General features: G+C 42.6%; 1 protein-coding gene across 1 annotated transcript; it reads right to left on the bottom strand.

Moving 5' to 3' along the window:
• Positions 1 to 25,695: 25,695 nt before the first annotated feature.
• Positions 25,696 to 59,013, bottom strand: LOC120926490 (otospiralin-like). Its single transcript, XM_040336451.1, has 3 exons — positions 58,857 to 59,013; positions 39,843 to 39,869; positions 25,696 to 26,225 (listed from the first exon to the last, which is right to left on the bottom strand). Exons 1-3 carry the CDS (start codon positions 58,918 to 58,920, stop codon positions 26,041 to 26,043), a joined length of 276 nt encoding a protein of 91 aa, XP_040192385.1. The 5' UTR covers positions 58,921 to 59,013; the 3' UTR covers positions 25,696 to 26,040.
• Between the last annotated feature and the right edge of the window lie 6,607 nt (positions 59,014 to 65,620).

Below are 65,620 nucleotides of genomic sequence, written 5' to 3'. Positions count from 1 at the left end.
ATACTCCAGCGTACCAAAGGTAGGGGGGGGGATAAGTCTTCCCCGGAGGCCCAAATTGCCATTACCAAGATGCTGCAGTCCTCCCTGATTCTCTTTAGCAACGAAAGCCAATCTGTTGGATATGTCAAAGGCTGACAATGATTCATGTGTACAATATAATAACAATTGGCTATTATGTAGAATTCTGTCAGTCTAAGATTGGTACTGTATATACCACTCTATGACTACTTATTATACATATTACATAAATCACATAAAAATCATAAATAATTACACACAGACCCTAATTTATTATATGTTTTTGGCGGCAAATATATCCATTGCTACTGCTTGGAAAAGCCCAGTGATCGACTTAGCTTTAACCACTTAAGGACCGCCTCCTGCAGATATACGTCGGCAGAATGGCACAGCTGGGCACAAGCACATACCTGTACGTCCTCTTAAAATGCCTAGCCGTGGGTCGCGGGCACACGCCTCCGTGACCGCGGCAGCGGAACCCGCGGACCCGATCGCCGCCGGAGTCCCGTGATCGGTCCCCGGAGCTGAAGAACAGGGAGAGCTGTGTGTAAACACAGCTTCCCCATTCTTCACAGTGGCAGCTTCATTGATCGTGTGTTCCCTAATATAGGGAAACACGATCAATGACATCACACGTCCAAAAAAATCGATGATCGCCGCCATTAGTAGTAAAAAAAAAAAAAATGAATAAAAATGCAATAAAACTATCTCCTATTTTGTAAACGCTATAAATTTTGTGCAAACCAATCGATAAACGCTTAATTTTTTTCACCAAAAATAGGTAGAAGAATACAAATCGGCCTAAACTGAGGAAAAAAAAATTGTTTATATATTTTTGGGGGGATATTTATTATAGCAAAAAAAAAAAAATATTGCATTTTTTTCAAAATTGTTGCTCTATTTTTGTTTATAGCGCAAAAAATAAAAAACGCAGAGGTGATCAAATACCACCAAAAGAAAGCTCTATTTGTGGGAAAAAAAGGACGCCAATTTTGTTTGGGAGCCAAATCGCACGACCGCACAATTGTCAGTTAAAGCGACGCAGTGCCGAATCGCAAATACTGGCCAGGTCCTTTACCTGCATAAAGGTCCGGGTCTTAGCTGGTTAATGAAGCAAAAACGAACCTGGATCATGCTCCATGAAAAACTGGTGAGCGTCCTACAGGACAAACAACCCTTGTTTGAAAAAGTGTGGACCTTTGGCTTTTTTAACTGTAGGTTTCGAACACTTGGGATTAACAATGGATCGGTGCTGGGCTGGACTCCTGTACAGGTGTGATCTCACCTATTTGTTCTCTTTTCTGGCTCACTTCTTTTTCTAACTTGCTTCTTCCATTCCTTTATTCAGGTGCAAGATGGGCCCTCTGGTTGGACCTGCTGTCTCGACTTTGGGGTTCCTGTCTAGGTTTTGTATGTAACGATGTCCCTCAAAGTATACAATAGTTATATATTTTTTTTCGGGGTAAGATAAATAAGTCCAGTGTTGGATGACATAATGGTCACTATGGTTGTAATAATTCCATAGGTCGGCAAGGTGGATGGGTGTATGTGTGCTGTTCTGCTTGACCCCTCTGTCGAATGTACAAAGTTGGCCTGTTATAAGGCTCACGGGTTGTTTGACCTATTAGTGCCATATAAACTAATATGTTTCTCAATAATCATTTTCTTATAGTTGACCATTCTTTCACAGTCTCTAATACCCAATAGCAGATCTCCATGTATTCATGTCTTCATGCCTTACCCTTAATACATGCTATCGATGACTTCTTATTTTCTGTTTATGTTGTCAGACCCATTTTGCACTCTTTTGTATTACATTACAACGTTTAACTGTAATTCTGAAAATTGAATAAACAGATTGAATTAGAAAAATCATAAATAATTTGTGCCAGTGAAAAAAAAGTTGTACATTAACAGATATGTACGTATATCAGTATATGTCTTTATGTCACATAATGGTCACGGTATACATGTTCCACTATAGTGCTGTATTTTTCTGGAGATATTATTAGTCCTCTTGATCAATGTGAATTCCCCATTATGTGGGTATCCTCACATAATGCCCAAAAGAGAGTAACACTAATAGTGCTCACTGTGTATTAAGCTTTATTTCTTGGAAAATATATATAATGGCAGTCATATTATAAAGGCTCATTGTGTATTAAGATTTATTTCTTAGAAAAAAATATATGATGCCAGTCAAATTATTGTATAAAAAACAAAATAGCCTGTATGCAGCCTCCATGTACCTCCAACAAAATGGCGCCCTGCATCCTTCCGCTTGCGGCGTGATGTCACCGGCTCCTCCTCCCCACGCATTACTTGTCAGAATGCTACTGTTGTCACCAGGAGAGGTGAGGGGAAACCTTTTACTGAGGACCCTTGTTTACAATTGTTGACGAGAGGATTTTTCCACACTTCCTTTGTGTCTCTGAGAGAGGATGTGTAGAGGGGGAAAAAAACTGACAGGGGTTTTTAGCATCTATATGAAACAAAACAAATTGACAATAGATAGAAAACAAAATTGTCCCTTTTTACCTAAAACCGTCCATACATGGGTGGAATTTTGTTCCAAAAAATTTGATGCAGTAAAGTTTGTTTGGTTTTCTAAAACAGTTTTCCAGGTCAAATTGACAATCATTTTTGGCTTTTTAAACAAAAAATAAATCGATGGAAGGATTTTTTTTCTCAAGCGAATTTAATTGTAACAGTGAATGTGGTTTTCTTTTAGGGGATTCTATTTAATTCAAAATCAAGCTAAACTAAATGTGTAAGTACTTTCGAATTACATTTATCATGTCTCTGATGGTATTATCTAATGTAGTGGCAAGATGCAAATGTATGTATCAAAATCTACCAGTGTATGGCCTGCTTAAGGGAACCCTGAAAATCTGATCATCAGAAAGTCATTCTGTAAGAATATAGGCTATTCTCTCTCCAGGTCAAGTTCTTCATAGAGTGAATTAGAAATTGACTGCATTAATTCCACTAGATGGAGCTGATGCTTATAGTAAATAAGTATTTCCAAAAAAATCATGAGATCCATCTAGTGGCCATATTGCAGCATTTTCCTGATTCACTCTATTCTGTATGAAAGAAGAATGTTCAACCTGGAGAAAAAATTGCCTTATAACATTAAAATTTGGCCCCCATTAAGACCTGATTAACACCTATGCATTTTTAATGCTTTTTGCATTTTGCAGATTTGCACTACAGAACGTGTTCCATAGGAAACCATGTTAAATGGACTGTGCAAATCTGCAAAATGCAAAAAGCACTAAAATGCATAGGTGTTAATTAGGCCTAGCACAGAACAAATGTAAATGCAGTGTCACAAAATGAATGTTTTTTCAGTTGTTTTTATATAAATGCACCCATAAGGTTCATTAAACTATATGGGGCAGATCCACATACATCTGCGCCGGGCGCAGCGTATCTAAGATACGCTACGCCGCGGTAACTTATCTTTTTTATTTCGAATCCTGAAAGAATTTGCGCCGTAAGTTACAGGGGCGTAGTGTATCTCTGGCGGCGTAAGGGCGCGGATTTCAAATGGATGTAATGGGGGCGTGTTTTATGTAAATACGTCGTGACCCGACGTAAACAACGTTTTTTTTTAACTGCGCATGCGCCGTCCGTGGGGGTATCCCAGTGCGCATGCTCGAAATTAAACCGGAACCCGCCAATGCTTACGACGGTGACGTCATTCTACGCAAATTCCTATTCGTGAACGACTTACGCAAACGACGTAAAAATTTCAAAATTGTACGCGGAAAGGACGGCCATACTTAACATTAAGTACGCCTCATAATAGCAGCTTTAACTATACCCCGGAAAAAGCCGAGCGGAAACTACGTAAAAAAATGCGCCGGACGTACGTTCGTGGATCGCCGTAAATAGCTTATTTGCATACTCGACGCGGATTTCGACGGAAACGCCACCTAGCGGCCGCCGAAAAATTGCATCTAAGATCCGACGGCGTACGAAGACGTACGCCTGTCGGATCTGGCCGAGATGCCGTCGTATCTTGTTTTGAGGATTCAAAACAAAGATACGACGCGGGAAATTTCAAATTACGCCGGCGTATCAATAGATACGTCGGCGTAATACCTTTGTGGATCTGCCCCTATGTGTTTAACTTCTCAACTGGTGAGTACATAGACTCTGTCTCAGCACTTTAATAGCTCCTTGACATAAAGGTATAGCATAATAGTAATTCCTGACTCGGAAAGGTTTATACGGACCCAATATGTTACAGTCCTGATTGGTGTTGCTGTGCCCAATGACCGCTCACATATTGTACACAATAAACAGTTCTGTTAATTCCATAACTGACTTTTTTATTTTATACACATGGTCTGTCCATAAAGCTATATGCAACACACATCCCCTAAGGGAGTATATCTCCGAAATGCAGCCCTCGTCACATCTGAAAAGAGGATTCTCAGTATTTAAAGCCTGCTGATGATAAATATTATTAGGTCACCTGGAGACTTTTTTCAACTTTCCTGAAACTTTACAACAACCCCAAGAAAGAAACCAGTTTAAACAAGAGTAAAGTTATTGACATCTAAAGAATGCAGTCGGCTTGTAGTGGGAGATCTGAAACAAATAGACCCTTAGAGAAAATGACATCATTTGTCATAAACCTCTGTCAAATAAATGGGTCTTCAAACTACGGCCCTAAAGTTGTTCAGGAACTACAATTCCCATCATGCCCAGTCATGTCTGTAAATGTCAGAGTTTTACAATGCCTCATGGGATGTGTAGTTCTGCAACAGCTGGAGGGCCGTAGTTTGAGGATCCTCGATAATTTCACTAATTACACTTGCTTTAAAAAGGCTTTAGGAAACCAGGGTTCTTCAAAAGTTGTGTTACTATTCCACAGACAAAACAAAACACAGAAACACATTTTTTCAGCATAAGGTTTGTACCTTTTAATATATATATATATATATATATATATATATATATATATATATATATATATATATATATATATATATATATATATATATATATATATATATATATAAAGAAATTGTTCCATAGATTGTTGATCAAGGAGTAACCAAATACATTAACAAAGTGTCTCCCAAATTATGCACACAACCCCAAAATATGTCTTAGGGGGTTCAGAAAAATAACGTTCACCCTGCGGCACCTAACTAGATTTTTTAGATTTTTTGTTTTGCAGCTCACCAATTCTTTGATGCAATGGCTGCATTGGTTTACTTTTTTAGGCTTAATTTAATTTATTTTCACCTGCTAATCTGGCCAGTAAGGCAATTGTTTTTCAAAAGAACAAGCTCTTCTGCAAATGAAGAAGTTACAGTGTTGGCAAACTATTTACCATTGACAGGAGTGCGTAAAAAGATCAGCTTTTATTTATTTGTGTAAAACCTTTATCCCAAATAAAAAGACAGTTGCTGTAACTGCTTGTGTAAATGCAGTGTGAGCTAGAGTTTGGCTTGAATTTGTTAGTGTATCTAAATCTGCTAATACATCTAACACTCCCCTCCCCCCAAACTGACAATACTGCTGTCCAAAGTAGCCCCTCTGCTCATTGATTTTCTTTTGTCCCCATCCCAGGGTTGCCTATTGACTTCATGTCTTGAGATTTCAGAGGTAGTAAGCAACAACATGAAAATAGACATTAGGCTCACTGCTTGCATCCACTGAGTATTTTGTAAGCGACAATGTCACACATGCAAGGCAGTTCTTTTTGTCCCCCAAAACCCCTATATACTAAAATGACCTGCACTCCCTCACAGCTTCTCGCTCTTCCACAGCCAACAAGCATACCCAACAGCTTCCATTTATGAAGAATATTGTGATTTGTTCCCATGTGATGGTGAGCACTATCACATGACTGGAGGAGTAACATCACTGCACCTTTGTGTTGCCCACATAGGCCGTCTCAACTCTGGCTGCAGAGGATCAGAAAGCTGAGGAAGCACAGCAAGGTGAGTATAAGGGTATCAGAGAATGCATGGAAAAGGTGACAGTGTCTCTTTAAACATGACAGTTCCCGTAATAAAACGTATACAAAGAATGCAGGAGATATATGGGTCAAACAGTGGCACTAGCACCTCTAATATAATAATAATAATAATAATAATAATAATAATAATAATTTAAAATGGATCTTTATTTGTTTATAGTTATTTTGTATGTGATCATAATGCAATGCCTTTTTCTTACCTACTTTAATTATTATAATTTTTTTAATGGAGCATTTAGAAATGTATATTCAATAACATACAAGTTAATTTTACATCTTAAAATGTATAATGTCGTATTCAATGTCATTGAAATAAGTTTACTAACATGTGCTTCTGATAATTACTTTGGGCCTGATCCACAAAAACCCGGCGTAACTTAATTTTTCCCGTTTAAGTTACACCGCCGCAAAATCTCTACCTAAGTGCCCGATCCACAAAGCACTTACCTAGAAATTTTGAGCGGTGTAACTTAAATCCGTCCGGCGCAAGGCGTTCCTAATCTAATGGGGCGAGTCCCATTTAAATTAGGCGCGCTCCCGCGCCGGACGTACTGCGCATGCTCCCGACGCGATTTTCCCGACGTGCATTGCGCGAAATTACGTTACGCCGAGTTTTGTGAATCGCGCCGGGTCAAAAAAGTTGCGTCGGGGAAAAAAAAGAGATGCGGCGGGAAAAAAATAATGTAAAAAAAAATTTTACAGCGTCGCAGGAAAGAAGGGTCTACTTTTACATGGTGTACTAACTTTACACTTTGTAAAAGCAGCCCTAATTTTGCGACGGCAAACTAATACTTACGGTGAAAAAAACGAAGCGTAAAAGCTTCATGGATCTCCGTAAGTGCTAATTTGCATACCCGACGCTGGATTTCGACGAGAAATGTCCCCAGCGGCGGCTGCGGTATTGCATCCTAAGATCCGGCAGTGTAAGTCCCTTACACATGTCGGATCTTCTGCCTATCTATGTGAAACTGATTCTGTGGATCAGTTCCATAGATAGAAACAGGGATACGACTGCGTATCAGTAGATACGCCGGCGTATCCCTTTTGTGGATCAGGCCCTTTGTCTTTATTAAAATGACAATGAGCAGTTCTAGTGCTGAAACATTCCTCCTTCATCATCAATTTTGGCATGAAAGGGCATACTGAAAAAGGAAAGGCAATTTTTAAAAACATTGAAGTATATGTAAAGCTTAAACTTTTTTTAAACGATTTTGGATTGTAGTGATTGGTAAAAATTCCTGTCAGATTGGGGAGATTTTTCTTCACTTCCTGTCATTTAAACAGATCAGGAAGTAAGAAGAATCTTCTCTTAGACCGTTGTAACTGGGACAAAGAAAATTGGAAGATCACTCCCCTTGTTGTTGTGGTGACTGGTCAAATTCCTTTTAGCTATGAGTAAGCCTATGAGTAAGCATCGGTTATCGATGTGAAACGCGTCAGCTCTGTTACCCCACTGCTTGCTGTTTTTTTGCTGTTGTAGTTTTCGTTTTACTGGAATAAAAGGCACCATTTTTCAAATTTTACACTTTATTGGAGTGCGGCTGTCCATCATCTCTAGGGTGACCACATTTCCAAACTGCCATTCAGGGACACCCCCCCCCAAAAAAAAATACTTTTTTTTTACATATTTTTTTGCCAGTTTTGGGGGCGTATCATGAAATCGGCGGGCCTGTGTGCAAGATCAAAAGTGGGTCCTAGGCCCCATCTAATGCAGTCACTTGTGCCCCATCAAATGCAGTCACTTGTGCCCCATCAAATGCAGTCACTTGTGCCCCATCAAATGCAGTCACTTGTGCCCCATCAAATGCAGTCACTAGTTGTGCCCCATCAAATGCAGTCACTTGTGCCCGTGAAATGTCATCACTGTGCCCCATCTAATGCCGCCACTGTTCCCATCATATGCACCTACTTGTGCCCCATCAAATGCACCTACTGTTCCCCATCAAATGCCGCCACTGTGCCCCATCAAATGCCGCCACTGTGCCCCATCAAATGCCGCCACTGTGCCCCATCAAATGCCATCATTGTGCCCCATCAAATGTTCCCACTGTGCCACATAAAATGCTGCCAGTGTGTCCTGCAATTGTTGCTACTGTGCCCCTTCAGATGCTGCCAGTGTGTCCAGCAATTGCCGCCAGTGTGCTCAATAAAATGCTACCAGTGTGCCGAACAATTGCTGCTACTGTGCTCCATCAGATGCTGCCAGTGTGCCCATAAATTGTTGCTACTGTGCCCCATCAAATGCTGCCAGTGTGCTAATGAATTGTCGCTACTGTGCCCCCATCAGATGCTGCCAGTGTGCCCATGAATTGTCGCTACTGTGCCCCATCAAATGCCAGTGTGCCCATGAATTGTCGCTACTGTGCCCCCATCAGATGCTGCCAGTGTGCCCATGAATTGTCGCTATTGTGCCCCATCAAATGCCAGTGTGCCCATAAATTGTCGCTATTGTGCCCCATCAAATGCCAGTGTGCCCATAAATTGTCGCTACTGTGCCCCATCAAATGCCAGTGTGCCCATAAATTGTCGCTACTGTGCCCCATCAGATGCTGCCACCCAGTGTCAATTGCCCCTATTTGCTCACCTTTTGATATGGAGTCATATAATGGAGATGGAGTGACTGTCTGACTGACTCCTCGTCTGGTCACTGGTGGTGGTGGGGGGTCTGAGAGGCAGAGGAGGGGGGTCTGAGAGAGGGGTCAGAGAGGCAGAGGAGAGGGGTCAGAGAGGCAGAGGATGGGGGTCCGAGAGGCAGAGGATGGGGGTCTGAGAGGCAGAGGATGGGGGTCTGACAGGCAGAGGATGGGGGGTCTGAAAGGCAGAGGATGGGGGGTCTGACAAGCAGAGGATGGGGGGTCTGACAGGCAGAGGATGGGGGGTCTGACAGGCAGAGGATGGGGGTCTGACAGGCAGAGGATGGGGGGTCTGACAGGCAGAGGATGGGGGTCTGAGAGGCAGAGGATGGGGGTCTGAGAGGCAGAGGATGGGGGTCTGAGAGGCAGAGGATGGGGGTCTTAGAGGCAGAGGATGGGGGTCTGAGAGGCAGAGGATGGGGGTCTTAGAGGCAGAGGATGGGGGTCTTAGAGGCAGAGGAGGGGGGTCTGAGAGGCAGAGGATGGGGGTCTGAGAGGCAGAGGATGGGGGTCTGAGAGGCAGAGGATGGGGGTCTGACAGGCAGAATAGGGGGCTGAGACAGACCACATAGCGCTGTCCCTCCTCTGCTCACCCTGCCCCCTCTCAGTGTGCTGGCATGTATGTACAGGATGCCAGGTACGGTACCTGATAGCCAGCAGTGTGGCAGCGCCGAGTCTCCCTCTAGTGCTCGCTGCTCCGCATGTTCTTTCTTCCGGGTTCCAACTTCCCAGCCAGCCTGTTCTCCACTCCTCCGGCCCGGGCCGCGCGGCGCACGGTTCTTGAAGCAGAGAGGAGTTGGAGGCATCCAAGTTCTGGGAGCTGGGGGGGGGAGGCAGACCTCATCTCTTCGGTGGTCAGGGAGCTTTTACATCCAACTCCCCCCCTCTCTGGCCACCTTCTCCGAATCCCTGCTGCTGTCACGCTCCCGCAGCCCGCTGCATAAAAAAAGTGCCGATGCCAGAGAGCGGTGAGCGGCGGATTACTGCTTCAAATGTCTGGCCCTGATTGGGCCCCAGGCTGTGCCCACTCGGTAAGACGGCCCTGGCCGCGGTAGGTGACGCTGCTGCTCTCTCTGCTGCGGCTGGCCGCTGGAGGAGGAGGAGGTGGGGGTGGAGTCGGAGCCGCAGAGAGAGAGCGGGACACGGTGACGTCACTGGTTGCTACACGCCAAGCGGGGCGTCCCTAGCAACCAGTGATTTAGAATGATTTTATTACAGCGGCACTGTGTCAGCAGCGGCAGTGAGTGTGGCAGACTGGCAGGCAGTTGATTCCGGGACTGTCTATTGTCCCGGTTTGAAGGCTCCCGGGACACGGGACAAAAATGTATATTACGGGACGATCCCGGGCAAACCGGGACACGTGTGCATTGCTTGCACCCATCGCGTTTTGAACCACATTCCCCACTGAAGTGCATTTGTCTGGAGCGGCGGTTTTCTTTCTCTATTATTGGTCAAATTTCAAGATTTTCCTCTCAATTTCAATGATATTGTTCTAACCTCTGAGCACTATACCCAAAACTGAGATACTTGTTGAAATTACAAAACGGAGTGTGCAATAAATGTATATATTATATCAATTTTATGAACCTGTAGTTTTTTTCTTTCTTTTGTTTTGGTGGATAAAAAGAAGACATGCTGAAAATCACATGGGTGTCTATTTCTTAATCCGGCATTTCTCAAAGTAGTATTTTTATCTAACTGTATACAGTAGATAACCCAAACACGGCATAGCTTTAGAAACACTACAATCCATTGTAAGAAGCTTGCTTTTTATGATGTCCTTGTAAGTCAGGAATCTCATGCTTTTTCAAGGTTGCACATTCTGGACTGCAGATGATCTGACTTCTTATTACAAGGAAAATATGTATAAACAGTCAATGGTTTGATTCAGAGAATTCAACAATTCCTGCTTTAAAAACAATGACCTGCTTTTAAATGAGACTTAACGGTTAACATCATTAATGGTTCTATGTAGTGATTCCATAACATACCTGTATGTGAGTGTAACACCTGAACCCCCCAGGCTTCTCTCCCTTAACCAGACAAAATTAGTATAAAGACTTATACATTTCAGTTATATGTCTCTGTATTAGACATCATGACCTCTGAGGAGAAGGAAAAAACTTTTCTACAGGACAAGACTTGCCACCAAATTAAAACTAAAGAGGATAGTGAAATAGAGAATACTCAGTAAGCAGGTACAATTGTATTAAGCCAAAAAAATAATATTATTAATATTATTACAATTATACAGTACAAGATTTATTTAACGCCAACATTTTATGCAGTGTTTTACCATAGAAAGAGAGTTATTATACAAATCAAGACACAAGAGTTAGAAGGGCCTTACAATCTAATAGAAAACATATTTTTATATTTGATGTTTTAGAAATAAATAAAAATTTTTGAATATTATTTCAGAATGATATTACATTATTATAAGGAGAGGATGGGGTATCCGGTAGTCCAGAAAGGGAGAACCTAGGAGAACTTGATTGCTGATTTTGTAAGTTTTCCCAATGACAAAGAAATGATCAGTTTATGATTTTAATGATAGGTTTATTTTTACAGTTAGAGACAGAATAACAACAAAAAAAATCCAGAAAAACACATATCAAAAAAGTTATAAATTGATTTGCATTTTAATGAGTGAAATAAGTATTTGATCCCCTATAAATCAGCAAGATTTCTGGCTCCAAGGTGTCTCCTTACAGGTAACAAGCTAAGATTAGGAACACTTTTAAAGGGAGTGCTCCTAATCTCAGCTTGTTACCTGTATAAAAGACACCTGTCCACAGAAGCAATCAATCAGATTCCAATCTCTCCACCACTGCCAAGACCAAAGAGCTGTCCAAGGATGTCAGGGACAAGATTGTAGACCTACACAAGGCTGGAATGGGCTACAAGATTATCATAAAGCAGCTTGGTGAGAGGGTGACAACAGTTTGTGCGATTATTCACAAAGGGAAAAAACACAAAATAACTGTCAATCTCCCTCGGTCTGAGGCTTCATGCGAGATCTCACCTCGTGGAGTTTCAATGATCATGAGAACAGTGAGGAATCAGCCCAGAACTACTGTACATGGGAGAATCTTGACAATGGTCTCAAGGCAGTTGGGAACATAGTCACCAAGAAAACATTTGGTAACACACTACGCCGTGAAGGATTGAAATTCTGCAGCATCTGCAAGGTCCCCCTGCTCAAAAAAGCACATGAACAGGCCCATCTGAAGCTTGCTAATGAACATTTCAATGATTGAGAGAGCTGGGTTAAAGTGTTGTGGTCAGGTGAGACCAAAATCAAGCTCTTTGGCATCACCTCAACTCACTGTGTTTGGAAGAGGAGGAATGCTGCCTATGACCCCGAAGACTACAATCCCCACCGTCAAACATGGAGGTGGAAACATTATGCTTTGGGGAGTTTTTCTGCTAAGGGGACAGGGCAACTTCCCCACATATAAGGGATGATGGACGGACCATGTACCGTCAAATCTTGTTTGAGAACCTCCTTCCGTCAACCAGGGCATTGAAAATGGGTCGTGGGTAGGTATTTCAGCATCACAGTAATCCAAAACACACGGCCAAGGCAACAAAGGAGTAGTTTAAGAAGAAGCACAGTAGAGTCCTGGAGTGGCCTAGCCAGTCTCCAGACCTTAATCTCATAGAGAATATGTGGAGGGAGCTGAAGGTTCGAGTTACCAAACTTCAGCCTTGAAACCCTTAATGACTTGGACAGGATCTGCAAAGAGGAGTGGGACAAAATCCCTCCTAAGATGTGTGCAAATCTGGTGGCCAATTACAAAATGCATCAATCCAATACTGCATCTGTCCCCTGCTGTCTCTGCAGTGAGAAATTAGTGATCAAACACTGCTGATCGCTTAGTTCTCTACTCTGAACTGGAGTGCTGGGTTGTGGATGGGGCTGGCTAAGACTATCAGCACATAACAGGCTGAACTAGGTCAGTCGTGCCTACACACCGTCAGTTAAAAAAAACGATCGTGTCAGAACGCGGTGACGTTAAACACAACGACGTGCTGAAAAAAACGAAGTTCAATGCTTTCAAGCATGCGTCGACTTGATTCTGAGCATGCGTGGATTTTTAACCGATGAACGTGCCTACTAACGATCGTTTTTTTTCTATCGGTTAGGTATCCATCGGTTAAATTTAAAACAAGATTGAATTTTTTTAACCAATGGATAAATAACTGATGGGGCCTACACACGATCGGTTTGGTCTGATGAAAACGGTCCATCATACCGTTCTCATCGGTTTGACCGATCGTGTGTACACGGCATTAGAAGACAGCAGTGTACAGTTATAAGGCTCTAGCTAGCAGGTCAGACAGGTGGGGAAGATGAATGCCACTGGGGACCCTGAGTCAGCTTGAATTAAAATGTTCATGCTTGAGTACATGATTAATTCACAACTGTAGTTGTCTATTTACATCATTTAATGGAATGGAGTGGACACTGCAGAGGTCACACACACTGTAATGAAGGGCAGGACAAACATTTGTCACTTTCTACTGGGGAAAATAGAATTTTTGTCATAGACAGGATGCCAATACAGAACAATCCATTAGATACAATACAATGCTGAGTTATCTGACAACCTTCTCTCTCAGCATTTCCTGTTTGTCTCTTCTTTGTCTTTTTTTATCCCTAAATCCCTTCATAACTATATTTAAATCCAGATGAAGTCATACTTCACAAGTGATCATCCCTTTTTTTGACCATTTGGGAAAAAAAAGACTAAAACTGCTGCTAGCCAATGATATCAGATAGTCTCTGTTAATGAACAACAGATTTGTAGCTGGATAGAGATATGGAATGTGTGTACTTTATTTAAATAACTTGACTTCTGCTAGAATGAGGCATGAGAGAAATGAATTTTTATTCTGCCTCTGACATTTTTATAAAATCATCATTATCAGCATAAAATGTTGGCAAGATCACACTGAGGTCAGGTCTTGGAAATATAATACAGAGATTCACTTTAAGTAGGTCAGCAGAAGAATCTGGAAGTTTCAAAAGCAGCAGGAGTATGATGATGTGTTTGCAAGGAGGACAATGAAAAAGTCTGAAACTAGCAATGTGTGATTTGGGGATTATCTTAAAAACTTTCCTAGTTAGTTACCAGCAGAGTAGTGAAACTCTTCCTGCATTGCTTTAGTTGGAAGCTTAAAGCTTAACTCCAGAGCATGCAGCATATTCCTCAATAGCCAGTAAAGATATAAATCCCATTTGTGTGCACCAAATTACTTTGCAATTCCAAATATTACCTTGTAAAAGTAGCAGTGACATCATTATCACTGTGCTGTGCATAGCCTGTGCAGACAGCAGAGCTGTGGGAGGGGCACAGCAGGTCCACCCGTGACTACAGGCTGCCTGCAGAAAACTATAGGGGGGTGGGCGGAGACAAGACCAAACACCCGGCACAAGGAATGAGAGCAGCAGTGATCGGTCTTTATTACAGGAAGCTCCTGCACAGAGGTAAAGCTTCATACTGGATTACTGCACAGATCTGGAAGAATATATATGTATCTTGTATTTGGACAATATTTGCTTATCCTTAAGTTCACCTTTAACCTGTAACGGCCGTAGAAAAAAAAATTAAAAGTCAGCAGCTACAAACACTGTAGCTGCTGACTTTTAATAAGCACACCTGTCCAGGTTGCCCGCAATGTCAGCCGCCGAGGCAGATCCGTCCCTCGGACCGGGTCCTGGTGCCGCCATCCTCACTAAGGGAAACAGGAAGTGAAGCCTTACAGATTCACTGCCCATTTCTTACTGTTCAAGCGCGAATCGCGCGGCTATTTGTGAATGGGAACACCGTCCTGTGTGTCCTAGGAGCAGCGCGCCTTCATTTCCCAGGAGGCAATGGCAAGGAGGAGAACACAGAACCTCACCGTGGAAGAGGCAGATTATGATGATCTGCCTAGTAACAGCAATTTCTGGTAAGTATACATTTTTTTTTAGCCTATTTAGCTTTTTTTGTTGCCACTTTAGGACTGTTTACTTTGCAAAGAAAGTTGTACATTGCAGGGAATATTCCCCAGAGCTTGGTAAATACGATGAAGCTCTGTTGGCTTGCATCATCCAATCATGTGAAAGTAAAAAAGCAAAAATTATGTTTTTTGTTTTTTTTTGTTTTTTTCATTTCCTTGCATATGATTAGGTAACCTTTGCAAAGCCCAGAGGACAATTTCCTAGTGAAATCAACACAGCCTATTTGCCTTTAGTAAATCAATCCCAATGTACTATATACTGTAAAATAACAGAGATGACAATAATAACAAGAAAATTCAGTGTATATTGCAGCAGCGGCATTCCCCAAGGTTTTGTTGTTATATTGCAGCAAAGACTGTGGTTTCAACTTTCTCAGTCTTGTAATCGCAGATCGGGGCCTGGACCTTTCTAGTCTTTTGCTAAATAAAGTGGGCCACCAAGCCTTTAAAACACAGTTCGGACTAGCATGGACTTCGCTAACACATATCTACCATCCCCATTTCACAATATGCTACTTCTATGTCTGAGTACATATTACATAAATTATAGGCCAAATGTTTGTGCACACCTGCCCAACACACCTACAGTATATGAGCTTGTTGGAAATACTGTTTCAAAACTATGGGTATTAATATGGAATCCCACTCTGGACACCTCTAGAAATTCTCACTGACACACAAGATTTGTAAGGTCAGGTAATGATGATGGACAAGAATACCTGGGTCTCAATCATTGTTCCACTTCAACCCAAAGGTGTTCAATGGGATAGAGATTAGGGCCCTGTGCAGGGCTCTGTCCTTCACACCAAACTCACCAAACCATTTGTCATGGACCTAGTTTTGTGCTGAGGGGCAGAGCCAGGGCCTGATCTACTTGGTCTGATGTGGGGGAGCAGTACAAAAATGTCAGGGGGCAGGGGATGGGAGGTCAACCCACAGTATACAGAAACAGGAATCAGTAGGGCAGAGTACAGTTGGTTACCAGGGCAGTGCCAAATGCGTGGATGGGGAAATAGTGACATTTTTTTTTCCTTAACACGCTGGTTGGAAAAAAAAAATGTTTGTATGAGCTTAGCTTGCTTTAAAGAAGAACTTCATTACAACCAACAACAGTGGTTACACATACCTTTACCACTGACAGGTGGCTGGCATGAAAAGTCTTTGAAAAAATTCCCTTGCTTCTGGCTTTAAACGGCGCATGAGCAATTGCGGAGCCAGCCAATTAGAGAAGTGCTGAGCTCAGCCTAAATTGGTGTGGTGGGGTATATGAATATAAGCCATGCCTGATAAGCAGCATGGTGCACACCAGGACCAGCCCTGTTGCCCAATCTGGGGTTGAATCCAGGCTGGCTCTGGAACTGCATGTGCAGCTCAGAGCTGATGATAAGGGAATTTTATACAGGCATTGTTCTCCAGTTCATGGACATTTATGGACAGGAGAAAAGTGCCTGTTTTTTACAAACTGTCCGTAAATTTACAGAAATGATACCCTCAGTTACTTATTGCGATCACAGCACCTGCTTACCGTGTCCCATTCAAGTGAATGGAGCTGCTCTGCAAGTACCCCGCAACTGTGTGAAACGTGAATGGAGGGAGATGGGAGGAGTTCAGTCACAGTGCAGAGCTCACTCACTCACCCCAGGCTAGTCTGGTGGCTCCAGCAGAGGCATCAATCTTGAAGCCCCCATCTAGTTCCCGGCTGCAGTGCTTCAAATTTTCAGGGTCAGACGTGAGGTGAAGGGCAGAAGAAGGTGGTGCACATCAATCTCTCTCTCTCCTCCTCTCCTGTCTGTGTTAATTTTAGCCGTCGTTCCCGCATCGAAATTTGAAAATTTTACGTCGTTTGCGTAAGTCGTCCGTGAATAGGGCTGGACGTAATTTACGTCCACGTCGAAACCAATAAGTCCTTGCGGCGTACTTTGCCGCAATGCACACTGGGATATGTACACGGACAGTGCATGCGCCGTTCGTGAAAAAATGTCAATCACGTCAGATCACCCCCCATTGACATAAAACACGCCCCCTCAGCCTAATTTGAATTAGGCGCGCTTACGCCGGCCTTCTTTACACTACGCCGCCGTAAGTTAGGAGGCAAGTACTTTATGAATACAGTACTTGCCTATCTAACTTAAGGCGGCGTAGCGTAAATACGATATGCTACGCCACCTTAAAGATGCGGCGGTCTTTATGAATCCAGCTATATATGTTGTATGGGGGGGCACAACTGAAATGTGGGGGATATAGCCCACCCCAGCATCCCCCCCTAGACCCGGCCATGGGCATAGCCATGCTGGAACAGGATAAGGTCTACTTCAAAGTGTTTCTACAATGTTGGAAGTGCACAGCTGACAGTACCCTTCATTGGAAACAGATAAACTTAATATGTAGGGGTGTCCACATATAATCAACAGTATAGTGTATTTTTTTTTAACAGACTAAGCAATGCAAGTGTTTACTGAGGTGAGCAAATTTCTACATTTAGGAGCTATACAAAATAAAACAGATCTAGCTAGAAAATTTGTGATAGGATTATATTAGTCAATTATGTAATTATGTAACTATATGTTCTTTTGGGTAAAAGCTATTCAGATGTCATCCAAAATCCAGACCCACTAACCAGAGATTACGTACTGCTTTGCTTGGTTTTCATCCCTATTGCCGCGTACACACGGTCGGAATATCCGACAACAAATGTTCAATGTGAGCTTTTGGTCGGATATTCCGACCGTATGTAGGCTCCATCAGACGTTTGCTGTCAGAATTTCCAACAACAAATGTTTGAGAGCTGGTTCTCAATTTTTCCGACAACAAATGTTCTTGTCGAAAATTCTGATCGTCTATACACAATTCCGACGCACAAAAATCCTAAGCATGCTCGGAATCAATTCAATGCATGCTCGGAATCATTGAACTCTTGGCTCGTCGTAGTGTTGTACATCACTGCGTTCTTGACGTTCAGAATTTCCGACAACATTTGTGTGACCGTGTGTATGCAAGACAAGTTTGAGCGAACAATCCATCGGGAAAAAATCCATGGTTTTGTTGTCGGAATGTCCAATCGTGTGTACGCGGCATAAGAGCTGTCATGGCAGAAAACCTCTCTATTCCCAGTAAGTTAAAAGAAGGCTCATGTTTTGTCTAACTTTGTTCAAATTAGGGGTACCGTATTTATCGGCGTATACCGCACACTTTTTTGCCCTGAAAATCAGGGCAAAATCGTGGGTGCGCGATATACGCCGATACCCGCGCTTAGTTTGAATGCCTGCGCCGTCATATATCGAGCGCAGTACACTCGGGTACATTCGGCCAGACTCGGCTTCGCACGTAGTCACGCTGTGTGACGTTTATGCGTGAGAAGCCAAGCATGGCCGAATATACCCAAATGTACTGCGCTCGGTATATGTCGGCGGAGGCTTCGAATTGAGCGCGGGAAGCGGGGATTCGACACGGAGACAGCGCGGGAGAAGCTGGGAGGACACCACCGAGGCCGCAGACGGACGCCGGACCGGACGAGGCCGCCGGGCAAGACACCAAAGCTGTAAGTAGTAAAATATAATAAAATGTTTTTTTACAGGATTTTAGGGTCAACATTAGGGGTGCGCGCTATACGCCGGAGCGCGCAATACCCCGATAAATACAGTAATTCATATATGAATGACCTGAAGTGTCAGAATATGTCACTTTAGTTTGTTACACACAGGATGTTTGAGATCAGATTTTTTTTTAATGGTTGTGGGATGTGGACAGATTAATTTTTTCCACATATATTTGGAATGTTGGAAAGTAGAGTGTGTCCCCTTGATGCTGTTATGTTTCAATGACCACTTTATAGGCTGCTAAAAAGTGTTAGTGGTTTATGTGGCTACACGATTCCATACACATAGGCCTTGAAAATGGTAATCTTCATGGAAAAAAATTGCACACATGTATTTATTAAAATTACAGATTTGCTTCAATTTTTTTTATATTGCTGTTGATTAAAATTCATCCTAATGCATTGGAAAATACTTGTAATTGTAGAAAATGTAGTTTAAATTATTTAGGAAAAATCTTGTACTGTATAAAGGTGATTTTCATACTCTCAATATATCAGTATTTACCAGACCACTCAAAGACTAAGGTTTCTGAGAGTTATAGTCCATGCATGTACAGTACAGTACTGTGTGTGTGAACATACATAGCATGAGAAATAAATTGTGAAAACTTGAGAATGATCAGGATTTTTGCAAGAATGGCCTTCATACAATTTAAAATAAAAAAGACAGTGCTATTTAACAAATAACACACACTATTTTTTATCACTATTTCCTCATTGAACTAAAGGTTTAAAAAACCGAAGGCAATGACAGAAAATATATATGAACCTTTAGGATAGGGAAACCTTGAAATTAGTTTATTTAGAGGCAGGTAATTCCAATTAATGACTTAATTGAGTGGGTTGGATCTTCCAAGGTAAGTATTGCATAATAATTCTGTGTTTCCACCTTCCTTGTCACATTTCCCAGTTTCCTGCTAAAATTCCTATTGTTTACATAGCTCAATAGTTCAAGCTGGAATTTACACATACATACAGACATACATAAATAAGTCTTGGTGACTTATCACACTTACTTAAAACTCATTGAACTGTTCCCTTACATTTTTCAGTAATAGGTGGCTTGCCTAAAAGAAAATGATTGCTTCTGGGTAATAATAATAGTGTGCTGGGAACCCTTTTATATGCATTAAGAGTTTTTCTATCAGTGGACAGGGTGTTTTGGGAGCGCTGGGATCCCAAATCGCTCCAAAGATGCTACTTGCAGGACTTTTCCTAATGTCCCGCAAGCACACTGAAAAGTTACACTGAAATGAATGGGAGACAGATTTCGGGCGCTTTTTCTAGCGCTAAATGCCTGAAGACCGCCTCAGTGTGAGATTGGTCTTACATCCCCCCTTTAATAATGGCATACTATGATACATTCTTTGATCAGATGACATGTCAGCGGTTTTGATTTAATCTACTCTGTAATTTTGATGATCATCTGAACCTTATCAGTCAGGAATGTAAAGGAGAATAGATCACCCACTCACACCTAATATGTGGCAGGGGGGCAGCATTACAGATGTTCATTGCCAACTATGATTTTAGGTCTAATATAAAATATCCTTATTATAGAACTCCCAGGTCAGAGTTCAGATCTCAGCTCCTCTAAAATGCCATGGAATGGTTTAAAGAAGGCCATTCCAGCTAGATAGCTGAAAAATATACATTGATTCAAGCAAAAGTTCTAATGATGTTTATCTTATAAGTGTATATATAGATGGAATCGGATGAAAAAAGGACAGGCGGTCCGTTTTCATCTGATCTCCCCATAGAGGAGAAAGGGATTCTGACAGGTCCTTCTTTGCACAGTGAGAGAAGACGGACCTGTCATTCGCCTGCTCAGCGGAGATCAATGGATCGATCTCCACTGAGCAAAGTGGAGTCTGCCGGGTGGAACGCCCGTGTGAAAGCACCCTTAGTATTCCAGGCACAGTTATATAAAAAAAAAACAATGTGTCTGACTTGGACTTTTTTTTTCAAGTTCTCCAGCAGAATGTATCAGTTACAGAGATGAGACAAACCAAACATGACAAACAGGGGTTATATTTATTTATGTAAAACCCTGTTTGTTGTAACTGCTTATAAAGTATTAGCTTGAGTTTGGTTTGAATTTGTTAATGAATTTAGATCTGCTAATCCATCTTTAGATTAGCGGATCTAAATTCATTAACAAATTCAAACCAAACTCCAGCTGCTCCAATACACTGTTTATTAACTCGGCTGATTTATGTGTTAACTCCAGTCTAGTGGTACAGAACTCATTACAGAAAGTGTTGCAGAAAGTTACTTTTGTTTAGTGATTATACTACCTATGAACCTACCTTCTGTGTGTTCATTTTATATTCAAATACCCATTTATTCCAAAGCTGTACTAATACATCGCGTTTATTTACCACCGAAAGCTCTTGTGTCTATTTCCCGGTGCTATTTTCCAGCCGAGTTAAAGCTAAATGCATGTTCTTATAATGCTTGCAGTAACTTTCATTTAACCAGGTATGGTAAAAGGATTGAGGTTGTTCTTGGAGTTGAGGTGCAGAATAGAGAACCCAGATTACGAAGTGGTTCCTGCGGGTGTAGCGCCATACAGGTACAAAGAAAATAGCAAATGGGGTATTTGCAAAGGTTTGGATACTTTTTTACTTATTCAGGGGCAAATGCTGTTTTTTGCAAGGTCTCTGACCTTAATTACATCACTGGGCCTTAATAGTTATTATAAGTTGTCACCTAATGTCAATTGAAGAGCTTATTAAAATATCTTACACACCAGATTTTAGGCTGTTATTGAACAACCATGAGCTCCTCTAAGCATCGAGTGAGGAACTGAAAATTATTCTATTCCATGCCCTCAAAGCACAGGTAGGCTAAAAGAAGAGTGCAACATGCTTTCAGCTTGCAACTTCCATTGTTTGTAATGTCAATATTACAAAAGGTAGTTAAGGGGAACTGTGGAAGACCATTCAGAATTGGGAACACCAAAGAAATATTTCAGAAAAGCTTTTGCATGTTGCATCAAAAATAAACTAAAAAAGCTTGTAAAGCCTTTCACTCCTCAAGATATGCATTTTATTAGCACAGAAATGTCACTCAAAATTCCCCTTCGATACAATCATCATAGGTGTGCGCAGGCTATTTCCATAGGGTGTGCACCCCAAAGCTCAAACACACATTAATGCCACCTTCTGTCACAACGGAAGAGGCTCTGGTGGTGGAAGGCAGTTTATTGGGAGCATATTACTTCTTTTAAACTTTGGTTACGCTCGATCTACTGCCCTTAAAGTCCCATAAGGGGTTCCTTCTTTTTTTTTTATGTGTTCCTAAAGTTGAACCTAGCCTTTAATATAAAGGGGGCATTTGCACTGGCTACTGGCACCCCCAACCACCCACCTGGTATTGCCCCTGGATAACGCCAATGCACATGGATGGGATTAGGGTGTGCCTAGGCACACCCGGCATACCCTGTTAGCACGCCTATGACAATGATATAAAATATACTAAAACAATGTATTAAACCAATATCAGCAATGGTCTGTGCTCAGTTCTCTAAACTTACTACCAGAATTGGTATATCTAATCAAGAAATAAACAAGCAACCAAGCAAATTAGTGGAAAATAGGTTACACTGGACCTTCTCTAATAAGTAGCTGACAGAGAAACATACTAAGATGCCCATGTTCATAAAACATGAGATCCATGCGTCTTTCATTTTCTACCATTTGACTTTGACTGATGGACCTATGAAATGTAGGAACTTTAGCTCCCTTTCTCTTTTACTCATTTGCTATCAATTATCTATTATTACGAATTCAGACATGCAGGCCAACTTTAATATTATTTCACTAGCCAACTGCTCTTTTGCAAGCATCTTGACATTATCTTGGTCATCATTGTATTGATATAATACTGAAATGATATACTACCAATCAGTCTGTCTACCTAATGGCCTAAATATTTCAACTTCTTTTAAAAATAAAAAACTATTAAATGAAAAAGGATAAACCCATTTAAACATTGTGAACAGTATTCTAAGAGATTTGACTAGTACATCTTCTGATTTTGATGTGCAATTACATCCAGCTGTACATTTGTAGACCTCATTTTTAAATTGTTATGCAGCCCAAGAAGCTTGCTAAATTAAATTCACTACACAGCAATCAACGTAAGAACTGTAATGTAGTATCATTTGATTAAGCTGGGGAAAACTAGGGGAGGTGGTGCTCAGGTGTAGAGTTCTAAATTATATTTTGTGCTTCAGTGACTTTCATGATTGTTAAAAAAAAATGGTGAGGTGTTCTGATGTGCAGACATGGTTTTATAGTAGGCTCATTTTTTATTGTGTCGCCGAGTATTTCGCATATCCAGCAAATAAAGACTAAATAATTTTTACATTAGTTGTATTAACTTAGATTAGGTCATATACAGTCAGAGCTTTTTTTCTCAGAAAATAGGTGCAGGAACTCAACTACGACCCCGTTCAGATTTAAAAAAAACAGTAGAAGGGTCTTAAAGGGGCATTAAATACCAGGATTGCATTACATACAGAGTGCAGAGTTCAGGGGGTTACACACAGAGTACAGAGCTGTCACTTGTAAACACAGAAACCAGACTTCTGTGTTTACAAGTGATTGTGGTGAGCAGGCACCAAATGGTCTGAGCCAGAGGTGGTGGAACTGAGTTCCCACAAGTTCCCCCTAAAAAAAAGCCCTTTATACAGTACAGAGCCAAGTATTTCTTGACAGTGAACAGGTTATGTGAACACCTGCATTTTTCTAATGCTTCCACTTTTTTTGTGTTAATAATGGGTTCCAAAAATCCTCTACTGATTTATATTTATTTTGCTTCTTAGTGTGGAAAGTATGAGCTATACGTTTAATTTTGCTTCCAATGGATGATTGCCAAATCTGTTCCGAATCATAGTAAAATGTTCATAACTCCTTTCATTATTGTCCCATTAGGACTAGTTGTCTCAACCATCCCAGGTAGGAAGAAAGTTTATGACACTCAAGTTGCAGATGGTAAACTTTTCCTAAAGGCTGCCTAAAGAAAACAAGCCGCCAAAGAGCATCTGTAATAATATGAATCTATCCTCCGGGAAATAGAGTAGGCAACCTCTCAAGAATAAATGACTGTTAGTGGCTTGAATTATCCCTGTTAGAGCAGAAATGTCAACCTGTAATGCCTCATACACACGATCGGAATTTTCGATGGAAAAAGTCAGACAGAATTTTTTCATCGGATATTCTGACCGTGTGTATGTCCCATCTGACATGTTATCTTTTTTTCCAATGGAAATCGAGAATTCTGTTTGTCTGTATGGAACTCCGACGGAGAAAAAAACATGCATGCTCAGAAACAATTCGACGCATGCTCGAAAGCATTGAACTTTTTTCTAGGCTTGTTGCAGTGTTGTACGGCACCGCGTTTTTGGCAGTCGGAATTTGGTGCGTCCATGTGAATGCAAGACAGCTTGAACGGAATTCCGTCTGAAAAACCCGTCAGAGTTTATTACGACGGAAACTACGATCGTGTGTACAGGGCATAAGGCTGTCCTATCACCTGCTTGAGCTCAGTGCTGGTAACAGACACTTCAAAACATTTTCATTCAGTTTTTTAAATGAAAGTTTGACCCTTAGCCCAGACAATTTGTATCAGTTATCAAACCTGAGCTCAGGCAAGAAACCTTAGTCTCCATGAGGGCCTTACAGCCCAACACTGGGTCTTGTTTGCTCTGACAGGAAAATAATACAAATGTACAGCAGGCACCTATCACCAGAGGCAAGACTGCAATTATAATAGAATTCGGATTCTTACAAATTACCATTCCTAATTAGTTCCCTTCAAAGGCTAATTTGACCCTTATGCCGTGTGCACACTACCGTTTTTCGGGTTCTAAAAAATGAAGTTTTTAAGGGTCTAAAAAAAATGAAGTTTTTTTCAACCCGATCATTAAAACGGCCTTGCCTACACACGATCGTGAAAAAACAAATGCTCTAGCAAAGTGCGGTGATGTACAACACGTACGACGGCACTATAAAGATGAAGTTCCATTTGAATGACACCACCCTTTGGGCTGCTTTAGCTGATTTTGTGTTAGTAAAAGACGATTCGCGCTTTTCTGTCTGTTACAGCGTGATGAATGTGCTTACTCCATTACGAACGCTAGTTTTACCAGAACGAGCGCTCCCGTCTCGTAACTTGCTTCTGAGCATGCGCGGGTTTTTCTCGTCGTTTTAGCCCACACACGACCATTTTTTACAACCTTAAAAACGACAACTTAAAAACGTTGTGAAAAAAATAGAGCATGTTCCAAAAAAAATTGCTCTGAAGCCCACACACGATAGTTTTTAATGACATAAAAAAACTTAATTTTTTTAGAACCCGAAAAACAGTCATGTGTACGCGGCATTAGAACATGTTACACCCTTATTTAGGGAGTACCATGTAATATGTCCAGCACCCCCCTCACCCTGAGCCCTCCTTGCCCATGTGACAGCGGGCAGGGGTTCTTCCCCCCGCAGAAGATGTTACATTTAAAAATCAGTGCAGCTGTGCAGGGCTCCACACGCACAGCTGTGTCATTCATTTACAGGGATCTGTGAATGAATAACTACAAGTCCCGTCTGCCACAACGGCAGACAGTTTGCATTTGTCCATGGACCACGATGATCAGCATGTTTGTAGTCCATTCCCTGTTCCTCCATCTTTTTAACTGAAAGCCCATTTGGAGAATCAGGTAGAAAGATGGAGGAAGTGTGTGCAGTGATTGCTGGTGCAAGAAGGTGCAGACCCCTGTAAGGATAATATATACATATATTTTACATATTTAAAAAAAAATATATATTAATTTATAATTTTTTACTTAAAGGTGAACCACCTCCCGCCCACCGTATAGACAAATGATGGTGGGCAGGGTGCTCTCTTGTTCTGGGATGAGGTCATATGATGTCGTCCCACTCTTGTTGCGCTTGCACACCTGTGGGGGCGCACAGCATGGTGATCGGTGGCGCACTTTGTCCCCGGGGCATGGCGCATTCCCCGATCTCGACAAAGAGCCGATGATGCGGGTCTTTATCCATGTGATCAGCTGTCTCCAATCACAGCTGATTACATGTAAACAAGGAAAATAAAGTCAGTGTGAGGAGAGGAAAGCCGATAACCAGAATTTCCTTGAGCCGATCAGTGGCATTTCCTCTCGGGAGACCAGTAGGGATAATCAGGCCACTAATTGTCAGTGCCCTGATTATCAGTGCAGCCCCAACAGTGACCAGCAAAGATGGCAGTCAGTGCCCAGCAGTGATGCCAGTGCCCAGCAATACCATGATTTGCCAACGGTAGCATGTACTTTTTTTAATTATGTGAAAAATGAAACTTTATAATAATAGGTCCACTTTTGAGACATACACAGATAAATGTTCAGGTGCTCGTAACCAAATATAATCGAGATTGAAAGCTGGTATAGAAGGTGGAGATACTTCCAATTTTATTTAACTGGGTTTTTATGTCCAGAAATGTCATAGATTATGTTTACCAATACAAAAACTCTTGCTTTTACATGAACATATTTGCGTTTTCATTTTACTGGTCCGTTCAGAACGGCTTGATACATCTCCAGGATTAATCAGGATAAAACAAAAATGAAGAAAGTAGCTACTCTTATCTAAGAAAAAGAAAAACTTACATGATAAATATACATCAGCAAATACATGTATTTAATATAAGCAGTGGTACTGAACAGTGTAATACCAATGTATGCTTTATGGCAACTTTACATGGAGAGCAAGAGACCACTGATTTAACTAATCTTCAACTTCAGACTCGTCATAGCCTAAATGAGATGCAATGGGAAAGTGAGCCCAGTAAACTTTGGCCATTTCATCAGTCCTGTCATAGGCAGCCAGTCTACGCAATTCTTCCACCCATCCATAGAAATCAGAAGCGGACATGCTCCAGTTTGGCATAGCTCTCTTCTCCCGACTCTCAGCTAGAACGGAAATCACATGACAGTAAATCAAATTCTATTCACTCTTATACTTTTCACTGCAACCTCCTACTGGAAGATATTTACAGCAGCAGCCTATTACAACATGGTAACATGGGTTAAACTTGTTGAAATCACAAAACTAACAAAAGTAATGATGCCTACTGATGGGAATTTTGGTTTAAACCCTCTTAGTACTGGGCAGAGGAAGTCTTCTAGAGTTTAAGGAAGGATAAGATCATGGCTGTTTTCTTACCATCTTCAGTAACCCTAGCACAATTTAAAAACATAAGAATGTGAATTTATCCAGTCTACAGTATGTCCCATGGTTACACCTGTATCTTTGTATCTATACCTTCCTATATTGACTCAGTATCAGTTGCCTGGACTGACCCTCACATGACAGCTTGAAACTATGCTTGCTTGAGTCTGTGTGTTGGAGGAGTAAAATGCAGTACGGACAAGTCAGAAGCTGACTCAACCTGGGAGCAGCCGGAGGACTCTTTGGATAGCACTGGAGGGATTGAATGAAGGTTTGAAAAACTCTTGCTGGATATTAATAAAGTTTATGGGGCAGATCCTCAGAGAAATTACGCCGGCGTATCTCTTGATACGCCGCGTAATTTAAAATTTTGTGCGTCGTATCTTTGTTTTGGTATCCACAAAACAAGATACGACGGCATCTGTGTTAGATCCGACAGGCGTACGCCTTAGTACGCCATCGGATCTTAGATGCAATGTTTCGGCGGCCGCTAGGTGGCGTTTCCGTCGTATTCCGCTTCGAGTATGCAAATTAGCTATTTCCGACGATCCACGAACGTATGAGCGGCCGTCGCATTTTTTAAGTTGTTTCCGTTCAGATTTTTCCGGCGTATAGTTAAAGCTGCTATATGGTGGCGTACTCAATGTTAAGTATGGCCGTCGTTCCCGCGTAAAATTTTGAAAATTTTACGTCGTTTGCGTAAGTCGTCCGTGAATGGGGCTGGACGCCATTTACGTTCACGTCGAAAACAATGACGTCCTCGCGACGTCATTTGGAGCAATGCACCCTGGGAGTTTTTACGGACGGCGCATGCGCAGTTCGTTCGGCGTGGGGACGCGCTTCATTTAAATGAAACACGCCCCCTACCCGCCGAATTTGAATTCCGCGCCCTTACGCCGCGAGAGATACACTACGCCGCCGTAACTTCTTTGAGGATTTAAACCAACTCAAAGTAACTTACAGCGGCATAGCGTATCTTACATACGCTGCGCCCGGCGCGGATGTATGTGGATCTGCCCCTATGTGTTTAACACCTTTGGAGAAGGAACTGAGTGCATTGTTCTGGAAGGCTGAGCGATATTATATATTATAAACTTTTTTGCAGCGTACAAATAGAAAGGCAGCTATTGGTGCAGTTGCAATACTTATACAAGTTCAATGGACTACAGCTAATATTGTTTGAATGTGTTTTATCACTGAGCAATAAAATGTTATTTTAACTTTCACCCTCAAAAAACCTGTTGCATTGTAGAACAAAATGTATGTATAATCTTCCTGTTATGCTGTAATCGTCTCCAACTAGCTAAAGTGGATCGAACTGTGATAAAACAATAGCTATTTTTATGTATGTGTCCGATTTAAGAGAGTCCCAGAGACAAAACAGTGAAAATCTTTAAAAAAAAAAAAATTATAAAATTTCCTCTTAAGCCACATACACACGATTGGACTTCCATCAGACTTTTCCGCGGATTTTTGTCCGAATCGGCGTTGGCTGTGAACTTGTTCTGCATACACACGGCAGAACATTTTCAGCCAACTTTCACCAAATCACATGGTTTTTCAGCTCTTTACCGCCACTTTGGGCAAGTTCTGCTATTGTTGGCTGATGTTTAGTATTGGTTCTGAGCATGCGTGTTTGTACTTTGGACTTTAGTCCAATGGACTTGTGTACATGCGATCGGATTATCCTCCATCGAACATTTGTTGTCGAAAAGTTTGAGAGCATTCACAGTGAACATTTGTCCGTTGAAAAACCAACAATTGTCCAATGGAGCATACAGACGGTCGGATTGTCCGCTAAAACACGTCCGTCGGACCGTTGTTGAAAAGTCTGATTGTGTGTATGGGCCTTTAGTTATCATCAGATATCTTCAGTTATCATCACCCCAACTGGAAGACTTCTTCTCTATTATTTTTCTTTTGACAAATGTATAATTTTGGATTTTGCTTCAATCTGTCTTGAAGAGGCTTTTGTTGCTTTTTCTCTGTCATTTTTTTTTGCATTTTTTTTTTATCAATAATTGAGCAATCTCAGAATTGTAATATGAAATTAAATATCAGAAACTCTTTAGGTATATCAGCTTAGAAAGTATCACTGCAAAAACGAAACTCCTTTTGAAAGGGAACCCGTTCATCCAGACTGAAAGTTCAGCAGTGTATTCCCTCCCTTCCACATACTCCTGTAATTCCTGGCAAGCATGGAGACAGTGTAATCATGTGAAAATCACCTCCTGGCATACTCTGCTTTTTTCCTTCCTGCAGTGTTCTAGGACTGCAGTAGCAGCTGATACTTTACTTATTGCCTAGATATTCTATTTAACCACTTAAAGTATATCTATACCCAAAGCATTTTTTGGATAGAATTAGGAAGGATTGGAACACTCATTGGGTTTAACTGTTATTCAGGGTGCAGTTAGAGAGATTTCCCCTCACATGTTGTTCTGGAGGACAATCTGATAACAGGAAGGGGAGTGCAGAAAAACATCAATAAAAAGCTTATAGAGGGTCTAGCATGATTTTGCTTAAAGGGGTTGTAAAGGTTTGTTTTTTATTTTCTAAATAGGTTCCTTTAACCACTTCCATACCGGGCACTTGCGCACCTTCCTGCCCAAGCCAATTTTCAGCTTTCAGCACTGTCGCACTTTGAATGACAATTGCGCGGTCATGCTACACTGTACCCAAACAATTTTTTTATCATTTTGTTCCCACAAATAGAGCTTTATTTTGGTGGTATTTGATCATCTCTGCGGTTTTTATTTTTTGCTCTATAAACAAAAGAGCGACAATTTAAAAAAACACTATTTTTTACTTTTTTATTTAATGAATATCACAATTTTTTTTTTTAAAAACTTTTTTTTCCCTCAGTTTAGGCCGATACGTATTTTTCTACATATTTTTGGTATAAAAAAAAAATCGCAATAATCATATATTGATTGGTTTGCGCGAAAGTTATAGCGTCTACAAAATAGGTGATAGATTTATGGCATTTTTATTTTATTTATTTTTTTACTAGTATTGGCGGCGATTTGCGATTTTTTTACTGTCACTGTGACATTGTGGCGAACACATCGGACACTTTTGACACGTTTTTGGGACCATTCACATTTATACAGCGATTAATGCTATAAATATGCATTGATTACTGTGTAAATGTGACTGGCAGGGAAGGGGTTAATCACTAGGGGGCGTTGAAGGGGTTAATATGTTCCCTAAGATGTGTTATAACTGTAGGGGGGTGGGGACTCTCAAGGGGAGAAGACCGATGTGTGTTCCTCTGTACTGGGAACACACATTGGTCTCCTCACCGCTGACAGGAGGTGGATCTGTGTGTTTACACACACAGATCCACACTCCTGCCGTGATTACCGACAATCGTGGGCACCCGGCGGCAATCGCGGCCACCGGGCACCCGCGCCGGGTCACGAGCGTCGCCGCGCGCTGCCCTAGATCGCCGGGAACGCAGGACGTCATATGACGTCCACCCGCATCGAGGAGGGGTTCCTGCCGCCGTCATTTTACAATGATGCGGTAAGGATGTGGTTAAGCTAGTGCATTGTTGGTTCACTTACCCTTTCCTTCGATTTCCCTTCTAAATGTTTTTTTTCTTTGTCTGAATTTCTCACTTCCTGTTTCTCCACGGTATGCTTGCCCCCATCATCCGAGCCATTCTGACTGGGGGTTAGTCAGCCAAAACAGCTTACTGAGGAGGAACAGGAAGTATGAAATTCAGACAAAGAAAACAAAGAAAAAAAAACATTTAGAAGGGAAATCGAAGGAAAAGGTAAGTGAACCAACAATGCACTAGCTTAAAGGAACCTATTTAGAAAATAAAAAACAAACCTTTACAACCCCTTTAAAGGTTATAAAGAGCATTTTTACGGTGTTTGTGCTGTTGAAGAGATTTGTTCACTTCCTGCCTGGTAAAAAAAATACTCTCTGATAGCAGTAAAACCTGACAGGATTCCTGAACCTTCCCTGCTCTATACAAAACAAAAAAATAGATTTTTGACAAACCTGTAAATTCCATATCTTGGAGTAGAGTACAGATTTAGGCAATTGGACACTGGCAAAGGCTTTGCTCTGAACTGCTCCCCAGTATACCTAACCAACTTCAACCAGTTTGTAAGGCTCCAGTATTTTAACAAGCAATTAACATATCACAGAGGAAAGATGGGAGAATCCTGTGTACTGTATTCCAATATATGGAATATGCAATATTCCCAATATCCTAATCGTACAGTATAGGATGCAGGAATTGATTTGTTGACCATGGGAGGCTCCTAAGCGTTTAATTGGGGGGGTTGGCAAACAAAACAACAATATTGGTAACAGGCCCAGAGAAAGAGGAAGTGTCAACAGACCCTAACAGACAGCAGAAGTGCCTTGGTGTTGAAGGAAGCTTTAGCAGAAGCTCAAATAGCCACCCGTAAAAAAAGATTTTCAAAATATCAACAGAAAAAAAGGTGGTGGCTGTGCGATAAGTGAGAAGGACAGACACCCTAGAAAAGAAGGCAATAAAAAACACCAAACCACGTGGGAGAGGAGGGAGGAGCCCAATAGAGGAACAGCCTGGTCAGTAACAGAATAGGGGTCAGTTAGCAAGGGAATATGTGGTAGGCAGCCATAAATGGCAGCTCTGAACCCACCCAGTAGGTGGATTGTAAATGTTTGACAAGCAGCAAGACATGGGGAGGGAGAATGATAGAGACGATAAGGAGCCTCAGGGAAGCAAGGAGGACTAGCTTTCACAATACTTTGTTCCCATGAGGCAAAGGAAATGGAGGAAGAAATCCACAGGAAGAAAACAGGCGTAGGCCAGGCAAAACTAAGGCTGATAGGGCATAGGTGTGTCGGGTGTGCCTGGGCACACCCTAATCACCTTGTGCTGTGCATATTTTCCCTGTTGATATTTCACCAAAGCCTGACCCAATGTAAAAAATAAAATAATAGAAATGAAAAAATACTTACACTGTCCACTGCGCTACTGACACCAACCTTGGTCTTATAGAAAAGTCCACTACCTACTAACAACGTCCATGTTTTAATACATTGTGGTGCACACCCCAATGACAGTAGTGTATTTAGATTTTGTGCTGCCCTAGGCCTGACTAAACTTGTGCACCCGCTAATTTAAATATGACCCACCCCTTCTTGTCAGGGCCACACCCCTTTATGTTTAAGCCACACCCTGAAGTTTTCAGGTGGGCACACTAGTTCCTAGGACCTGGGGGGTGCAATAGATTCCCTTAATTTGCATAGATTTCCTCTCACTTCCTGTATGGCTATGGGGCAGAAAGTGAAATCTCTGCAATGGGACAGGGAAGGTAACAAATAAACCGACAGGGGCTATAACCTTCCTTTACTCTGTCCAAAAAAAAGTGTTGCCTATAGTTTAAGCACAAATTTCTGATAATTTTATGGAGAGGACCAAGAAGATATAACCATGCCAACGGTGCAGCAGAAAACATAGTACAGTGAGGAAATTTTGTGGTCCAGGCTGATAGGACAGTCAAAATTAGAAGCAGCTTGCGTTACACTAACAGTGTAGCACAAGCCGGCGGGGACTCTTTCCATGCTGCCCCCCTGCAAAGTGCTGCCCTAGGCCTGGGCCAGGATACAGCATTGCCTAATGTATTAGACTGCGCACACCTATGCTGATAGGGCAACACAGAGATTACATTGTACACTCCCTTTTAGGCAAGAACACCCGAGGAAAGGCCCACGGAGGCACAGAAAACTTTCAACGAGTGACAAAGAAGAGCAACTTCTGATAAAAAGAGGGTGCACAGTAAGTGCAAAAGGCAAGATGTTAGAAAGGGGATATAAAAGGCCTGCAGAATACCAAGAGTCGGGTTTTTGGTGATTCCAAACAACTTGGATGATAAGGAATGTTAACCATTTCTAGAATGGGATCTCTACAGATTGCAGAATATGGGGGGAGCGATCTGCATGCTCCAAGAGAGGAGGAGGATGTTATTGGATGTGTTAATGCACAAAGTTATTTTTTATATTTTCAGGAAATTAGCTGTACTAATCATGTAAAATATTAATTAACTTTTAAAGGAGAAGTAGAGTCAAAGTTTTTTTTGGCTACATTTCTCCTGTGGGTCACAGGAGTGCACTTAGTTCTGTATGCGGAGCATGTTGTACATCCTCTTGTGGCTTTGTGCATGAAGCCTTAGAATGCATGAATAAAGTGTATCTATAGGATGGCAAGAGACATCAGTGACTTTCAAGGTTGCCCTTCTAAAATGTTAGGACCAAAAGTATTAGCAAAGTTTTTATTTTTTGTAACAGAATAAAAAAAGTAACAATGTTGTTCAGAGCTATTGCAGAGCGCCTTAAGGAGTGCAATGCTCCATCTTGTGGAAAGAGGGTGTAATTGCATGTCACTAAAAGGGCAGAATGTAAATTATGTTTTAGACAGTAATATATTCTACTGTCCAAGGAAGAGGTCACGATTTAGCCATTTCATGTAATAAAATAGAAGCACTGTAAGATGTCAGTCACTCCTTCTGTCATATAAATCTTACCATAGAAAATAACGTAATAATAAGCTGTAAACTGAACGAGAGACTGAGAGCATTTTTTTTATGCTGGAAAAGCATTTTAAAAGAGAACATTTTTAAGAGTGGAATACTTAATATTCCCTTCTTAAATTATTAAACATTTCATTATAAGTATTCAAGTATAAGTATTCTAATTACCATTCACAGGCTTGACACTGCTGAATTATTTATGATTATTACTACTAAGTACATAGCTCCCAACTGTCTCTGATTTCGAGGCACTGTCCCTGATTTGGAGCAATGTCCCTCTGTCCCTTATTCCTCCTCATTTGTCCCTCATTTTTGTCTGATCTATTTAGATGTATAAAAAAAAATCACTTTTTATCTATCAAAAAGTGTTTTCCAGCACTAAACCTTTCATCCAATTTCTAAATTGCTGCATTTGTAAATTCCAAAAGCCAATATAAAGGAATAGTAGTGGTAAAAAAAAGCACTTGTGGGTTTAACCAATCTTGTTTTTTTGTACAATTCTCCTTTAAGGGGCGTGGCAATGGGTGTGTCCTATACCTGCATACTTTTGCTGATAGGTGACCCTCGTTCCCATCTCAAAAATTTGGGCGGTATGCAAGTACCAATAGAACTAAAATGTTGATAAAAATGTTCACTTTTTTGGCTCAAATAAGGAATAGGGAGGAAGGGGGAAAGGGAAACACAAAAACAATGGGAGGGGGAAGGGAGGGGATGCGGGAGGGGGATGGTTGGACACGATACACAGGGAGGAGCGCCCACATTAGCCACATCCGTATATGGTGAGAAATGAGGAAAAAAATCAATCACAGGAGTGAATGAAGGTCTGACTTTGAGGCAAAGCGGAAGTATATATAAAAATAAATATTTATTACAAAAATAGAGAAAATACAAAAATACAAAATAACAGTAGAAAAATAATAATAATAATAATTAGAGTACAGTACTCTAATTATTATTTTTCTACTGTTATTTTGTATTTTTGTATTTTCTCTATTTTTGTAATAAATATTTATTTTTATATATACTTCCGCTTTGCCTCAAAGTCCGACCTTCATTCACTCCTGTGATTGATTTTTTTCCTCATTTCACTTTTTTGGCATCAATACCTATTGATCAAGCATGCAAATCAGGGGTTCTGATTTCACTTCAGGGTCAGTAATTCAAAGTACTGAAACCACAGCTAGCCAAGCAAGGAGGTCAGTAATGACAATTTGCTGGTGTGCTGTGTAGTCCAGCAGGATCGACGCAGTGCTGAGGCGCCGATCTTGGTCCATCGAACTGTTGCCCATTCATTTTGGTAAATTAACCTAATTGAAATATCAGAGATGTTTTATTAAGTTTAATTGTGAGCTGCGTGGTTCAAGGTGGCGGATTGCCTCGCACTGTGCTGCAATGGGAAAAAGTACTGTACGCAGTAGTTTTTTTTCAGCGCACACCACCACAACACAGTGGCATGAACCAGGCACACCAGAGACAAGGCATGTTGTATTGCCATGCAGTGGGACTGGGCTGGAATAGATAGATGTACAACATAGTTGCACCGTGTTTGGTGTGAATATACTGTAACATTTAAAAAGAAGACAGGGACTACCGCTGTTTTTCTGTTTTTAGGAAGTCATAACTCTGCCCCCTAATACACGTTGACCTTGACTTGATGTCATCAGTCGTGTCTAAGCACCTGCCCCCCTGAACACAGTGCATGTGATACAACACTCAGAACAGCATGTATGAGTATATAGGAATGAGTGGAAATTATTGGTACTCTTCCATCTTTCTTTTTTTCCCCAGTTTTAAGTTTTATTTGCTTTGCAGAGGGTGATGTATGAGGAAAATTAGGTCACTGAAAAAAAAACAGTCAATTTAAAAATCTTTTACAACTTATTCAATAAACATGCATATTGAGTGAAAAGAGGATTTTACAAATGAAGCTCCATAAGCAGCCAGCGCTAGCTCCTTATAAGACTAGGCTTTCACTGTAGCCATGTTTATCACGGGTACAGCAGTCCATTCATTTGAATGGGCTTCTGTACCTGTGGAAAACGCAAGGAAAAGGTCCCTGCACCTTTTCTAAAACCGCAGCCACAGGGAATCTGCATAGTGCTGTGTTTCCCAGCACGGCCAAATGCTCTGCGGTTTACAATGCATGGGAGTGCCATTAAGAATTAATAGTACCTCCATTTTTGTTGCAGGTGCTTGAAAGCATGCGATTTACACACTGTCCTGCACCTTCAACAGTGTGACCATAGCCTAAAACAATAGGATCGCAGAGGGAGGAAAAAAATAACACTAAAGATATGGGCAGCACAGTGGCTTAGTGGTTAGCACGTCGGCCTATCAGCACTAGGGTCGTTGGTTCAAATCCCAACCATGGCACAACCATTTGCAAATTCTCCCTGTGTCTGTGTGGGTTTCTGCCCACACTCCAAAGACCAGGTGGAAGGTTAATTGGCTCCTGTCTAATGTGTTTGTATGAATGTAAATTGAGGGCAAGGCAAGGACTGATGTGAATGTAAAGCACTGTATAATTTGACAGCGCTAAATAAGTACCTGTAATCAGGGCCGGACTTACCATTGGCCTTGACTGGGCTCAAGCCCAGGGGCCCCACCCAATAGGGGGCCCCCTTTAAAAAAAAAAAAAAAAAAATTTCTTTTTTTTTTTTTTAGGGGTCCGGAGGTACCCAGGGGCCCGGAGGCCCCCAGGGCCCCGGACGGCAACCCCCCTTTTTTTTATTTATTTTTTGTAAAAAAATGTTTTTTTTATATATTTTTTATTTTTATATATATATATATGTTTTTTATTATTATTATTATTAAAGGGCCCAGGGGTCTCCAGGGCCTCGGACGGCAACCCCCCTTTTTTTTATTTATTTTTTGTAAAAAAATGTTTTTTTTATATATTTATTTTTATATATATTATATATATATATATATATATATATATATATATATATATATATATATATATATATATATATTATTATTATTATTAAAGGGCCCAGGGTCTCCAGGGCCCCCGGATGGCAACCCACTTTTTTTATTTTTTAATAAAAAAAATTACATTTTTTTTATATATATATATATTTTTTTTTTTTTTTTTTTATTAAAGGGCTCAGAGGTCCCCAGGGCCCCATGTGGCAACCCCCCCTTTTTTATTTTTTTTATAAATGTTTATTTTTTTATTTTTTTTATAAATGTTTATTTTTTTATTTTTTTTATAAATGTTTATTTTTTTATTTTTTTTATAAATGTTTATTTTTTTTATAAATGTTTATTTTTTTTTTTTTGGTTTATTTTTTTATTTTTTATTAAAAGGCCCAGAGGTTCCCAGGGGCCCAGAGGTCCCCAGGGCCCCCGGGTTTGGCAACCTCCCTTTTTTTATGTATTTTTTTATAAATGTTTTTTTTTTTATTATTAAAGGGCCCAGAGGTTTATTTTTTCTTTTTATTAAAAGGCCCAGGGCCCCGGATGGCTACATATATTTATATATATTTGTTTTCTTCTTTATTTCTTCTTTTTTTTGTAAAGGCCCCCCCGCTTCTCAATTTGCGGCAGCCCCCACGCTTCTCAATTTCAGGCGGCAGCACCCCCACCCCCCCTAGGTTCTCTGCTTCAGGGGGCCCATGCCTTAAGCTGTGCAAGGGGCCCCAAAATTCCTGATGGCGGCCCTGCGCATACCTCCCAACACGCACGGATTCTGTGGGACTTTCCCGCACAGACAGCTTCTTCCCGCAGTCCCGCAAAAGGGTTAATTTTCCCGCACTGCAAGAGGAGGAGGCAGCACGGAAGCAGGAGGAACCGGAGTGGTGTGTGGAGGACTGTGGCTGCTGAAGGGAAGAAAGCCGACAGCCGGGCTAATGACAGTCTGTGGCCCCGGCTGTTGGCACAGGTGAGAGGCACTCCCCCCCTCAACAACTGCAAAATCCCCCCCGCTCAACAACTTTAATGCGCTCCCCCCGCTCAACAACCTCAATTCGCCCCCCCCCCCCCCCGCTCAACAACTTCGATCCCCCCCAATTCTCGGCTCCAGGGGGCCCCTTCAACACTCAAGCCCAGGGGCACCCACCACCCTAAGTCCTGCCCTGCCTGTAATGAAAAAATACCTGTACTGTATCTCATTAGTTTAAGGCTGGTCTCATTACAAACATTTAAACTTTTTTTCGAACTCTTTGTAACCAGGACAGGAAACTAGATGAAAAGGGGACAGTCACACAGGCAGAACTGAGGACTGATCACATTTTTTGCACGTATACATACTGTGGGCCAGATCCACAGAGCAAGTACGCCGGCGTATCTACTGATACGCCGGCGTACTTTCAAATTTCACGCGTCGTATCTTTAGTTTGAATCCTCAAACCAAGATACGACGGCTTTTGGGTAAGATCCGACAGGTGTACGCCTTCGGATCTTAGATGCAATACTTCGGCACCTGCTGGGTGGAGTTCGCGTCAGGTATGCAAATTAGCGATTTACGACGATCCAGGAACGTACGCGCGGCCATCGCATTTTCTAACATCGTCTGTAGTCGGCTTTTTCCGGCGTATAGTTAAAGCTAGTATTTTGCGGCGTATAGACTTGCCATGTTAAGTATGGTCGTCGTTCCCGCGTCGAAATTTGAATTTTTTTTTGCGTAAGTCGTCCGTGAATAGGGATGGACATAACTCACGTCTAAGTTAAAAAAATGACGTCGTTGCGACGTCATTTCGCGCAAAGCACGGCGGGAAATTTCTGGACGACACATGCGCAGTTCATTAGGCGCTGGGACGTGCTTCATTTAAATGAAACCCGCCCCCTGATCGCCAATTTGAATTCCGCCGCCAGAAATACACTACGCCGCCGTAACTTACAGCGCAAAATCGTTGAGGATTCGAAATTCCGCCAGGTAAGGTACGGCGGTGTAGCGTATCTCTGATACTCTGCGCTGATCCAATTCTCTCTGGATCTGGCCCTGTATAGTTGAGTGTTCCACACATTGATGTATGTTGGCTCTAAATATTTGTTATATGATTGATGTTTAAATACATTTTTCACTGAAGATTTAGGATTACTTTTCATTAATGCAGCTACAATTGGGCTGTCTACTTTTCCAATATAAAGCCTAAGTTTAGTTTTTTTCTTGTTTTGTTTTATTAGCATAAGGGACAGTACTTTCATTCAATGTGAAGTGTCCCCTGTGCTGCTGGCAGCTCTCGTTGAAATCTCTACTCTCCTCCAATAAGCTTTCGGTACTGCAGGGACTAATACGATCGGCTGGACCTGTCACAGCTCCTAGTCAAGAATACCAGCCATGCACACCTTTTCCACCCACCTTCATAAAAGCTATACTATAGCACTATGAATGGAGGAGTGGGGTAGACGAATGAAAGGTCTACCTCATTCATTCACAGAGAGCTTTTTATTGAAGGAAGCACAGGTCCTATGAATTGAGAAGGGGGCCAGGCTGAGTCGGCACTCTTCAAAGCTTCGTACACACAAGATGATTTTCCGATGCAAATTGTGTGTTGACAGCCTGTTGGTGGAAAATCCGATCGTTTGTACGCTCCATCCGACAATTGTTGTCGGATTTTCCACAGAAAAATGTTGGACGACAGGCCTTAAAATTTTCCGAGGACAACGGTCTGTTGTCGGATTTTTCGATCGTATGTACAAAAGTCCAAAGTGATCGAAAGCAATGCTCACCAAACACAATATTTAGCAGAAGGTGCCCGAACGGTGGCGCTAAAGAGCTGAAAAAACACTATGGGCCAGATCTACGAAGCAGTTACGCTGGCGTATCTATTGATACGCCGCGTAACTGCTAGGTTGCTCCGGCGTATCTTTGTTTTGTATCCACAAAACAAGATACGCCTGAAGCTGGGCTAGATCCGACTGGCGTACGTCTTAGTACGCCGTCGGATCTAAGGTGCATATTTACGCTGGCCGCTAGATGGCGCTTCCGTCGATTTCCGCATCGAGTATGCAAATTAGCTAGATATGCGAATCCACAAACGTACGTCTGGCCGGCCCATTTTTTACGTTGTTTCCGTAAGGCTTTTTTCGGCGTAACGTTACCCCTGCTATATGAGGCGTAGCCAATGTTAAGTATGGACGTCGGGCCAGCGGCGAATTTTCAGTCGTGTACGTCGTTTGCGTAAAACGTTCACGAATAGGGCTTTGCGTAGAATGACGTTCACGTTGAGAGCATTGGCTTGTTGCGGGTTAATTTGGAGCATGCGCACTGGGATACCCCCACGGACGGCGCATGCGCCGTTCAGAAAAAACGTAATTTACGTCGGGTCAAGTAAAATTAACATAAAACACGCCCACATCTTTATCATTTGAATTCCGCGCCCTTACGCCGGCAGATTTACGCTACGCCGCTGTAACTTTAGAGGCAAGTGATTTGTGAATACAGCACTTGCCTCTCAAAGTTGCGGCGGCGTAGCGTTACTACGATACGCTACGCCGGACTAAAATTACGATGCGCTACGTGGATCTGGCCCATAGTACGTAACTACGTTCGTGGGCCCACAATTGTGTGCCGTTTGTATGCAAGACAAGTTCCTGGCCAACGCCCTTCGGACAAAAGTCCAAGGCTATGTCTGCGGAAAATCCAATTGTGTGTACAAGGCTTTAGAGTACCTATGACGCATCCAGTCGAATATTTTAAACTTCACAGCACCGGATGAATACGGCTTAACATAGGTTTTAAGCCTTGCATCTAGATTTGCAAAACCCATGTGTAATACCTCAAAACCAGACCACCGATTACTGTTTAACAATATGAAGCACTTTTCATTAAAAAAAATTCCCGAGAAGTCATAACTGCCCCAAAGCACTTACCATTGTTTCTCATGACAGCACCCAAACCTGCACAAAAAAACAAAACAGAACACCAATGTGATTTAACTGTACTCTGAATCAAATGCTATTTTTGTTAAAATACAATGAGAACAAAACATCATTCTAAAATTACAGCAATTATAGTCACTAGAAAATGTCAACAATAAACATGAAATAGAGATAAAGTACATGTGAGTTTCCTACTCCAGCAGAATCATACCCACCCTGTAATTTCCTACTTGCATTCTGGGGGATAAAAATCTAGAGCTGAGTTACCAGGGCCAGTTACCATGTTCCTAATGCCCCATACACACGATCGGAATTTCCGATGGAAAAAGTCAGACAGACTTTTTCCATCGGAAATTCCGACCGTGTGTATGCCCCATCGGAAATTCAGATGAATTCCGCCTGAGTTTAAATAGAGAACATTCCGTCGGAATTCCGATGTGATTTTGGTCGGACAAAGGTCCGACTGTGTGTACGGGGCTTTAGACTTGAATGAGATGTACCTGTATAGCAGGGAGCAGCATCTTATTCAACTGGGTATTGCTGTTGACAAAGCAGCTCAAAACAGACCTTAGACCAGACCTGGGCAAACTACGGCCCGGCGGACCTTTTAATCCGGCCCCCGGGCAGTGTTGCCAATAGGGTTGTCCCGATACCGATACCAGTATCGGGACCGATACCGAGTATTAGCGGGAGTACTCTTACTCCCGCTAATACCCCCGATACTAAAATAGAATACTTCCCCCCCCCGCCGCCACGTTAATCACCGCGGCGGGGAACATTACAGACAGCGTTCGTTTGAATAGCTGTTTTCCCTGCCACGCATAGACACTCCCCCTTGGACGGATCTGTCCAATCGCGAGCAAGGGGGAGTCACATAGACACTCCCTCTTGCTCGCGATTGGACAGATCCGTCCAAGGGGGAGTGTCTATGCGCAGCGGGGAAAACAGCTGTTCAAACGAACGCTGTCTGTAATGTTCCCCGCTGCGGTGATAACAGTAGGTACGGGGGACAATGGCTGCTGTACGGGGGACAATGGCTGCTGTACTGGGGACAATGGCTGCTGTACTGGGGACAATGGCTGCTGTACTGGGGACAATGGCTGCTGTACTGGGGACATGGCTGCTGTACTGGGGACATGGCTGCTGTACTGGGGACATGGCTGCTGTACTGGGGACATGGCTGCTGTACTGGGGACATGGCTGCTATACGGGGGACATGGCTGCTATACGGGGGACATGGCTGCTATACGGGGGACATGGCTGTTATACGGGGGACATGGCTGCATTTGGGGACACATTTAAAAAAAAGTATCGGTATTCGGTATCGGCGAGTACATAAAAAAAAGTATCGGTACTTGTACTCAGTCCTAAAAAAGTGGTATCGGGACAACCCTAGTTGCCAACCGTCCGTAGAATTACAGACAGTACGTAAATAAAAGGCACTTTTTCCCTGTTCGTAAAAGTCCGTAATAAGGGAAATGTGCCCGTAAAAAGATCCGAATGTGAGCCGCAGCGCAGGCAGCGTCTAGTCCTCCTACATTATGCATAGCCTCGCCCTCTCTGACTGCCCAGCCCACCACCACCCGCCGCGCAGCCAATTATCAAAGCGCATTTTCGCGCTAACAACACTGCTGCCAGCCTATTCAAAAGAGCAGCGCGGGGAAACTGAGGAACATCGTAGAATGTGTGGACTCTGTGGAGAGCGGCACCGGCGGGATAGCACGCAGCAGCAGATGTAGTGGACACACTGCAGACGCACCCCCACTGTGACGGAGTGGACTGAGTGAAGGCAGACGGAGACCGACCAGTGCGCCTGCCTGCCTGCTCTGCCCGCCTGACTGACTGTAGCAGTCGGCAGCCGCCATGCTGGTGCCCGGACCTGGAGTGGACCCTGGTCTCCACTCTCTTCGTTGGAGTAGGACTCCTCGCGACGCCTGCTGCCTGCCCTCAGTGCCACTGCCCTGGCCTTGTCTGGTGAGTCCTCCTCAGTCCAGCAGCAGAGTGTGAAGTGCTATCCTACCTAGACATCATCAGTATGCTGTGTCCTCCTCCTGTGCCCCTTTCACCTCTCCACAGGTCAGATCTGTGGAGAGGTGAAAGGGGCACAGGAGGAAGACACAGCATACTGATGATGTGAAGAAGTGATATGATAATTTATTTGCAGCCTCTGTGCCATGTCCCCAGCCTCTGTCCCCCTCCTGTGTCATGTCCCCAGCGTCTGTCCCCCTCCTGTGCCATGTCCCCAGCGTCTGTCCCCCTCCTGTGCCATGTCCCCAGCGTCTGTCCCCCTCCTGTGCCATGTCCCCAGCGTCTGTCCCCCTCCTGTGCCATGTCCCCAGCTTCTGTCCCCCTCCTGTGCCATGTCCCCAGCGTCTGTCCCCCCTCCTGTGCCATGTCCCCAGCGTCTGTCCCCCTCCTGTGTCATGTCCCCAGCGTCTGTCCCCCTCCTGTGTCATGTCCCCAGCGTCTGTCCCCCTCCTGTGTCATGTCCCCAGCGTCTGTCCCCCTCCTGTGTCATGTCCCCAGCGTCTGTCCCCCTCCTGTGTCATGTCCCCAGCCTCTGTCCCCCTCATGTGTCATGTCCCCAGCCTCTGTCCCCCTCCTGTGTCATGTCCCCAGCCTCTGTCCCCCTCCTGTGTCATGTCCCCAGCCTCTGTCCCCCTCCTGTGTCATGTCCCCAGCCTCTGTCCCCCTCCTGTGTCATGTCCCCAGCCTCTGTCCCCCTCCTGTGTCATGTCCCCAGCCTCTGTCCCCCTCCTGTGCCATGTCCCCAGCCTCTGTCCCCCTCCTGTGCCATGTCTATAACAAGTACTCGTACCAGTTGTCCAACAATGATATTTACTGCTTTTTATAAAGAAATACAATTGATTTTATGCAGTATTGAGTTTAGCCTTTTGGCCCGGCCCTCCAAAATATTTTTAGTTTCTCATGTGGCCCCATCGAAAAAATAATTGCCCACCCCTGCCTTAGACAATGTAATTACAGATCTGTCAGATGGGGGATATCTATAAATTGAGGGAGAGAGGCGTGGGGAATTTTTCAGCAAACATTTATATGTACTTTAACAAGGTCAACATGGTCAACATGCAAATATCAATATACCTGAGCAAGCAACTGAAAACAGTTCCAGCCTTTTTCTTATGCTGGTGTCAAAGAACATTTTATATGTAGAGATCTGCTGACCTCTACAGTCAGTATTTGTAAATAGCTGTGTCCCTGTCTCTGAATTGTCAGGTTGGAAACCCCAAAAGTAGGAAGTCAAGAAAGAGAAAGTGTGCGACAAGTCCCCATACCAGAAGCAGGGATTTTTAGGCAAGCGCTGCTATGTTTACTAATTTAGTATTGGTTTCCATAGCTTCTGGGTATATAAAGTATACACTATTGTACAAAAGATGTGTGGTATTGGGGTAAGTGGCGCTGCCCTCCAATTAGTAGTATGGGTAGAGATATGGTTAAATCCTTCCATAGGTTAACTTAGTTAATAAGATCCACTTCCTCTTAAGTGACTGTATCCAAACTGATAGTGAACCTTCCAAAGTGGTAGTGTTATACGTAATAGTTGTGTCAAAGTGAAGCTTGTTGCTGCATGCCACCCATGAAGAGCGAGTCAGTGTTTGGGTCGCTCTTCCTGGGGGCCAGTCAATATGGGCTTTATATACACTAAGTCAGACCTGGGCAAACTACGGCCCGCGGGCCGTATACGGCCCGGCGGACCTTTTAATCCGACCCCCGGGCAGTGTTGCCAATAGGGTTGTCCCGATACCGATACCAGTATCGGTATCGGGACCGATACCGAGTATTAGCGGGAGTACTCTTACTCCCGCTAATACCCCCGATACTAAAATAGAATATTTCCCCCCCCCCCGCCGCCGCCGCCACGTTAATCACCGCGGCGGGGAACATTACAGACAGCGTTCGTTTGAATAGCTGTTTTCCCTGCCACGCATAGACACTCCCCCTTGGACGGATCTGTCCAATCGCGAGCAAGGGGGAGTCACATAGACACTCCCTCTTGCTCGCGATTGGACAGATCCGTCCAAGGGGGAGTGTCTATGCGCAGCGGGGAAAACAGCTGTTCAAACGAACGCTGTCTGTAATGTTCCCTGCCGCGGTGATAACAGTAGGTACGGGGGACAATGGCTGCTGTACGGGGGACAATGGCTGCTGTACTGGGGACAATGGCTGCTGTACTGGGGACATGGCTGCTGTACTGGGGACATGGCTGCTGTACTGGGGACATGGCTGCTGTACTGGGGACATGGCTGCTGTACTGGGGACATGGCTGCTATACGGGGGACATGGCTGCTATACGGGGGACATGGCTGCTATACGGGGGACATGGCTGTTATACGGGGGACATGGCTGCATTTGGGGACACATTTAAAAAAAAGTATCGGTATTCGGTATCGGCGAGTACATAAAAAAAAGTATCGGTACTTGTACTCAGTCCTAAAAAAGTGGTATCGGGACAACCCTAGTTGCCAACCGTCCGTAGAATTACAGACAGTACGTAAATAAAAGGCACTTTTTCCCTGTTCGTAAAAGTCCGTAATAAGGGAAATGTGCCCGTAAAAAGATCCGAATGTGAGCCGCAGCGCAGGCAGCGTCTAGTCCTCCTACATTATGCATAGCCTCGCCCTCTCTGACTGCCCAGCCCACCACCACCCGCCGCGCAGCCAATTATCAAAGCGCATTTTCGCGCTAACAACACTGCTGCCAGCCTATTCAAAAGAGCAGCGCGGGGAAACTGAGGAACATCGTAGAATGTGTGGACTCTGTGGAGAGCGGCACCGGCGGGATAGCACGCAGCAGCAGATGTAGTGGACACACTGCAGACGCACCCCCACTGTGACGGAGTGGACTGAGTGAAGGCAGACGGAGACCGACCAGTGCGCCTGCCTGCCTGCTCTGCCCGCCCGACTGACTGACTGTAGCAGTCGGCAGCCGCCATGCTGGTGCCCGGACCTGGAGTGGACCCTGGTCTCCACTCTCTTCGTTGGAGTAGGACTCCTCGCGACGCCTGCTGCCTGCCCTCAGTGCCACTGCCCTGGCCTTGTCTGGTGAGTCCTCCTCAGTCCAGCAGCAGAGTGTGAAGTGCTATCCTACCTAGACATCATCAGTATGCTGTGTCCTCCTCCTGTGCCCCTTTCACCTCTCCACAGGTCAGATCTGTGGAGAGGTGAAAGGGGCACAGGAGGAAGACACAGCATACTGATGATGTGAAGAAGTGATATGATAATTTATTTGCAGCCTCTGTGCCATGTCCCCAGCCTCTGTCCCCCTCCTGTGTCATGTCCCCAGCGTCTGTCCCCCCCTCCTGTGCCATGTCCCCAGCGTCTGTCCCCCTCCTGTGCCATGTCCCCAGCGTCTGTCCCCCTCCTGTGCCATGTCCCCAGCGTCTGTCCCCCTCCTGTGCCATGTCCCCAGCTTCTGTCCCCCTCCTGTGCCATGTCCCCAGCGTCTGTCCCCCCTCCTGTGCCATGTCCCCAGCGTCTGTCCCCCTCCTGTGTCATGTCCCCAGCGTCTGTCCCCCTCCTGTGTCATGTCCCCAGCGTCTGTCCCCCTCCTGTGTCATGTCCCCAGCGTCTGTCCCCCTCCTGTGTCATGTCCCCAGCGTCTGTCCCCCTCCTGTGTCATGTCCCCAGCCTCTGTCCCCCTCATGTGTCATGTCCCCAGCCTCTGTCCCCCTCCTGTGTCATGTCCCCAGCCTCTGTCACCCTCCTGTGTCATGTCCCCAGCCTCTGTCCCCCTCCTGTGTCATGTCCCCAGCCTCTGTCCCCCTCCTGTGTCATGTCCCCAGCCTCTGTCCCCCTCCTGTGTCATGTCCCCAGCCTCTGTCCCCCTCCTGTGTCATGTCCCCAGCCTCTGTCCCCCTCCTGTGTCATGTCCCCAGCCTCTGTCCCCCTCCTGTGCCATGTCCCCAGCCTCTGTCCCCCTCCTGTGCCATGTCTATAACAAGTACTCGTACCAGTTGTCCAACAATGATATTTACTGCTTTTTATAAAGAAATACAATTGATTTTATGCAGTATTGAGTTTAGCCTTTTGGCCCGGCCCTCCAAAATATTTTTAGTTTCTCATGTGGCCCCATCGAAAAAATAATTGCCCACCCCTGCACTAAGTGGTGGCTACATGTTCAAGCCTCCCTTTAATGCTCTTAGGAAGTGGTTGATTCTCAGAGTTTACAATGTTGTGAAAAATAAGTTGAAAAGTGATTCAAACTAGTGTCACCCTTCAATGGGTGAGTTTACAAAATTGTGATAAATAACCTGGAAAAGTGATCCAAAATAGTGTTACCCTTCAATGGGTGATATTGACACGTGTGAGTTAGATATAAACCTCAAAGTGCACTTGATTATTGGCTACACTCTAGTATCAAGTGCACTTTGAGGTTTATACAGTATCTAACTCACACGGGTCAATATCACCCATTAAAGGGTAACTCTACTTTGGATCACTTTTCCAGCTGAAAAGTTCTGTGGATTATAAATATAGAATGTGAAAGTTGTTTGACGATTAGAACATGCATAGTAGGACAAAAATATACATAATAAAATATAAATAATTCCTGCTAGAAACCATTTAGTATTTGGATTTGGATATTTTCAAATTGTGAATCTAACTAAAGAATTCAATACAACAGAGTGCAAACATGGTAAAGAATGCATGTCACCTGACGGTGCAATACCATGTCAGGAAAATATGTGTGTTATTACCTAGGTGTCTGGTGACATTTCTTCCACTGAGTGTAGTAAAGTAAAAAAAAAAAAATAACCTTGTGATCATTAACTTGGTCTTAATTAAACAATTTCTTCCCCACTGGTACAACTGACAAAACAGACTATTGATGAGAAGCAGTCTGTCAACAAAAAAATGCTGAGACACAAAGCTCATCTCGAGGGAGCAACGTCCTTCTAAGACGATGACAGTTAACCTTCAGCCAAAGTCACTGTATGCATTCTAAATCATGCAATGTCAGAAAAGACAGAACAAAAAATAGAAGATGTACATAATACATCTAGCAACAAAATGTGATGTTTACAAAAGACGTGTGTGTATATATATATAATCGTTTTTTTTAATCGATTAATCGACTAATTTCGATTAATTATAACAGACATACAGATCCAACTACTTTTAGCTGATCTCCTTGCAGGCTGATTCCCAGTGCAGCTACCAACCACTGGAAAAATGGATAGCAGGATACAAAAAACACACAAAGGCAGCGCTCGATGAGAATAGCATTAAAACTTTTATAGTCTTCAAGTAGGTAACAAAATAAGTATTGCACTGGAGATAAAATTGATGTAGCTACATAAACTGTAAAAATGGTGCGAGTAATACCAAACGGGAGCAAAAGCAGTCATAAAAAAAAAAAGGGAACCAAGCGTGATACTGGTATAAAAATGTGTACAACGATACTACTGCTGAATCCAGATGAGGAGGGGTTAACATAAGTCCGCCGGCATGTAGATGTCCCATGAAGGGAACTACCACAACTCCCAGTGGATGGCTGTAGAATCCCAGGTTGATAGAGGGAAGTGATAGAGAAAAGTGTAACAGCCCTTGCGTGTGGCAGATAGTAAGGTCCCGCCAGCATGCAGATATGAAGGCATAGCAAAGGAGCCCATCAGATGGACACGGCAAGCCCTGCCGGTGTCCGTGACGTCACCGGATTTCCGACAGAACTCCCTGAAGACCCAGAAGCCGGCGGAGAGGTGAGTACCAATCAAAAGAATTTTGATCAATCAAATAAATTAACAATTAATCGAGGAATTAATAGTTAATTTTCACAGCCCTAATATATATATATATATATATATATATATACACATACACACACACACACACACACAAAGTGGGGAAAATAATTATTTGATCCCATTCTAGATTGTAAGCTCTAACGAGCAAGGCCCTCTGATCCCTCCTGTATTGATTTGTATTGTGACTGTACTGTCTTCCCTGATGTAAAGCGCTGCGCAAACTGTTGGCGCTATATAAATCCTGTATAATAATAATAATAATCCCATGCAGATTTTGTAAGTTTGTCCACTTACAAAGAAATTAAGGGTCTATAATTTTTATTATTGGTGTATTTTAAATGATAGCGATAGAACATCAACCAGAAAAAAAAAAACATAAAACAAATGCTATAAACGAAGTTGCAGTTCAGTAAGTAAAATAAGTATTTGATCCCCAAGCAAAACATGACTTAGTACTTGGTGGAAAAACCATTATTGGCAAGACATTTCTTGTAGTGGGTTACCAGGTTTGCACAGGAAGAAAAATGCTGCCGACTGAGACCCTAAGAACACCATCCTTACAGTCAAGCACAGAGGTGGAAACATTATGCTTTGTGACTGTTTTTCTGTTAAAGGTTTAGACTAAAAATTTGCCACATTGAGGGGCCAATGCATGGGGCCACATTGTAAAATCTTGGATGAAAACCTTCTTACCTCCGCCAGAACCCTGAAGATGGGTCTTTCAGTATGACAATAATTCAAAACATACCGCCAAGGAAATAAAGGAGTGGCTCAAGAAGAAGCCCATTAAGGTCATGGAGTGGCTTACAGTATCTAGTCTCCATACCTTAACCCTATGGAGGGATGCTGAAACTTCAAGTTGCCAAGCGGCAGCCAAGAAATCTTAAGGATTTAGAGAAGATCTGTAAAGCAGGGTGGACCAAAACCCCTCCTGAGATGTGTGCAAACCTGATAACCCAGTATAAGAAACATTATACCTCCGTACTTGCCAACAAGGGTTTCTCCACCAAGTACTTCATGTTTTGCTTGGGGATCAAATACCTATTTTACTCATTGAACTGCAACTCAATTTATAATATTTGTATCATGTGTTTTTTTCTGGATTTTTGGTTGATATTTTGTCTCTATCATTTAAAATACACTCATGATAAAAATTATAGACCCTTCACTTCTTTTTGTAAGTGTAAGTTAGGGATGCCCATCTTCACTGGTCTCACAATTCGATTACGATTATCATGTTCACGATTCAATTTGATGCCACGACATCACAATTACTGCGCATGGTTTTTATTTAAAAATTCTACATTCTAGTAGTTAGAAGTAGTTTATTCCGACTTCTCCCTTCTGCCAGGCACCACCACTGTCTTCTTTCAGCTCGTTTACCAGCGGGGGCCCGGTCTTCTCTGTTCTTCCGACTTCTCCGGCTCTTTTTACCGTCTGCCGGGCACCACCGCTGTCTTCTTTCAGCTCTTTCACCAGCGGGGGACCGGTCTTCTGTGCCACCTTCTTCGATGTTGACCCTCCCGCCCCCTTATGTCGTCACCACCCGGAGCATGCTGGGACTGTGACGTCAGAAGGGAAAAAGAACCGGAGAGTGGGAGAAGAGAGCGGGGAAGTCAAAGACCCCCTGAAGTCGGTAGAAGACCTGCCGAAGTCAAAAGAAGTGAGAAGACCAGGCCCCGCTGGTAAAAGAGCTGAAAGAAGACAGCGGTGGTGCCCAGCAGAAGGGAGAAGACCCCCTGGCGCTGCCTAATAAACTACTTTAAAAACCGGTGGTGTTTTTTCATTGACATTTTTCTTCCACCAGGTGAATGGGTAGGGGTACGATGTACCCCATACTTTTACACATAGGGTGGGGGGCCAGGATCTGGGGGCCCCCTTATTAAAGGGGGCTCACAGATTCCAATAAGCCCCCTGCCCGCAGACAACCAAGGGCCAACATGGGGACAAGGTACTTTGGGGTGGGGGGTGCAGGGCGCCCCCCTGCCCCAAAGCACACACTCCCCCATGTTGAGGGCATGCCGCCTGGTACAGTTCAAGAGGGGGGGGGGGCGCTCGCTCGTCCCCACCCTCTTTCCTGACCGGCCGATCTGCGTGCTCGGATAAGGGTTTGGTATGGATTTGGGGGGACCCCCACGCCGTTTTTTCAGCGTAGGGAGTTTCCTTTGAAATCCATACCAAACCTAAGGGCCTGGTATGCTCTTGGAGGGGGAACCCATGCCAGTTTTTTATTTAAAATTTGGCATCGAGTTCCACTGTGGGAGGGAGGGGCTTGCCTTTGAACAGGTTCACACTGGGGCAACTTCCTGTAAAGTTGCCTCACTGTGAACAGGGATCCGACTTAGAGGCAACTTCCATTGAAATCAATGGGTACAAGTTGCCTACAATTCGGATTGAAGTAGTACAGGAACCTTTTTTCAAGTCGGAGCGACTGCAGTAGTGTACGTTAAAGCGGTTCTCCACCCTAAAGTGGAGTCCCGCTGATCGGAACCCTCCCCCCCTCCGGTGTCACATTTGACACCTTTCAGGGGGAGGGGGGTGCAGATACCTGTCTAAAGACAGGTATTTGCACCCACTTCCAGCCCGGCATTCACGGGCAAAAGACGGGCATTCCGTCATATCCCGTCGCCCCCCCCCCGTTGTGTGTTGGGAACACTCGGCTCCCAGCACACAGCGGGAGCCAATCAGCGGGCGCGGCGCGACTCGCGCATGCGCCGTAGGGAACCGGGCAGTGAAGCCGCAGCGCTTCACTTCCTGGTTCCCTCAGCGTGGATGGCGGGGGGAGCAGCAGAGTGACGAGCGATCGCTCGTCATCTGCTGCGATCGGCGCTGGACTCCAGGACAGGTAAGTGTCCTAATATTAAAAGTCAGCAGCTGCAGTATTTGTAGCTGCTGGCTTTTAATATATTTTTCCCGTGGCACATCCGCTTTAAGATGACTCCATTCACTTACATTCATGTCTTCATGCAGCGCGACTTGAGGCGACTAGGGGTGGCCTGAAGTCGGATCCCAGGTCGCCCCTGTGTGAACCGGCTCTTACCTGCTCCACAGTCCAACGACAAGGCCGCCCGGAGCTCCGCTGTGAATACTTTGCGATGCGCTGTATCTTTTTTAGCAATAGGTTAAACCAGAATATTCGCTGTAAGATGTTGGCGGGTGATCTAATTTAACCTTCACTCTAGAAAGTAGGATGAATTAATTTAGGTTTTTTTATTTACTCAATTGTGCAATCAATATCTAATTGGTTCCTGGTGTAAAGAGTATCTATATAAATGGATGTAAAGGAATTTTAATTGTATGTTTTGAACACATACACTATTAATATATATATATATATATATATATATATATATATATATATATTAGACACACACATTATTGTCAAAAGTATTGGGACACCTGCCTTTACACGCACGTAAACTTTAATGGCATCCCAGTCTTAGTGCGTAGGGTTCAATATGGAGTTGGCCCACCCTTTGCAGCTATAACAGTTTCAACTCTTCTGGGAAGGCTGGCCATAAGGTTTAAGAATGTGTCTATGGGAATGTTTGACCGTTCTTCCAAAAACGCATTTGTCAGGCACTGATGTTGGATGAGAAGGCCTGGCTCGCAGTCTCCGCTCTAATTCATCCCAAAGGTGTTCTATCGGGTTGAGGTAAAGACTCTGTGCAGGCCAGTCAAGTTCCTCCACCCCAAACTTTCTCATCCCTGTCTTTATTGACCTTGCTTTGTGCACTGGTCCAAATCATTTGGTGGAGGGGGGATTATGGTGTGGATTATATTTCAGGGGTTGAGCTTGGGCCCCCTCAGTTCCAGGAATGGCCCCTTCCTGTTCCAATTTGACTGCACACCAGTGCACAAAGCAAGGTCCATAAAGACATTGATGAGCGAGTTAGGGGTGGAGGAACTTAACTGGCCTGCACAGTCTGGCCTGACCTCAACCCAATATAACACCTTTAGGATGAATTAGAGCAGACACTGCAAGCCAGGCCTTCTCGTCCACATCAGCGCCTGACCTCACAAATGTGCTTCTAGAAAAATGGTCAAACATTCCCATAGACACACTCCTAAACTTTGTGGACAGCCTTCCCTGAAGAGTTGAAGCTGTTGTAGCTGCAAAGGGTGGGCATGTAAATGTAGGTGTCCCAAAACTTTTAAGTCCAAGGCCCACCCATTGCCGCTAGAACAGCTTCAACTCTTGTGACTATTCTTCCAGAAGCACATTTGTGAAGTCAGGCACTGATGCTGGATGGGAAGGCGTTCTATCTGGCTGAGGTCAGGACTCTGTGCAGGCCAGTCAAGTTCTTTCTCCCCAAACTCGCTCATCCATGTCTTTATGAACCTTGCTATGTGCACTGGTGAGCAGTCATGTTGAAACAGGAAGGGGCCATGCCCAAACTGTTCCCACAAAGTTGGGAGCATGAAATTGTCCAAAATTCACTGGAACTAACAGGCCAAGCCAAAGCCCAACCCCTGAAAAATAACCTCACATTATAATCCCCCCTCCACCAACTGATTTGGACCAGTGCACAAAGCAAGGTTCATAAAGACATGGATGAGCCAGTTTGGGGTGGAGGAACTTGACTGGCCTGCACAGAGTCCTGACTTCAACCCAATAGAACACCTTTGGGATGAAATACAGTGGAGACTGCGAGCCAGCCCTTCTTGTCCACATCAGTGCCTGACCTCACAAATGCGCTTCTGGAAGACACACTCCTAAACCTTGTGGACAGCCTTCCCAGAAGAGCTGAAGCTGTCAAAGCTGCAAAGGGTGGGCTAACTCAAAATTGAGCACTATGGGCCAAATCCTCAAAAGAGATACGACAGAGTAACTGCTGTTACGCCGTCGTATCCCTGGTCCTAACTATGGAACTGATCCATAGAATCAGTTTCCCATAGTTAGGACAAAGATCCGACATGTTTAATTGAATTACACTGTCGGATCTTAGGATGCAGTACCGCATCCGCCGCTGGGGGCATTTCGCGTCGAAATGCCGCCTCGGTTATGCAAATTAGGACTTACGGAGTCCAAGAAAGCTTTTTTTAGCTTCGTTTTTTCTCCGTAAGTTTTATTTTGCAAACGCAAAGTTAGGGCTGCTTTTACAAGGTGTAAACTGTTTACACCTTGTAAAAACAGACCTTTCTTGCTCGCGACGCGATTTTTTTTAAATGTAAAATTTTTTTTTGGCGCCGTATCTTTTTTTTTACCCGACGCAACTTTATTGTCCCGTCGCAATCCACAAAGCCCGACGTAACGTAATTTCGCGCTATGCACGTCGGGAAAATAACGTCACGAGCATGCGCAGTACGGCCTGTCGCGGGAGCGCGCCTCATTTAAATGGTAATCGCCCCCTGGAGAAGAGGAACGCCTTGCGCCGGCCCGATTTAAGTTACACCGCTCAAAACTTCAAGTGCTTTGTGGCACTTAGTTAGAGATTTTGCGGCGGTGTAACTTAAATGGAAAAAGTTACGTTGCGCCGGGTTTTTGAGGATTAGGCCCTATGTGCCAAGATGCCATTAACCACTTAAGGACCGGAAGGATTTGCCCCCTCAATGACCAGGCCATTTTTTGTGATAGGGCACTGCGTCGCTTTAAGTGACGTGCAACGTTGTACCCCCCCCCAAAAAAAATATATATATATATAAATAATCTCACAATAAGCGTATATTTATTGAATTGTGCACAAGTTTTTTTTTCTCACTAGTAATGGTGGGGATCTGCGATTTTTAGCAGGACTGCAACATTGTGGTGGACAGATCGGACACTTTTTTGGGACCATTGACATTTATACAGCGATAAGTGCTATAAAAATGCACTGATAACTGTGTAAATGTCACTGTCAGGAAAGGGGTTAACCTTGTTCCCTCGTGTGTGTTTCTAACTGTCGGAGGATGGGTCTGACTGGAGGAGGAGACAAATCGATGTTCCTAATTACTAGGAACAGCAGATCGGTCTCTCTTTCCATCAGAACAGGGATTTGTATGTTTACATACACAGATCCCCATTCTGGCTCCCGTGACGGCGATCGTGGGTGGCCGGCGGACACCACGGCCGCTGGCCACGCACATCAGGTCAGCCAGGCGCCTGCTATGGCTCTTAAAAGGAGTTGATGTACCAGTACGGCAATTCTCGGGAACGAGCCGACCTGCTGCCGTATGACAGCGGATGGTCGGCAAGTGGTTAAAGTTTATGTGCATGTAAAGCCAGGCGTCCCAATACTTTTGGTAATACATTGTGTTTTTATATATATATATATATATATACCTATATCTATATCACACATATATACACATACACACCCAGTCATCGTATTACAATATACTGTATCTGGTCACGGTCTATACTTAAAATGTTGGCGTGTTTGATGTGGGTGATGCAAGACCTTGTCCTTTATTGCCTTCTTGGTCCCCCTCCTCTTGGCGATGCTGTGAAAGGTGAGGCTCGGATTTTAAGGCAAGGTTCCAGTATGACTTGCTGAGATGTGCTCTGCCCATAAGCTTATGCATAATTCATGAGAAAGGAAACCTTAAAGCATTTTTGGCTTAACGTATGAAATTTCAGACTGAAGATCAGTCTGTGTACCTTCTAGCAGCTAATGTCTATCCTACATGTTCTAATCTACTCTGGCAAAAATGAAAGGGTGATGCTGATTGATTAAAAATAAATGCATACAGTTCTGCAGCCAGGCACACCATTATCTCACAAGAATGTATGAATGCCTACACTCCCAGTCAAAAATATAGTAAAAAGTCTGCAGAGATAGTGGGAGGTACTCGGATCTCTTGAATAGATGGGATATAACAGTTTTAAATTTGTCAGATTAATTTTTTCTTAAACATTTTGGAAAACTAAGCTGATACAGTTGAAAGGGCCACTCTCGTCAAAAGTTTTGTGTAAAAGCTAAAGATTGAACCACCTTTTTAAATAAAATCCCGTTAAAACTCCAGTGGAAAAAATGTCCTTGTGATTACAAAGCCACAGCAAAAGTGTTGCTCTATTGTTGCCGAAATACCAATTTAGTTGAATTTTTGACATTATGAAAAACCTGACTTTGTAATGTCCATGGAAATCTGATAGAACTCTACAGCATTTGTGATATCATGTTAATAGATTACCCCAGACATAATTCAGCAACTGTGTCAACACATCATCAATGTCATAACAATTATGGGTAAAGCTTGCTTTTAAATCCATAGAGACTCTCCCAATTAGTATCAGGTGGTGCAAGCTAATGTGTGTGTGTGTGTGTGTGGTGGGGGGGGGGGGGTCTATATCACTAATTTGCCAAATAGTAGAAGAATTATTTGAGAACTTATGCATGTGGATGTTTTGGGACATGCTTCAAGATAAGACATACAGTTGTGTGCATACGTTTACATACCCTGGCAGAATTCATGATTTCTTGGCCATTTTTCAGAGAATATGAATAGACACAAAAACATTTTTCCCTCATGGTTAGTTGTTTGGCTGAAGCTATTTAATATCAATCAACTGTGTTTACTCTTTTTAAATTGTAATGGCAACAGAAACTACCCAAATGACCCTGATCAAAAGTTTACCCTGGTGATTTTGGCCTCATAACATGCATACAAGTTAACACAAAGGGGTTTGAATGGCTATTAAAGGTAACCTGAGTTTCTGGACTCCTGACAGACCCTTGCATCTTTCATCCAGTGCTGCACTGACGTTTCTGGATTCGGAGTCATGTGGAAAGCAAAAGAATTGTCAAAGGATCTGCGGGAAAAGGTAGTTAAACTGTATAAAACAGGAAAGGGATATAAAAAGATATCCAAGGAATTGAGAATGCCAATCAGAATTGTTCAAACGCTAATCAAGAAGTGGAAAATGAGGGGTTCTGTTGAAACCAAACCACGTTCAGGTAGACTAAAATGGCAGTCACAACTGCCAGGCAAATTGTTCGAGATGCAAAGAAAAACCCACAAAAAACTTCAGGTGAAATACAGGACTCTCTGAAAACATGTGGTGTGGCTGTTCCAAGATGCACAAGGAGGCAGTTGAAAAAAGATAGGCTTCATGGTCGAGTTGCCAGAAGAAAGACATTACTATGCAAATGCCACAAAATATCCTGCTTACAATATGCAAACAGCAAAAAGAATAGCATCAAACCTTCTGGCACAATTTGGAGTGACGAGACCAAAATTTTGCTTTTTGGCCACAACCATAAACGCTACATTTGGAGAGGAGTCAACAAGGTCTATGATGAAAGGTAGACCATTCCTACTGTGAAACATGGAGGTGGATCACTGATGTTTTGGGGATGTGTGAGCTACAAAGTCACAGGAAATTTGATCAAAATGTATGGCAAGATGAATGCAGTATGTTATCAAAATATACTGGAGGAACATTTGCATTCACCAGCCAGGAAGCTGCACATGGGACGTACTTGGACATTCCAACATGACAATCCAAAACACAAGGCCAAGAGGACCTGTCATTGGCTACAGCATAATAAAGTGAAGATTCTGGAGTGGCCATCTCAGTCTCTTGACCTCAACATTGAACCACTCTGGGAAGATCTCAAGCGTGCAGTTCATGCAACACAGCCCAAGAATTTGCAGGAACTGGAGGATTTTTGCCAAGAGGAATGGGCAGCTTTACTATCTGAGAATATAAAGAGACTCATTCACAAATACCAAAAAAGACTTCAAGCTGTTAAAGGGGGCAATACACAGTATTAAGAACTGGGGTAAGTAAACTTGTGATCAGGGTCATTTGGGTAGTTTCTGCTGTGATGATTTAAAAAGTAAACACCGTTGATTGATAATAAATGGAGAGGGAGAGAGAGAGAGGGAGAGAGGGAGAGAGGGAGAGAGAGAGGGAGAGAGGGAGAGAGGGAGAGAGAGAGGGAGAGAGGGAGAGAGGGAGAGAGAGAGAGGGAGAGAGAGAGGGGGAGAGAGAGAGGGGGAGAGAGAGAGAGAGAGAGAGAGAGAGAGAGAGAGAGAGAGAGAGAGAGAGAGAGAGAGAGAGAGAGAGAGAGAGCCCTATATTTGTCCTCCTTATGGGCTTCATAGCCGTGTGGGGCTGTACACTGCCAAGAATGAGCATATTTATGTAGCAGGTAGCACAGGTGGATGCGATCAGCAAGCCTGTACAAATATAAGGCAGCTAAATCAAGACTGCGCACATGCTACCTGCTGAGCAAATGCGCTCATACTTGGTGTAGGGCTCTACACGGCTGTGTGAATGAGACCTCATTTATATAATTTCATTATAAAAAGCAAGTAACATGACTTATGTGCTACATACTAGTGACTCTGTGAAAAGTTTTAGCCTTCCACACTCCTAAATCGGTATGCAGTATGAAATTGGCTATTTCCATTAGGCACAGTTGCACAAGTCTTTATTTTATAAGAACCCCTTTACCACACAGAAATCGGTTATTCCAAACTGTTAAGAAAAGGAGTGCAAAGAGTGTATTCGCTCACACCTAAAAAGTGTGACAATTATGGAAACCACCCATTTACTGCATCTTTAAGTTTACCCAAAGATGTACACTATTGTTACATACAGTAATAAATTCTGAAGCCTTTACATAGACTACTGTGACACAGGAAAAACCATATCAGATAAACTCTGGAAATAATGCAAATTAAAGACATGTGGGCTGAATATTAAAAGTCAGATATCCTAAAGATTTCCACTGTAAGGGCATATGACACAAGATTAAAAAACAGTAGCATGTTTGAACACAAATAACTTCAGGCTGGGCATGCAAGGTATACATTTATTCCCCCCCCCCCCCCCAGAAGATTCAAACAGTCAATCTATTGTAGAGGCTGATTATTAGTGATCATATCAAGTGAATCCCTTTCATAATTAATTTTAGCATCTACAGTATATTCAAATCTATCAGATTTACAGTTAATCATGCAATTCATTTATCCAGACTATTGCTGTACAAAACTTATTTTTTTTCTGTTTTTTTTTCTTTGCAGGCAAGACAAGTTGCATGCATATAAATAAATACAGTACTACAATACTAGTTTGTCGAGCAACTCATGACCTACAGAAATGGTCACACTGATTTTCAAACTATTTTTGGTATTTGGGTATAGAGGTTTTTTTTTTTGTTTTGTTGATGATCAGACAGTGCAAATAATTCTTTGCAACACAGGGCAACTACAAAACTATACTTTTCTACAGTTCAAAGCACAAATTGCAAATGAAAAGAAACAACTGGTCACCTTAAGATATAAAAGTCTCATAAAAGAATAATAGTTTATGATACTTATGCTCATTCTCAACATGTGAGAATACATTTTTTTTACATTTTCTTTTAAATAGTTATTTTTTACTCTACCGTTAAAAGATAAGATGACGCTGGGTTTCCATTATAAACTGTCCTAAATCACAAGTGTGTGTGTGTTGTCCATAGCATGTAATCATTTCATACTCCACCATTTTAAAAGGTTAAGAAACTTTTATAAAATAAGCCTTCATAACAGCTTTGCAAAAGCTAAAGTTGTATAAATGTAGGTTCAGAATCAGGTAAACTGAACCAAAATCATACATTTGAATGGCAAACTTGAGTGCGTCAGAACACAGGCTGACTTGTAGGGCTTTGCATGTGTGCTAAATCGCATTACCAACATTCAAAAATCCACACAAATTGTTTGTCGTCAATACATGGACAGTTCTCTCATGTACAGTAAAAGATCAGAGTTACTTGTTGCCAAAACAAGGTCTAATGATACATATTCTGCTCCCAATTTATAAACCCTACTTTCTGCAAATATTTATGTTCACATACATACCAAATCTAAAAAGGGGCATTTCCAAAACTTTCAGGAGGATAAAACTTTCCTCAATAAATTTGAAAATTATTTAATATTCTAAAAAGTACACTGTTGTGCAATTTGAAAAGCACTTTACATGGAAAAGTTTTGTAAAAAAAAGAAAAAAAATCTGCAGAGGACGGTCTGTTCAGTTCTGTGCAAGGTGAATGAATGTCATTCATTTGTTTATCCTAAAATATATACCTTATCAGAAATGCAGTTTCTCAAAAGCTTCAAGAATAATTGTAAAATATCAATGACAAAGTATAATTGCATACACCAGATTTAGTCATGTGTATTAGAAAAACACAATAGGCAAACAAGCAGCCAGTAAGCATAAATACACAGTTTAGCACTTTGTATCATATGTTAGGGAAAAGGTCAATGCAAATAAAGCTTAATAAAGCATGTAACATTACAGAAAAAAAAAAAAGGCAACATCTTACTAATAGAAGCCAAGAAGATCAGGCAGAAGGCAAAAAGCAACATCACTCTTGAAGGATTCATCATCCTGGATTGGTATCTCAGTGAAGGCTCATGCCCTGACACCGTTATATACTGTAGTGAAATGAACCCTGTCTTGTACAGAGCAATAAAGAATAGCTTGGACAGGACTGACAGACCCCTACGTTTTATCACGTAACACAAGACTGCGACTTTTGTGTTGGAACAGTGACATCTTACACGACCGTGTTAAAATGTGTTTGCTGTTCAAGGAAGCATAGCATTCTGTATCCCCTGCTATGTACAATAATACATGTTTGATTAAAGCAACAACAAAAAAAATGCAGTGGTACAGGGCCCAGAGCATAAACGCTAATGTATTTAAATATTTTGGTACCATTAAAGTCCTGTTAGGGCCCTTTCACACGGGCGGTTCAATCAGGTCTGTCAGTCAGTTTTTCAGGCGGACCTGATCGGACCCTCCATTCACCCTTATGGAGCGGCGGATGTCAGCTGTGACATGTCCGCTGACATCTGCCGTTATTTGATGGGCAAAATCCAGATGGATGTGGTCCTATTTTACATCCACCTGGTGGATCAGATCGGATACGATCAGATGAAAAAACGGACAGGCGGTCCATTTTCACCTGATCGCCCCATGGAGGAGAGCGGGACTGTGCCCACCTTCACTCTGCTCAGTAAGTGCAGACGGACCTGGCATCCGCTTGCTAAGCAGGGATCAGCGGAGCGATCCCCCCGCTGAGCAAGCAGAGTCCGTCAAAGAGGGGCGTTGTGTGAAAGGGGCCTTAGTTTATCATGGTTAGGATGTTTCTACATTACATATTTTTTTCTGCTTGTTTAGAATATCTAAATAAGCCCCTGTTCATCCCCATCTATAAGCAAGTAATTTTCAAAGTTAACAAAACGTGCATTGAAATCAAACCTATTTTTCTATTTTATGAGAGCACATCTGCCACCCTTTAATGTAAACAAACAGCAAGCATTTCTAAACGGTTAGAAATCAACTTAGACCAGACTTTACAGCTGTTTTGCAATCTTTGAGAATCAATTATATATCAGACAGGAGGCTCATATGTTATGCATTATCTTTCTTTAATAATGCCCATAGCAGAAATACAACTTTTTCAGTGATTTCAAATAGAAAAACGTTTTAACTGAAAGAAAAGAAAAAACTACAACACCCAGCAGCCCTCAGGCTGGGACTGCCAATCATGAGGCAGGACAGCCGGCATATAAGGGGCTGCCTCCTTAGAACCTTCCTCTTTCTTTCTGCTCATGGCAGAGATAAGTATTCCTATGTGTTATATGTTTGTTCTTTAATATCTGATGTATAATATAGACATCTGTGGCATTGTGGATAGTTTTTCACTATCTATGGTGCGCCTTTATTTATTGTATTTTAATTTTATTTTAATGTAATTTTAATTTTAATTTCATTTTAATTTAATGTTAATTTTAAATGTAATTTTATGGATGTCATTTGGTATGTAACATCCTTTTGTAGGGGACGCAGCTCTCCACTACTGTGTACATTTTTGTACAATTATTGAGCTCATTATTGCGCTTTTTAATGGTTATTCTCTGAAAAACCGTTGCTCGTTTTTCTTTGTTTGTCCCCTTGCTTTGTACTCCATTCCCGGCCTCCCGGTTGGGCTGCGGCCGATGCACATCCCTTCCCGGTGCGCTCTAGCACACTCGGCACAGTTTCTGACTGGAGGTAGGACGGCGCCATTTAAACACATTGGCGCTTTTTTCCTACCTCCCTTCTTCTCCCCCCCTGCATCACTCCGACAGTGTGCGGCATGCGGGGCAGGGCTTGGAATGCGGGTCCGCTTGTCTAGTCTTGTAGTGGGGAGTTTCTCCCCTCACAGTGATAATCTTGTATGAGTGAGGGAACGAACCTTGCCTCACTCCTACAATCCATTTCAATGCATACAGTTTAGGTCGGGGGGCGGAGTTTCCGCCGCTCCTCGCCGTCACAACGGTGCCTCTCTCGGTACCGGGAGGCGCCCCCCCCCCCAGTCTCCGAGCAGGACGGGAAACAGCGATTCTCATCGACCGCTCCGCCACCCCTCGGACCAATAGGGACTCCAGAGGCCGTAGTTTAGCGAGACTTCGCCTCTGGAGCTGAAATCTCGTCAGGAACCTGCTGCTGTTCCTTCATATTTGCAGCCAGTAGATGGCAGTGTAACCTCACAGGAGGATGAGAGATCTCATTTCGACCACTAGATGGCAGTACATCATTCCAAGTCGAGATCAAAATATATAAATAAATATATATATTTCTTTTCCTTCAGGTTTCCAATAATTGAATGAAATATTCTAAATAATAAAAATTTAAATAAATAAATTAAATAATTTAAATATTCAAATCTAAATAAATAATTAAATAAAATAAATGTATATAATAAATAAATAAATTACATAATTTAAACGAGCCAGGACCTCGCTTCCCCTGCATCGCTACGCCAGTGTGCGGCGTGCGATACAAGGCACAGGACGCGGGCCCTCATGCTTGGCTCCATTGTTGTGGGGAATCACTCCCCTCACTGTACTGTCACAAACAAATGAATACGTTTAATAAATAAATAATAATACATATATTGGTGAATAAGTATTTTATGGTTATATATTATATATAATATTATATGATTAATTTGATATGACAAAATATATGATGTATATTTTATAAATATAGATCATATTATATTAATAAATGAATATATTATTAAATAAATATTATACTAATCATCGGTTTATGTCTCGGGGGAATTTTTTTCCCTGGCATGTACTCTACTGAACAAATAAATAAATAAATAAATATTTTAACCACTTAAGCCCCGGACCAATACGCTGTCTAAAGACCCAAGGTGTTTTTACAATTTGGCAATGCGCTGCTTTAACTGGTAATTGCGCGGTCATGCAATGTTGTACCGAAACGAAACTTGCGTCCTTTTCTTCCCACAAATAGAGCTTTATTTTGATGGTATTTGATCGCCTCTGCGATTTTTATTTTTTGCGATATAAACGCAAAAAGACCGTAAATTTTGAAAAAAAATGATTTTTCTTATAACAAAAAGTAAAAAATATCGAATAAACTAAATTTTAGTCAAACATTTAGGCCAAAATGTATTCAGCCACATGTCTTTAGTAAAAAAAATCGCAATAAGCGTATATTTATTGGTTTTCGCAAAAGTTATAGCGTCTACAAACTAGGGTACATTTTCTGGAATTTACACAGCTTTTATTTTATGACTGCCTATCTCATTTCTTGAGGTGCTAAAATGGCAGGGCAGTACAAAACCCCCCCAAATGACCCCATTTTGGAAAGTAGACACCCCAAGGAAACTGCTGAGAGGCATGTTGAGTCCATTGAATATTTAATTTTTTTGTCCCAAGTGATTGAATAATGACGAAAAAAAAAAAAAAAAATGTTTACAAAAAGTTGTCACTAAATGATATATTTCTCACACATGCCATGGTTATATGTGGAATTGCACCCCAAAATACATTCTGCTGCTTCTCCTGAGTACAGGGATACCACATGTGTGGGACTTTTTGGGAGCCTAGCCGCATACGGGGCCCCAAAACCCAAGCACCGCCTTCAGCATTTCTAAGGGCACAAATTTTTGATTTCACTCCTCACTACCTATCAAGGTTTCGAAGGCCATAAAATGCCAAAATAGCAAAAAAAAAACCCAAATGACCCCATTTTGGAAAGTAGACACCCTAAGCTATTTGCTGAGAGGCATGTCGAGTCCATGGAATATTTTATATTTTGACACAAGTTGACACAAAAATTTATGTCCTTAGAAATCTTGAAGGCGGTGCTTGGTTTTCGGGGTCTCATACGCGGCTAGGCTCCCAAAAAGTCCCACACATGTGGTATCCCCGTACTCAGGAGAAGCAGCAGAATGTATTTTGGGTGCAATTCCACATATAACCATGGCATGTGTGAGAAATATATCATTTAGTGACAATGTTTTGTACATTTTTTTTTTTAAATTTTTTTTGGTCATGATTCAATCACTTGGGGCAAAAAAATTAAATATTCCATGGACTCAACATGCCTCTCAGCAAATAGCTTGGGGTGTCTACTTTCCAAAATGGGGTCATTTGGGGGGGTTTTGTGCTATTTTGGCATTTTATGGCCTTCGAAACTGTGATAGGTAGTGAGGAGTGAAATCAAAAATTTGCGCCCTTAGAAATGCTAAAGGCGGTGCTTGGTTTTCGGGGTCCCGTACGCGGCTAGGCTCCCAAAAAGTCCCAAACATGTGGTATCCCCGTACTCAGGAGAAGCAGCAGAATGTATTTTAGGGTGCAACTCCACATATAACCATGGCATGTGTGAGCAATATATCATTTAGTGACAAATTTTTTTTTTTTTCTCATTATTCAATCACTTTGGACAAAAAAAATAAAAATCAATGGACTCAACATGCCTCTCAGCAGTTTCCTTGGGGTGTCTTCTTTCCAAAATGGGGTCATTTGGTTTTTTTTTGTGCTATTTTGGCATTTTATGGCCTTCGAAACTGTGATAGGTAGTGAGGAGTGAAATCAAAAATTTACACCCTTAGAAAGCCTGAAGGCGGTGATTGGTTTTTGGGGTCCCGTACGCGGCTAGGCTCCCAAAAAGTCTCACACATGTGGTATCCCCGTACTCAGGAGAAGCAGCAGAATGTATTTTGGGGTGTAATTCCACATATGCCCATGGCATGTTTGAGCAATATATCATTTAGTGACAACTTTGCGCAAAAAAATACATATATATATATATATATATATTTATATTTCCCGCAACTTGGGTCAAAATCTAAAATATTCCATGGACTTAAGATGCCTCTCAGCAAATAGCTTGGGGTGTCTACTTTCCAAAATGGGGTCATTTGGGGGGGTTTTCAATTGTCCTGGCATTTTATGCACAACAATTAGAAGCTTAAGTCACACATCACCCACTCTTCTAACCACTTGAAGAAAAAGCCCTTTCTGACACTGTTTGTTTACATAAAAACATATTTTTTTGCAAGAAAGTTAAGTTGAACCCCCAAACATTATATATTTTTTTAAAGCAAAGGCCCTACAGATTAAAATGGTGGGTGTTGCAAAATTTTTTTCCACACAGTATTTGCGCAGCGTTTTTTCAAACGCATTTTTTGGGGAAAAAATACACTTTTTTTTATTTTAAAGCACTAAAACACACTATATTGCCCAAATTATTGATGAAATAAAAATTATGATCTTAGGCCGAGTACATGGATACCAAACACGACATACTTTAAAATTGCGCACAAACGCGCAGTGGCGACAAACTACATACATTTTTAAAAGCCTTTAAAAGCCTTTACAGGTTACCACATTAGATTTACAGAGTAGGTCTACTGCTAAAATGACTGCCCTCGATCTGCCCTTCGCGGTGATACCTCACATGCATGGTGCAATTGCTGTTTACATATGACTCCAGACCGACGCTTGCGTTCGCCTTTGCGCAAGAGCAGGGGGGGACAGGGATGCTTTTTTTTATTTTTTTATATATTTATTTCGCTTTTTTTATTTTATTTGTTAACTGTTCCTTCCATTTATTTATTTTTTTACCATTTTTATTGTTATCTCAGGGAATGTAAATATCCCTTATGATAGCAATAGTTAGTGACAGGTACTCTTTTTTTTTTTAAATGGGGTCTATTAGACCCTAGATCTTTCCTCTGCCCTCAAAGCATCTGACCACACCAAGATCGGTGTGATAAAATGCTTTCCCATATTCTCAATGGCGCCGTTTATATCTGGGGGGGGGGCATTCCCTCCCACTGAATGTAAAAGGAGTCTAGAGGCTAATTAGCCGCTAGGACTGCTTTTACATGAAAGCCGACCGCTGGCTGAAAAGAATGATACCAAGATGATGCCTAAACCCACAGGCATCATTCTGGTATAACCATTCAAAGTCCAGCAACATACCAGTACGTTGATGGTTCTTGTTGGACATGTATTGTAATCTTTTTTTTTTTTCATGCAGCCTGTTGGCTGAACAAAAAAAAGATTGATCGGTGGGTATGTCAACCGTATGTACGTGGCATTAGGAGCAAAATCGCTCCTCCGCCCCTAATGCCCCCATGCTCCGGCATATATGCTCTTTTTTGAACTGTAGTGGTGAAATCACCTCCTACAGCATTGGAGTCGCGGCTTTATATATCGTGGGAGCAAACGCTGTTGCTGTCACGCTAAATAAATCCGCACTGCAACTGAATGGCGTACCTGCTAAGCAAATGATGGTTAACATTAAAACAAAGTAACATTCCAGTATAACAGTAAGATCATACCATACCTGCAAAGCAAATACCTATAAAAAAACATAGTAAAAAATAAAACATTTTTTAACGCAACCTGTGCCTAAAATATATATATGCCGAAGCATAGGGGCATCCTCCCGCAAAAAAGTTATGCCGCGTACGGTCGGACTTTTCTATGCCGCGTACACACGGTCGGACTTTTCTATGCCGTGTACACATGGTCAGACTTTTCCACGGGAAAGCCTCCGTAGGAATGTCAACCGTATGTACGCGGCATTAGGAGCAAAATCGCTCCTCCGCCCCTGCTGCCCCCATGCTTCGGCATATATGCTCTTTTTTTTAACTGTGGTGGTGAAATCACCTCCTACAGCACTGGAGTCGCGGCTTTATATATCGTGGGAGCAAACGCTGTTGCTGTCAAGATAAATAAGTCCGCGCAACAGCTGAATGGCGTACCTGAA

Source organism: Rana temporaria, chromosome 2 (genome assembly GCF_905171775.1).
Source record: "Rana temporaria chromosome 2, aRanTem1.1, whole genome shotgun sequence".
In the NCBI taxonomy this organism is placed as follows: Eukaryota; Metazoa; Chordata; class Amphibia; order Anura; family Ranidae; genus Rana; species Rana temporaria.
Note: the sequence above shows the minus strand (reverse complement) of the source record. Positions and strands in the feature narration are given on the sequence as shown.

Excerpts from the sequence above, each read along its gene's own strand:
- LOC120926490 (XM_040336451.1), bottom strand. The coding sequence starts at position 58,920 with ATGATGAATCCTTCAAGAGTGATGTTGCTTTTTGCCTTCTGCCTGATC. Across the intron at positions 39,870-58,856 it reads GATCTTCTTGGCTTCTATTA|GTTTGGGTGCTGTCATGAGA; the intron begins GTAAGATGTTGC and ends TTTTTTGTGCAG. Across the intron at positions 26,226-39,842 it reads TGCTGTCATGAGAAACAATG|CTGAGAGTCGGGAGAAGAGA; the intron begins GTAAGTGCTTTG and ends TTTCCGTTCTAG.